The sequence below is a fragment of the Plecotus auritus genome (genome assembly GCF_963455305.1).
Source record: "Plecotus auritus genome assembly, chromosome: 1".
NCBI classification, from domain to species: domain Eukaryota; kingdom Metazoa; phylum Chordata; class Mammalia; order Chiroptera; family Vespertilionidae; genus Plecotus; species Plecotus auritus.
The window spans coordinates 3,455,565-3,512,952 of record NC_137770.1 but is presented as its reverse complement, the minus strand read 5'-3'; the positions used below and the strand labels follow the sequence as shown (position 1 = coordinate 3,512,952).

Genomic DNA, 57,388 nt, shown 5'->3' with positions numbered 1-57,388 from the left:
GCTTTACGCTCGTCTGTACTATGGCCGATCGCAGAGCATGCGGTACAATACGGAGACGTTGTCAAAAATCCCCTCCGAGAAGGAGAACTTTCCCACCCAATGCAACATTCAAATCCATGATTTCTCTTAGTAATCTGTCTCCGGTGTTTATAGCGTGACCGGGTGCCACGGTGCCTTCATCAACAATGAGAAGTTGGGCCTTTTGAATGGTTTTAGCAACTTCACTGTTTATATCGAGTCTAGAAATTGAAGTTTCATTTAATGCAATGGGTCATTTATATTGGGAATGAAAGCTTCTTCCACCGAGAAGTAACTTTGCAGCAATTCCTGGAGACGCCGTGGGTAAAACAGTACCATACCACCACGACCTCTAATATAACGTATGGAAACTTTATGCAGATGTGGGGAACGGCTACAGCGTTTGGACAGGTTCAAGCCTCGGACCGAGGGGAGGGCACAGTCCACGTGCAAGTCCCCGCGTGGAGGGCAGGGGGCCCTCCCAGCGCCGTGATGGCCAACAGCTGTGGTTGTGAGCGTGCACCTGTGGTCCGCACACCTGGCCCCACGTGCCTGAGCGAGGCGGGCTGGATAGAGTTCAGGTGCAGGTACTTGAGGAGGATCGAAACCCACGAGGATGCTGTAAACACCTTGACCTCGCCCTTCCTTTGCCTCGTGGCAGCTGCTGTAAAATAAAGACTCGGCTGGTGGACGCGGGCGCTGTCTCTCCATCAGAGAAGCAGCGTCCCACCCAGACCCAGCTTTCCTCTCTCGTCTGTCTTTTCTCAATCCTTCACCGCCTCCACGCAGGGTCACCCTTGGCCGAGCCGGCGGACTGACTTCCTTCCGATTGGTCGGACTTCTGTCGTGACCGTGTTACACCCAGGGTTTTTATATAAAGATACTAGAGGCCGGGTGCGTGAAGGTTCATCACTGGAGGGGGGTCCCTCAGCCCGGCCTGCCCGCTCTCGCCGTCCGGGAGCCCTCAGGGGCGGGAGGGGACCCAGCGATCAGGGGAAGGCGACGCCCCATCACGCCTCTGCTGCTGCCACTGCCGGCAGTGCAAGCCTCGGCCGGCCCTGGTTACCTGCGCCTCGGGCCGGCCCTGGGGGGCTGAGGGGACTTGGGGACTCCGGAGGCAGGCGCACGGAGCGGCCCTTATCCTCCTGGGGCGGCTCCGGCCACTCCGCGTGCCTGCTGCCCTGGCGGGGCTGAGGGGACTGGGTGCCGCCATCTTTGAGAGCACGGCAGTCAATTAGCCTATCCCCTCTTTATTAGATAGGACAGCGGTCGGCGCACTGCGGCTCGCGAGCCACATGCGGCTCTTTGGCCCCTGGAGTGTGGCTCTTCCACAAAATACCACGTGCGGGCACGCACGTACAGTGCGATTGAAACTTCGTGGCCCACGCGCAGACGTTGGTTTTCGGGTCTCCAAAGAAATTTCAATCGTTGTCCTGTTGATATTTGGCTCTGTTGACGAATGAGTTTGCCGACCACTGAGATAGGAGGATATTTATTGATTTCAGAGAGGAAGGGAGAGAATCATCAATGAGGAGAGAGAATCATCCATGAGGAGAGAGAATCATGGATCGGCTGCCTCCTGCACGCCCCCTCCTGGGGATGGAGCCCGCAACCCGGGCCTGTGCCCTGACCGGGAATGGAACCGTGACCTCCTGGCTCATAGGTTGGCGCTCAGCCCCTGAGCCCCGGTGGCTGGGCCCCAGGCAGCATCTCCACGGAGCGTCACTCCCGTCGTGCGCGGGGGAAGTAGCGTTTTTGTAATAATGCAGGCCACGGGGCTGGCAGCGGGGGCTGCAGGATTGACGTGCCTGCGACATGCCAGCGAGGTGCCCTCCCCCCCGCCGTGGGAAACAGGCCCTCAGATGCAACGCCCCACGGAACCCCACTGATTGGGAGACGGACTCAGAACCGAGGCCGCCCCCCCAGCCCTTTCACAGCAGCCGAAACCGCACGTCCCTCGGCAGGGGATGGCCAACGGGCCGGTCACGCAACGGAATGTGCGTCGCCTGCGAGGAATCACACCCACACCTGCCGCCACGTGGATGGACCCGTTAGCGGCCGGAAAGCGGCAGACACGTGTGTGAATGCCCAGGACAGGCAGACCGCGCAGGTCAGAGGTCGCCAGGGGCTGGGGTGGGAGGATGGGCAGGGGCTGCTTAGTGAGGACAGGGCTTCCTTCGGGGTGAGAGAATGTTCTGGAACTATGTCACGGTGGTGGTCACACGCCGTGATGCATGCACTGAATGCCGCCGTACACGGTAAAAGGCTCGTGTTATGTGAATTTCAGCTCAATTTTTTTTAAAAAATATATTTTATTGGTTTTTTACAGAGAGGAAGGGAGAGGAATAGAGAGTTAGAAACATCGATGAGAGAGAAACATCGGTCAGCTGCCTCCTGCACACCTCCCACTGGGGATGTGCCCGCAACCCAGGTCCATGCCCTTGACCGGAATCGAACCCGGGACCCTTCAGTCCGCAGGCCGACGCTCTATCCACTGAGCCACACCGGTTGGGGCTCAATTTTAAAAAAAAAATGGAAATGGCCCTGTGAGGCTGTTCAGGAGCCCTCCATGCGGCCCAGGGCCGGCTGCAGACCCCGCGGTGCGGGTGGCGGTGCGTCTCTCCAGCGAGACATGAGTCTGACCGTTCTGGAGGGTCCAGTGCATCCAGGCAGCTTGGAACTGGGGCCGGGGTCCGAGGGGCCCCGGGGCCTCAGAAAAGCCACCACTGGACCTGGCACGGGTGGCTGCGGAGGCCTGCGAGCGGAGGTCTGACGCGGAAGGCCACCGGCCGCCTCCCAGCATCCCTGCCGCCGGGCCCTGTCCTTGGTCACGTCTGTGCCGAAGGTTCGGGGCTCAGGGTATAAACCCAGGAGCTGCTAGACGGATCCCAGTCAGACGGCTCCAGGAGAGTGGGGGCCTCGGGTGGGTTAGGGACACAGGGGCGCTCGGAGGACACCCCACAGGAGGGGGCAGGTGGCCAGGTGGCCATTGGCCTCCTCCAGCATGGCCTTCCCCCCTGACGGGGCGACAGGCGGGGAAATGGGGGACGAACCAGCCCCCGCATGTTCAGCTTCGGGCCCTTCTGTGCCTCTGGCCTGAGCCGCTCGGACGGACGGCGTGTCCACTGACCCTGCCTCCTGCTCCCAGCTCAGGTCTGGTGAGGACCCCAGACCAGCAGGGGGCCAGGGGTCAGCTCCCAGGCTTCCTCTTCGGCCCCAGCGCCCTGTGCCAGTTCCTGCTCTGACTCACGTGGCCGTGGAGGCTGAGTGGCCCCAAGTCTGCCCTCGGGGAGCTGGGACGTCAAGCATGGAACAGCCTCCTTCATTCGCCTCTTGTTCCCTCCAGACCCACGGGCCGAGGAGGCACCCCCAGAATTGTGTCCCTCCAAATATCAGGGCACCTGGGCCTATCCCAGCCGTGGGCAAACTACGGCCCGCGGGCCGGATCCGGCTGTTCTATCCGGTTCTCTTGCTCTCCCCTCCGCTCCTTTACTTTGAATTTATATTAGTTCACACAAACACTCCATCCATGCTTTTGTTCCGGCCCTCCGGTCCAGTTTAAGAACCCATGGTGGCCCTCGAGTCAAAAAGTTTGCCCACCCCTGGTAGCCCATCCCGGCGGACATAAAATGATCCACCTCAGAAGGAAAGAAGGAGAAAGTGATGGTTAAAGAAAACCACGCAGAAGGGAGTGTGAGTGGAAGGCACTTCGAGAGAATCAAGGATCGGCTGCCTCCTGCCCGCCCACACAGGATGGAGCCCGGATCCCGGGCCTGTGCCCTGACGGGGAATCGAACCGTGACCTCCTGGTTCCTAGGTCGGCGCTCGCCCACTGAGCCACACCAGCCGGGCCGGAACACACTTAACATGCTGCGAAGCGTGCGTGCTCACAGGAACGCGCCTGCCCGGTGCGGCTGAGGTCCTGAGTGCACGCGCTGGGAGAGGGGGAGGACGTAGGCATGTGTGTGCCCGGGGGGGGGGGGGGGGGGTGCACGTGTGTGCATGTGTGTGCCAGGGGTGTGTGCATGTGTGTGCCCGGGTGTGTGCACGTGTGTGCCCAGGGGGTGTGCACGTGTGTGCATATGTGTGCCCAGGGGTATGTACACGTGTGTGTCCAGGGGTGTGCACGTGTGTGCATATGTGTGCCTGGGGGTGTGTACACGTGTGTGCCCAGGGGGTGTGCACGTGTGTGCATATGTGTGCCCAGGGGTATGTACACGTGTGTGTCCAGGGGTGTGCACGTGTGTGCATATGTGTGCCCAGGGGTGTGTGCACATGTGTGCCCAGGGGTGTGTACACGTGTGTGCCCAGGGGTGTGCACGTGTGTGCATATGTGTGCCTGGGGGTGTGTGCATATGTGTGCCCAGGGGTGTGTGCACATGTGTGCCCAGGGGTGTGTACACGTGTGTGCCCAGGGGTGTGCACATGTGTGCATATGTGTGCCCAGGGGTGTGTACACGTGTGTGCCCAGGGGTGTGCACGTGTGTGCATATGTGTGCCTGGGGATGTGTGCATATGTGTGCCCAGGGGTGTGTGCACGTGTGTGCCCAGGGGGTGTGCACGTGTGTGCATATGTGTGTCTGGGGGTGTGTGCACGTGTGTGCATATGTGTGCCCAGGGGTTTGTACACATGTGTGCCCAGGGTGTGCACGTGTGTGCATATGTGTGCCTGGGGTGTGTGCATGTGTGTGCCCAGGGGTGTGTGCACGCGTGTGCCCAGGGGGTGTGCATGTGTGTGTGCATATGTGTGCCCAGGGGTGTGTACATGTGTGTGCCCAGGGGTGTGCACGTGTGCGCATATGTGTGCCCAGGGGGTGTGCACGTGTGCATATGTGTGCCTGGGGGTGTGTGCATGTGTGTGCATGTGTGTGCCAGGGGTGTGTGCATGTGTATGCCCGGGTGTGTGCACGTGTGCACCCAGGGGGTGTGCACGTGTGTGCATATGTGTGCCATGGGGTGTGTACACGTGTGTGCCCAGGGGTGTGCACGTGTGTGCACATGTGTGCCTGGGGGTGTGTGCATATGTGTGCCCAGGGGTGTGTGCACGTGTGTGCCCAGGGGGTGTACACATGTGTGCCCAGGGGGTGTACACGTGTGTGCATGTGCGTTGTGCTGCTGTGGCGATGCCGCCGACGTCCATCAGGTCCCGCCGAGCCGCTGCCGGGGTGGAGGAGCCCGTGGGTCTCCGACGCCTCAGTGTGAGATGTGTTCTCTGTGCGGAGAGGTCTGTGGGGCGTCTCTATAACGCACGGGTTGAAGAATAACGGCCTGGCCGCGTGGCTCGGGCTGAGTGTCGACCTGTGAGCCAGGAGGTCACGGTTCAATTCCTGGTCAGGGCACGTGCCCGGGTTGCGGGCTAGATCCCCGGGGGATGAGGGGGGGGTGTGCAGGAGGCAGCCGATCCATGATTCTCTCTCATCATTGATGTTTCTCCCCCTCTCCCTCCCTCTCTGAAGTCACTTTTATATATATATACTAGAGGCCCGGTGCACGAAATTCATGCATGGGGGGGGCAGGGGGGAGAGTCCCTCAGCCTGGCCTGCACCCTCTCCAATCTGGGACCCCTCGAGGGATGTCCGACTGCCCGTTTAGGCCCGATCCCAGTGGGCCTAAACAATCCAGGACTGCTGGCTTTCAACCGCTCGCCTACCTGCCTTCCTGATTGCCCCTAACCGCTTCTGCCTGCCAGCCTGATCACCCCCTAACCACTCCCCTGTCAGCCTGATTGACGCCTAACTGCTTCCCAGCTGGCCCGATTGCCCCTAACTGCCCTCCCCTGCTGGCCTGGTCACCCCCAACTGCCCTCCCCTGCCAACCTGGTCACCCCTAACTTCCCTCCCCTGCCAGCCTGGTTGCCCCTAACTGTCCTCCCCTGCAGGCCTGGTTGCCCCCAACTGCCCTCCCCTGTTAGCCTGGTCACCCCTAACTTCCCTCCCTTGCCAGCCTGGTCGCTCCTAACTGCTCTCCCCTGCTGACCCAATTGCCCCTAACTGTCCTCCCCTGCAGGCCTGGTCCCCCCCAACTGTCCTCCCCTGCAGGCCTGGATGTCCCCAACTGCCCTCCCCTGCTGGCCATCTTGTGTCCACATGGGGTGGCCATCTTTGACCACATGGAGGTGGCCATCTTGTGTTGGAGTGATGGTCAATTTGCATATCACCTCTTTATTGTATAGGATTCTTTTTTTTTTAATATATTTTATTGATTTTTACAGAGAGGAAGGGAGAGGGATAGAGAACTAGAAACACCGATGAGAGAGAAACATCGATCAGCTGCCTCCTGCACACCTCCTACTGGGGATGTGCCTGCAACCAAGGTACATGCCCTAGACCGGAATGAAACCCGGGACCCTTCAGTCCGCAGGCCGACGCTCTAGCCACTGAGCCACACTGGTTTCAGCTTGTATAGGATTCTTTAAGGTTAGTAAAGCAGATGCTCAGGCGCCGGGTCATGAAACAGCACGTTTCTGGGGCCCTGGAGGCTGCAGGGAGCAGGGGGACGGGGCTGCTGCCACCGAGGGCCCTTCCTCCAGGTGCTGAGACCCATCCCCTGCACCCTCTGACCCTTTTCACACTCGGGGTCCCCCCAGCTACATTCATTCCCCTTAGTTTTGACAAAATGCTCAGCTGAGCTCCCCAGGAGAAGAGAGGCCGAGAGGTGCCAGGGCCAAGGGCCGGCCTCAGCCTCCCTCCGGGTTTGCAGGAGCCATTCCGTGGCCGTCGGTGGGGAGGGACGCAGACACTCTGGGGACATCCGAGCCCCCCCCCCCCCCCCCCCCGGTCCGGGCATCTGGCAGGGTCCTGCATTTCTGCTTCTCGCTCCACCCGCCAAAGTCAGGAGCAGGTCAAAGCAGACACGCCTGGGGGCAGCCACATCCCGCGGCCCCGGAGGTGCCGTCACGGCCACGCGGTCTAGCCAGGGGTGGGCAAACTTTTTGACTCGAGGGCCACAATGGGTTCTTAAACTGGACCGGAGGGCCGGAACAAAAGCATGGATGGAGTGTTTGTGTGAACGAATATACATTCAAAGTAAAGGAGCGGAGGGGAGAGCAAGAGAACCGGAGAGAAGAGCCGGATCCGGCCCGCGGGCCGTCGTGTGCCCACGGCTGCTCTAAGTGGATGCTGACCCCCAAAGGCAGAGCTGTCCTGCACAGGCCTCCCGTCCCCTGGCCCCTGCGTCAGGCGCTGGCAGGCTGCATGCTAGGCCTCTTCCTGGCTGGCACCCTCACTGTGGGGGCGCACATCCCCCAGCGGCTTCTGGACACAGCGGCTGGAAGATATACTAACACCTTGCCTGGTGAGCCCGCCTTTGCTCCACCCTCACGCAGGAAGGCCGGCTGGGCTGGGTATAGCATTCTTTCTTTCTTCCTTTCTTCCTTCCTTTCTTTCTTTCTTTCTTTCTTTCTTTCTTTCTTTCTTTCTTTCTTTCTTTTTTAAGAGAAACATGTTTTTTGTTTTGTTTTAAAATATATTTTTATTGATTTCAGAGAGGAAGGGAGAGGGAGAGAGAGAGAGAAACATCAATGATGAGAGAGAACCATCGATGGGCTGCCTCTGGCACGCCCTCCATTGGGGACTGAGCCCGGGGCCCTTGACTGGAACCGAACCCGAGGCCGACGCTCTCGCTGCTGAGCCGAGCCAGGCAGGGCTAGGGTTCCTGGTTGGAAATCACGTTCCTCCAGCAGGTGGTAGGCATGGCTTCGTGGTCTGCGTGCCTCCCGTGTGGCTGCCTCGTGTCGCCAGCCCTCCGGCGGCCTCTTTGGGGGACCCCAGTGTTGGCTTGGGGAACGTCCCGTCGGGACGAGGAAAGGAGGCCGTCTTTCTGTCGCATCATCCGAACGGACTGTCCGCGTCTTTGCTCTCGGATGCTTGAGCGCTTGGTCCTGCGGGCGGGCCGGGTTCCGGCTCCCGGCTCCCACCCCGGTGGCTGGGCGGCTGGCCCCTTGAGGGGTCTCCTGGGGCTGTATGTTTAGTTGCGTGTATGTGACATCTTGTTATCTGCTGTTCATGTCGGAGTATCGGTGTCCTCTTGGTTCTTCATGACGCTATTATTTTTTTTAAACGTTTTTATCGATGTCAGAGAGGAAGGGAGAGGGAGAGAGAGAGAGAGAAACATCAATGATGAGAAGCATCGATCGGCTGCCCCCTGCACGCCCCCCAACTGAGGATCGAGCCGCAACCTGGGCACGTGCCCTTGACTGGAATCAAACCCAGGACCCTTCCGTCCGCAGGCCGACACTCTATCCACTGAGCCACACTAGCCAGGGCGTGACGCTGTTATTTTAAAACCTACTTTCTTGTTCAGTAAAATGACTGCTCGGGCCGAAACCAGTTTGGCTCAGTGGATAGAGCGTCGGCCTGCGGACTGAAGGGTCCCGGGTTCGATTCCGGTCAAGGGCATATATCCTGGTTGCGGGCACATCCCCAGTGGGAGGTGTGCAGGAGGCAGCTGATCGATGTTTCTCTCTCATCGATGTTTCTAGCTCTCTTTCCCTCTCCCTTCCTCTCTGTAAAATATCAATAAAATATATTAAAAAAAAAAATGACTGCTCGGCTTTCCTTTGGTTACAAGTTCTCCGTCTTTTATTTCCAGCGTTGCGTGTCCCGCTGTTTTAAGTTCGTGTTGTGACAGCACGGTACTGGTATGAGTCCGTGGTTGCCAGGGCCCCACACAGGCTGGACTTCCTGTCCCCTCCCACGGCAGGGTGCCCCCAGGACAGATGGGCCCATGCCGGCCAGAGCCAGGCTGAGCTGGGCAGCAGGGCAGCAGCAGGCCCATGAGTCCCCTGGCCAGGTCGAAGGGGGTGCAGAGTGGGTTAGGGTGACCCTCCTGGGGAGGGAGGGGGAGAGGGGTGCAGGACAGGCCCCTCCAGGTCCGGGGCAGGCAGAGAGCTGCGAGTGGCGTGCGGGGGCCCCGACACAGAGCAGACGCCGGCTCCTGAGACGCACACGCCCGTGGGCGTGACTGCCTGGTCACCCTGGGGCTGGTGGCTCGACCAAGGTCCCAGTTCCCAACCTCTAGGCGCCCCTGGGTCTCGAAGGGAAGCAGCTCAGCCGGGAGCCCCAGGAGCGCACAGCCCATCACAGGCGCAGCCGCCGGAAAGCGGGGCCGGGAACAATGCCTTCGTGTGACAGGCCTTCCCCTCGGAGGAGAAAATAGCGTTTAGTAGAATGGCGACTTCCTGCATTTGTGCCGGGGCCCGAGCGGTGAATCACGCGGACACCTCCCACAGAGGAGCTGCTGGCCAAGTCTGCCCGGGCCGGGCCGGGCCCACGGCCCCACAGCCCGCACGCCAGGCCCCACGGCCCCACAGCCCCGCACGCCAGGCCCATGCCCCCACAGCCCGCACGCCAGGCCCCACGGCCCCACAGCCCGCACGCCAGGCCCCACGGCCCCACAACCTGCACACCAGGCCCCACGCCCCCACAGCCCCGCACGCCAGGTCCCACACCCCCACAGCCCCGCACGCCAGGCCCCACACCCCCACAGCCCCGCACGCCAGGCCCCACGGCCCCACAGCCCCGCACGCCAGGCCCCACGCCCCCACAGCCCCGCACGCCGGGCCCACGGCCCCACAGCCCCGCACGCCGGGCCCACGCCCCCACAGCCCCGCACGCCGGGCCCACGGCCTCGCACGCCAGGCCCACGGCCCCGCACGCCAAGCCCACGGCCCCACGGCCCCGCACGCCAGGCCCACGGCCTCACAGCCCCGCACGCCAGGCCCACGGCCCCGCACGCCAGGCCCACGGCCTCACACGCCAGGCCCCATGGCCCCGCACGTCAGGCCCACGGCCTCACACGCCGGGCCCACGGCCTCACACGCCAGGCCCACGGCCCCACGGCCCCGCATGCCAGGCCCACGGCCCGCATGCCAGGTCCCACGGCCCGCACACCAGGCCCACGGCCCGCATGCCAGGTCCCACGGCCCGCACACCAGGCCCACGGCCCGCATGCCAGGTCCCACGGCCCCGCACGCCGGGCCACAGGCCAGGCAGGTCCGCCCCAGGTCATCCACTGACCTCCCCCCGCACTTGGGCTCCACCTTAGCAGCTGGAACACCCGCAGAGGGGCCTGGGCTGGGAGGGGCCTGGGCTGGGGAGGGGAGCAAGAGGAGGAGAACTTCTCCAGGGCAGGGGGTCTAGGGTCAGAGTGGCCAGCGACCTCTGGTCCCGGAGGTCAGGGCAGCACGCCGGCTCGGACACCCCAGGGCTGTGCTGCGGGCAGCCAGGGTTGGGGGGGGGGGGGGGTAGACGCACTGCCTGGGTCTCCTTCCACACTCGAGCGGGGGAGGGGGTGGGGGTTCCCTGGGGGCTTTTCTGGGTCTGGGGAGGCTGACCAGTGCCACCTAGAGGGCCACCACGCCGAGTCCAGTCAGAAGGTGCCAGGTGTCCCCTAAGCGGGTCCTGGGAGGCCCAGGTGGTCAGGCCCAGCGCCCAGGGGACATGTGCCCTGCCCAGGGGGGTGAACTTGCCCGGTGGTAGCAGGGGGACCCTGAGAGCACCCCTTGGGTGAGGGCGGGGCCTCAGTGGAGGAGGCCTGACCCCTGATCCCCACTGTGGGGCCTGGGTGGGCGGGGCAGCTGCAGGGCCAGGCTCACCCTGAGCTCCCCTTCGGGGAAACTGGACCAGGATGCTGACCTCCTCCATCACCTTCCACCTGCTGGCACCCCATCCTCCCAGCACACGCCCCAGCACCCCTCCCGAGAGCCCCTCCCGAGACCTCCAGGGCACAGCCTGTCAGCCAGACTCCGACATCACGTCTGTCGTTCAACCTGGGGGACGGGGCTCCTGTGACCCATGAGGAGCCGGCCGCCACCCCAGCCCGCTGCCCCTCCCTTCAGCCACGTATCCGTGGTCTCTCCCGGGTGAGGCCCCCGGCTGACCACCCTCCTGCCTACTCCCTGCCTACTCCCGCGACTTCTGTCACCCCCACACCAAAACCTCCGTGGCCAGACCACCCCTGCCCTGCAGCTCAGGTCTCAGCCCTGCATTACCCTCCCCACCCCTGCCCTTCCCACGGCCGCACAGTGGCCCTGCTTTGGCGACACGGGCCCCTCTCCTGGGTGTCCCCGGCACAGCGTGAGGCTTGTCCCGTGGCCACCTGACGAGGCTGTGCTGGGCGCCTGCTGCCACAGCCGTGAGGTGGAGGCCAGCTGCCCCCGGGCCCCATGGCGCGGGCACCAGGGCATCAGTGCCAGCTGCGCCCGGTGCAGGAGGAAGCCACGGAGTGCAGAGGGGGGCACCTCGCTCGGCCCCTTCCCGCCAGCCTCCTGCCTCCCCTGCTCTCCCAGGGCAGGTACCCTGAAAGGGGACGGGGGCTCCCCTCTTGATTCTTCACCGGTGTTTTCCCCAGATCTCTTTTTATATATATATATTTTTAAATATATTTTATTGATTTTTTACAGAGAGGAAGGGAGAGGGATAGAGAGTTAGAAACATCGATGAGAGAGAAACATCGATCAGCTGCCTCCTGCACACCTCCCACTGGGGATGTGCCCGCAACCAAGGTACATGCCCTTGACCGGAATCGAACCCGGGACCATCAGTCCGCAGGCCGACGCTCTATCCACTGAGCCAAACCGGTTTCGGCTCCCCAGATCTCTTCTACATCAAGTCCCCACTTGGCCTCTCAGATTAGTTCAAGTTCAGGCCCCCACCGCTCCTGGGCCTTCTGGCCTTCAGACCCTCAGGCCAAGGGGCAAGGATGGCACGGCTCTCCCCGCCCCAGGGGTACCCAGGCCCTTCGTAAACACTCACTGTCCTTTGCAAAGCGCCTACTACGCGCTGGTGCTGTGCTGGGTGCTCTCCCTCCGACACCTAGTTTTGCCTGCACAAACCCTCTTGTTACAGCCTTCTCCAATCAAAGGGGGTGACGGCCAGGCCAGCAGCCCACACCTGCCGGCACCCAGCCCTGGGGGGCCGGGCCCAGTCTCCCCTTGCTCCGGGGCCTCAGGGCGGCCTCTGGCGCATTTAACTCCTTGGGTGCCCAGCCCTCCCGTGGTGCTCCCCCAGTCCTCCCAAGCCCTTTGTTGCCAACTCCAGTGAAGCCCACCACTTGCTGTCCCCGCGGGGGTGTCTCTGATCGAGTTGGGTTGGGTCAGGGGAGGGTCTGGGGTGGGAACTGCTGCAGATTCTGGGGCACCAGGGAGAGGGCTGGGGCGGCCAACGTCCGCACGCGCAGTGGGCAGGGAGCCTGGCCAGGCTTGGTGAGCCCCGGTGCAGGCGGATCCCTGTCCCCACGCTCTCCCTCCTGTGGGTGAGCACGGCTGAGGCCTGTCAACAGCGCTGTGCTGAGGTGACCCACGGGCAGAGGGGACAAGGGACAGGGACGCCATGGAGGGCAGGACTGCCAGGCAGTGCCCAGCCCAGGGAGGGAGGGACAGGAGGCCTGGCCCAGGTGGGGGAGCACCTGGAGCCTGTTCCCTCACTCCCCTCCCGCCACCGTCCAGGACCCCAGCCGGGGTCCCGTCCCGAGAGGGCTCTTCCTCCTGTAGGGAGGCGGCGGGAGGTGTGTGTCCATCCCTGGAACCGAGTCCTGCCTGATGCTGCTGTCACCCTGCCAGGGGCCAGGGGCAGAGGGCAGGCTGGGAGGGGCCCCTCCGCCCGAGGCCCGCCTCCTCCTGCGCAGCCCTCCGGCTCCACAGGGATCCCCACCTGGGGCTCCCCAAGAGGGCACTGCCCGTCCGCCCACTCTGCAGATGGCAGACTGAGACCAGAGGAGAGGGCCGCGCTGGCCCAGCCTCGCGCTCTGCCCGGCCCCGGCCCCGGGCGCCCCAGGAGGTGGCCATTGCCTCTGACCCTAGGCTGGGGCGGCCTCGGCTCGGAGCGTTTCCGCCTGCCCGGCCCCGCAGGAAGTGGCCGCCTCCTGAACAAAGGGGCCGGCGGACAATGGCCATTGAATTGGGCCGGGGCGCTCGCGCACTGACGGGCCGCCAGCTGCCCGCGCAGATAAGACCCCGCTCCGCTGCGCCCGCCTCCCGGCCGCCCCGCCCCGGCCCGGCCCGGCCCCGCCCCCGGGCCGGCCGAGGGGACCAATCCGGCAGCTCACCGGGCGGCGGCCCCGCCCCGTCCGCCTGGCCCCGCCCCCAGGCCGGCCCGGCGCGCACGGGCCTGGGAGTCGGGCTCCTGGACGCCCGCCAGGCCGTGCAGAGCGAATGGAGCCGCGCGTCGGGGCGGCGTGATGTGGGACATTTCCCCCTTTCCCCCAAAACATCGGAAGTCCCGCTGCTGGGAACACGGCGGCGCCTCCTTCGCCTCGTTTGGGTGGAACGACAGCCCTGGAGAGCCGCCCTGCTGGTCGCCGCCCCCCCTTCCCCCCACCGGCTTTGAGCGGGGGGGGGGGGGGGGGGTGCGGTCTACATGACAACCTGATCTCACGCGCCCGGGAAGCCATTCGGGGCCCTACTTCCTCAGACTCTCCACCTTGGGGACCCCTCCTCCTGGGGCCCCTGGCACAGCCCTGAATGTGGGCCCCGAGAGCCAGCTCCAGGGGGGCAGTGGGGTCCTCGCCCAGGCCCGGGCCCTGTTGCGCACACCCTCGTCCCCAGCCCTGGCCTGAAGCTTTGTGCAGCAGGCGCAGATCCGGGACCAGGGCAAGTGCAGGGGTCCCAGAACCTTCTGGAAGGAGCCAGCACCAGTCCCCCCTGGGTTAGAAAGCTACGGGGGCAGGGGGGTGCTGAGAGGTGCAAGACCTGTAGGTTTGGGGAAACGGAGGCAGGCTTTCTTCCTGGGCAGGTGAGGTGGCTCAGGCCCACTTCGGGTCCTGGCCAGCCCGGGCAGGGCAGGGGGCTGGGGAGGACTCAGGAGCCCAGGCCCAGCACCCCGTCCAGCCAGTCCAGCCCCGGCTGCTGGGACCCGTGGCACCAGCCAGCAGGCCGTGCCCTCAACAAGCCCCTGGCCTGGTGAGCGCCCCCCCCCTGCCCCCTGCCCAGGACAGATGATACAGGGGGTGCAGCAGGACAGAGGGACACCCACAGGCTGCAGGGCCAGGAGAGGGCTCTGACCAGCTACGGAGCATTAGTGGGCAAGGAAGGCTGCTTGGAGGAGGTGACACTGGGTTGGGTTTCTCGGGGGAGGAGGGAGCACCCCAGGCATAAGCGGGAGTTGGGGAGAAGCCAGGTGTTTGCAGAAGGGCAGGGGGGGCAGGTGGCTGGAGGGTGTGCCCAGGCTGTGGGCAAGGCCCCCACCAGCACGATTGGCATCACCCTGACACCCACTGCCCTCAGGCCTGCCCTGGTGCAGTGGTTGTGAAGTGGCCATCAGAGGCCAGCCTGGCAGAGGGCACGCTGTGTCCTGCCCGGGGCAGCCAGGTGTGGACACCGGGGCCTGCACGGGCAGATGCAGGCCCACCAGCCCTGCCCAGCACTGAGCCCTATCCTCCAGCCGCAGGCAGTGGGAGGCCAGCGGCTTCTGACTCTGGGGCTCCACGTTCACAGTGACGCCCCGAGAGCCCACGCTGGGGACATCCTGACCGACACCTGCCCTCCTGCACCCCCCATGCCGACGGCAGGGCTGAGGCACCCCCTGCAGCGTGGAGCCAGGGCCCGGGCCCACCGGAGCGCCTCTGCCACACGCCTGCTCCCACCCACAGGCGTGGCTGCCCCCCTGAAACCACCAGGACCCCCAGCCTCTGGGGACCCTGCCCTTCCCCCCTGAGGCCCTCGCCCCCTCTCCCCCTGCCTCGCTCGCTCCACCCGTCACCTGCCCCAGGTGGGTGGCCCACTTGCCTCTTTGTGCCCCATGTGGCCTGACCAGCTGCTCCCTGGGACCCAGTGTGGGCTCCCCGCTCCCGCCAGAGGGATGCCCCCATCCCCTGAACTAGTCTCTGACTTTCAGGGACCCTCAGTGGGGACCCCCCGCCCCTCCCCCCACAGCACCCTCACCCAGTGCACGGGGGGCACCTGGGCAAGAACAGAATGGAAACGGGACCGGGCTGAGGCCCCGAAGGCTCATCTTGGTCTGATCATGCCGGGCCGACCCTGTCAGGGACCACCCTGGGGCAAATGTAAAGGAACCAGCTGTCTGGGGGGCTCCTCCCCACAGCACCCCCCCTCCACCCCCCCAGCCTGCAGGAGGCCCCTGTCCTCTCAGGCCCACCCGGCCGTCCTGCAGCACCACCTGCTGGCCGGGACCGAGTGCCTCCCCGACCTGCAGAGCCTGGCGGCGAGCGGGCAGGGATGCTTGGCAGGGCTGTGCACCATGTGCCGGGCCTCCTTAGGCCGTGCCCCCAGCACCCAGAGACCCAGGCTGGGGCCAGGCCAGGGCCTCCAGCCCGCGTGCACGAGGGGCCTCGGATGCACCCACAGGCTGCCGAGCCCTGGGCTTGCACACTGTGCCCGCTCATTCACTCTTCCTCCTGCTGCTGCAGAGCACCATGCCAGCCCCACAGCCTGCTGGGCCCCTGCCTGGCCACCCCGCCTGCGCTCCCCCTCCCCCACCCGCAGGGCCCCACGCAGGCACTGTGCAGTGAGTCACCTGGGAGCCCTGGGTGGGTTGGAGGGAATGTTCCGGGAAAGGGCTTTGATGGGGAGGGGACCCGAGTGCAGGGGCGTGGGACACGTGACCGCTCCTGTCTGAGTGTGTAGGCACGCACATGCCCACTGGCTGAGGCTGCGTGTGTAGGTGCCCATCCTGCCCCAACCTCTGGCCCCTTCAGCTGGGCCTGCCCTGACCCTGGGTCCCTGTCCACACCTGGCCCTTGCTGACCCACAGCCTCCGGCCCCAGGGCGACCCCCGCCGCAGACTCAGCTCCACCCGATGCTGATCCAGGCCCGGGTAGGGGGCCACGGCGGCCGCCCCCCTTTGACCTGCCGGCAGCCTTTTCCCAGGCCCCAAGGCGGGCACCTCAGACAATGCCCATTCACTGACCTGGAACGGGAAGCAGTGACTTAGTCCTGCCCGAGCCAAGCCTCTCAGGGCTGGGACACAGGCTGGGGGCCAGTGCTCCTCCAGCCACAGGCTTGGCCTCCTGCTCCCCTTCCGGCTGAGCGGCCGTGGACACGGACCCTCCCTGCCCACAGGCCTGCCTGGGCTTCAGGGCACCCCTCCCCACACCCCTTCCTCGGACCACAGCAGTGTCCACTGCTCAGCCGGTCAGCGGGGGTGGCCAGGAGAGGGCGCTGTGCGCAGTGACAGTGCTGGGTTAGGGTCAAGGTTGTGACAGGGCCAGACCCACCGTCTGGGGCCCTGCCCTCCCAGGTCCCCGAGGACCCATTGTGTGGACGGCGGCTTCCTGAGCAGCGCCGCTCCCAGCAGGAAAGCCACGAGCCTGCTCTGCCCTCTGAAGGGCTGGGCACCTGAGCCTGAGGCCTGAGACCGCGAGCCCTCCCTCAGCCCCCACCCCTTGCCAGCCTGGCAGGGGCCCAAGCCTCCCCAGGGACCGGCCAACCCTCCAGGCACGTAGGCAGGGCGGCCAGGCTCAGGGGCCCTGCCTGCCCACCTTCCCTCCCCGGAAGCTGGCGGCCACAGGCAGGCAGGCACGCCCCACACAGCACCAGCGCTGGGCACCGCCCCCGTGGGAACCAAGTGGACCCTCAGTGTCCCCCAGGGGCCGGGGCACACGTGTAGATGGCTGTGTCCTGCTGAAGGGCCGGGCCCTGGCGATGGCCCCTGGCAGGCCAGGGACAGGCCGCACGGTGTGGTCCGCGGGCAGGACGGCCTGCAGGAGCCGAGCAGGCCCACGAAGGCACCGCGTGTCGGAGGCCCGGGCCTGAGCCGATTGGGGATCGCTGAGGACGCGCACAGGACCGTGGTCTGGCAGGTTGTGGCTTTTATTACTCAGGGAATGGGGTGTCCTTGGGTGCAGGGCTCCGGGGTTGGGGCTCGGGGACAGGAAGACTGGTGGGGACCAGCCTGGGCAGAGGGTCAGTGCCTGCTCCTGCCTTCAGGCTGTGCTGAGGTGCCACCAGGGGGCGGGCAGGTGGCCGCGGGGGGAGCGGCGTGAGGACATCCTGAGTCAGCCACCAAGCAGGACCTGCGGGCGGACCCCTGGAAGCTGGTCCCTCTGTGGGTGTGAGCAGCCGGTAAGTTCCTGAGTGGACCCGCCGGGACCCTGGAGCCCTGTCCGCTGCAGCAGCCGCTGGGAGGCCCCTCCACCCCAGCCTTGGGGGGTGGGTGTCGGGGAGCACTCCACACACCTCCTTGGGCCCAAGTCCCTCAACGGCAGAGTGGGCTGCAGGCCCAGCTGATCGGACCCTGGCGGCACATGACCCAGCCAGTGACCAGCCGCCATGCCTAGACCTGTGGCCCGTCCACGGAGCAGCCCGGGTCAGACCTGCCACCAGCCACCCGCCTCAGCCTCTGCCCACCCTCGAGCACCAGGGAGCCTGGGGGCCCGGAGGAGGTGCCGCCTGCTGGCTGGGCCTCGGCGTAAGGGGCAGTTGGTCTCGGGGAGGCTGGACAGCGGGTGGGGGGTGGGGCTGATGGGCCGGGCAGGACTCGAGGCGGAGCCATCGATGGACTTGTGCCTCTCAGAGGCCTCCGTGGTCTTGGCAACGTCGGGCGGCCATCAGCCCAGTGGCCTGCTCGGACTGGGGACAGTCAGGAGTGTGGGCCCAGCTGCTGACCTTGGGCCGTCACTCAAGCCCCAGTCCTCGGCCTCACTGGAGACCTGCCAGGAGCCAGGCGGAGCCCGAGTTACCTCCAGTGCTTGCTCTGACCTTGACCCTGAGACGTTAGAGCAGGCCTCTGCTCAGCAAGGGTCAGGCAGGCCCCAGACCCCGTCCCTCTCCAAGCCCTGGCGATACCCACCCTGTAGCACACCCAGCAGGGCCGAGATGGGGTGTCCTAGGCCAACCCCAGGAGAATGCTCAGAGCAGCCGCTAGAGGGCCGCCCCCAGGCCACTCGGGCAGCAGCAGGAGGGACCTGGCCGTAGGACAGATGTGCAGACAGCATGTGAGTGCTGGGGCCTCCTCCCTCCCTGGGCCTGGTGGAGGAGGTCACCTGGGGTCAGAGGTGGCATGCAGATGTGGACGGAGGAGCACGCAGGCCTGCAGGTGTCCCTGAGGCCCACACGTGTGGTAGGGGTGGCCTGCACGGGGGCTGTCCACAGCCTACTGGCACCCTGCCAGCCGCCGGCTGCTCGCTCGGAGCCTTGCCCCGTTGCCATGGGCTCACCCACCACCGAAGCAGGCGGCTCCAGCAGCACCGGTCAGCACCTGTCCTGGGGTGCGGTCCCTACTCTAGGACCTGCCCCGAGTGCTCCTCACCTCGCCCTCGGGCCGCTGTCCCTCACCAGGCCCCCCCCTCTCACCTCAACTTCTGCTTCAGCTCGCACGCCCGCCCTGCCACCCCCCAGAACTCCCCTCCAGCCCCACCTGCCCTCACAGACACGTGGCCTCGAGTCCCAACTTGCAGCCTTTGCTGCACCCCAGCCAGGAGACCGAGTGCTGGGCAGGGAGGGCAGTGTGCACTCTGTCACTGCGGTCACCTCTCCGGGGACCAGGGCCGGGGCCGGGGCCTGGCCTTTGGGCCATGGCAGTAGGCTCCGGCCCTCCCATGCTGCAGCCTGGCCCCTGGGCCGGTCAGGGCCTGGGAACGCTCTAGAGCAGGGCGGCCAGGCTCAGAGGCCCTGCCTGCCCGCCTTCCCGCCCTCTGGATGCTGAGCCAGATGCCAGCTCCGACGTGAGCGCCCACCTCTCCTGGCTCAGGCCGCCTGGACGCGGGGTGCAGCTCCGGGTGGGCCAGGGCCCGGCGCGGGAGGGAGCGAGGACTGCAGCTGGAGTCCACAGGGCTGAGCTCAGCCAGCGAGCACGGCGAGCGAGCCGTGTCCTGGAGCCCACCCAGCCTCCACCGCTCGGACGAGCCGCTGGGCCTCCTCGGCCTCCAGCCTGCGCTGCAAGGCCCACACCGTGCATTGCTCAAAACATGGCGCCAGCACAAGTGCCCGGACGTCCCTCGTGGCCATGACGAGGCTGCGGGGCCGGCGAGGCCACGCTCACACCTGGGCTTGGGGCCCGAGTCCCGGCCTGGCCCCCCAGAAGCCGGGGTCCGCCATGGGCGCGGCCGTGTGCCATCGCACCTCAGTAGCCGTCGTCGTCGTCACCGTCACAGCCGTAATCTGCAGAGACAGACGGCGCCGCTGAGCAGTGGCGCAACCAGGCCCCGGCCCTGCCCCCGAGGCTCCAGCACCAGCGGGGGCCCTGGCCGCACAGGCCCCACCGCGGATGAAAGGCGCTGCTATGGTCCCTTCGGGTCCCGGGGGCTGATGGCCTGGCATATGGGCGGTGGGGGCCTGGCTTCAGGTCAAGGGCCCGTGTGAGGTGCACTGTGAGGTGGGTGGGACCCCTACGTCTGTGGGCATCACTCCCGGGCACCCCAGGCCCCGGTCTCCCAGGGGGCAGGCTTGGCCAGTCCATCTCGCACACCTAGGGCCCCAAAACCCAGAGTCCGCTCCGTCCGGAGTCCCTCCCCGGGGCAGACAGACCCCACGGCCTCAGCAGGGTCGCCAGGGCAGGCGGCCGGTGCCCGCTTCTCTGGGGGCCCAGCCCTGCGGGGCCCTCACCGCTGCCGCCCATCATCTGCAGGGCACTGACGCAGGGCTCCCCGTCCTCCTCATCGGGGTCGGGGTCCTCCTCCTCGGCGTCCTCCTCGGGGTGGTACGACACAGGCCCGCTCTCCACCAGCACCGCCGCGGGCCGCCCCGGGTCACAGCCGCGGGCGGGGGGTTTGGGGGGCAGGGTCTGCGAGTGAGGGGACAGCTCTGAACGAGGCTCTAGGCCACCCCCTGACCGGGCCCTCCTGAGCTGCACCTGCAGCTGCTCTGGGACCCCTGGGGACCCCCGTTTCCCATTCTGTTTCCTGACAATAGGAGTGAAGACCGAGCCCCTCCGGGAGGGCCGACCCCACACCAGGCCTTCACCCGCGGAGGGCGCCACACGACGGCCGCACCGGGACTTGGGCCTCGCTGCCCAGAGGCTCTCCAACGGCCCGGGAGACATGGCCGCAGGCTGGCCAGGGCCGCAGGGCGCCGGGAGGACTCAGCTCTCTGGACCAGGCCCTCCCAGGACACTCCTCCCGCGCCCGGGGCCTCAGGATCCCCTCTGCCCACCAAGTCCCAGCTCCTCCCTCCCACGTCCGCTGGCTGCTGCTCCCCGAGGCCCCGCCCTGGCTGGCCACACACACCTCGCCCGGGGCTGCCTTCTTAGCCGCCTGCGTGGACACCATTGGCCTCAACCTGAAAGCAAGCACAGGAGGGGGGTGAGGGGGGCATGGAAGGGAGGTGAGGGGGGGAGGTGAGGGGGGGCATGGGAGGGGGGGCATGGGAGGGGGTGGGGGGGCACGGGAGGGGGTGAGGGGGGCATGGGAAGGAGATGATAAGAGGCACAAAAGGGGGTGAGGGGGGCACCGGAGGGAATGAGGGGGGCACGGGAGGGGGTGGGGGGGCACGAGAGGGGGTGAGGGGGCACGGGAGGGGGTGAGAGGGGCATGGGAAGGGGATGATGAGAGGCACAAAAGGGGGTGAGGGGGGCACCGGAAGGAATGAGGGGGGGCACCAGAGGGAATGAGGGGGGGCACAGGAGGGGGTGAGGGGGCACGGGAGGGGGTGAGGGGGGCACGGAGGGAGTGAGGGGGGCACGGAGGGGGTGAGGGGGGCACGGAGGGAGTGAGGGGGGCACCGAGGGGGTGAGGGGGGCACGGAGGGGGTGAGGGGGCATGGGAGGGGGTGAGGGGGGCACGGAGGGGGTGAGGGGGGCACCGAGGGGGTGAGGGGGGCACCGAGGGGGTGAGGGGGGGCACGGAGGGGGTGGGGGGCACGGAGGGGGTGAGGGGGGCACGGAGGGGGTGAGGGGGCACGGAGGGGGTGGGGGGCACGGAGGGGGTGAGGGGGGCACCGAGGGGGTGAGGGGGGGCACGGAGGGGGTGAGGGGGGCACGGAGGGGGTGAGGGGGGCACGGAGGGCGTGAGGGGGGCACCGAGGGGGTGAGGGGGGGCATGGAGGGGGTGAGGGGGCACGGAGGGGGTGAGGGGCACGGAGGGGGTGAGGGGGGCACGGAGGGGGTGGGGGGCACGGAGGGGGTGAGGGGGGCACGGAGGGGGTGAGGGGGCACGGAGGGGGTGAGGGGGGCACGGAGGGGGTGGGGGGCACGGAGGGGGTGGGGGGCACGGAGGGGGTGGGGGGCACGGAGGGGGTGGGGGGGGCACGGAGGGGGTGAGGGGGGCACGGAGGGGGTGAGGGGGGCACGGAGGGGGTGAGGGGGCACGGAGGGGGTGAGGGGGGCACGGAGGGGGTGAGGGGGGCACGGAGGGGGTGAGGGGGGCACGGAGGGGGTGAGGGGGCACGGAGGGGGTGAGGGGGGCACGGAGGGGGTGGGGGGCACGGAGGGGGTGGGGGGCACGGAGGGGAGCAGGAAGAGCACTCTTGGGCCCAAGTCTGCCCCTCTCCTCCCAGCAAACAGCTCTGGCTTCTCCCTCCCGCCCAGGTCAGAGTCAGCATCCTCCAGGCCCACAGCAGGGGGCACCCAACTGTTGCTCACAGCACCCCGTCCCACAGGCCTGCTCACCCTCCCCACACCCTCCCCACACAGAGCCAGGGCACCTTTCCCACGGTCACCTGCGAGGGGCCGAGCGGGGAACACACAAGCTCCTGGGCGCTCCCACCTCAGGCAGGCCCCCTTCGGGCCCGGGAACCCCACCGCCCAGGGCTGGCGGCAGGAGGTGGGGCGGGGTGGGCGGAGCCCATGCGCAGCCCTTAGCCCGTCCCCCCGGGCACAGCTGAGGGGAGCTGGAGGGACCCAGAGGACCCTGCACCCACATGGGCCCAGCCCCGCACTGGATGTGAGCCGGCCAGGGCAGGGGGCACCACGCTGGCACCGACACGGTCCCTGGCACCGAGCCCCCGCCCTCGCCCAGCCCCGGCCCAGCACCTTTTCCCCACGCTGGCCACGGGGTCAGCCCCGCTCCTGCCGGCCGGCTTCTTCCTCCGAGGCAGCTTCCTGGCCCCAGCCCTGTCCTCGGGCCCCGCGTCCGGCCGCTGCGCCCCGCCCTTGCTGTCCAGGTCGCGGAGCACGCTGTAGTTGATCTTGCTGGAGATGCGCTTCTGCTCCAGCATCTTCTCGATGGCCTCGCCGGCCGTGCTGGCCTGGATCGGCTCCTTGCGCTTGCACGGCTTCTTGGGCTGAGGGCGGCGCAGAGTCACGCCCGCCCACGAGGGGCTGCCCCGGGCTCCCGGGAAGGAGGGGCTCGGCCACCCGAAGGCTGCGCCCACCTTCTCCTCCCGGGATGGGAAGGGGCCTGAGCCCCGCCCCACTGCACCCCCAGGGAGCGGGCACTGCCTCCAGCCCACCACGCGGCGCCCCTGCCGGGCCCGTGGCCAAGCAGAGGACAGGGCAGGCGCTCTGAGCCCGGCTGTCGCCAGCGGGGACGATGGTCCCTGGATGCGTCCTGGCGCCGAGCTGAGCCCCCGCAGGAGCCGCCTCTGCCTCTCCAGCCCCCCCGCCTCCTGAGCAGCCGACGGAGCCATGACACGGACCAGCTGCCAGGTCCCCACCCGACCCTGCTCCCAGCCGCCCCCTCTGGGTCCAGGTTTGCGAGCGCAGCTTTCCGGCTGCCACGACCCCCGCCTGCCGCACGCAAGCTGGTCTCTTCTGTCAGTTACAGGCCTGAGCACTCACTCCCCAGGCAGCTCCCGCCAGACAGCACCGTCCACCACCGAGGAGCCACTCAGCCACGGTGCTGCGACCACAGGACGGGCGGACGCTGCGGCGGGGCAGGCCTGAAGCCCCACGGCCTGCCTGGGGCTTCCCTACCGAGTGCGCAGCTACCGACCCCGCCACCCGCCAGCCCCACCCGTCAGGGGCAGTGGTCCCGGCAGCGCCCACCTTCTGCTCCTTGTAGATGCCCAGCTCCTTCTCCTTGGCGATGCGGGCTTCCTTCTCTGAAAGGCCAACGGCAGCGGGTCAGCGAGGGCCTCCCCCCTGGGGCGCCTGGGCGGGGCGGGGCGGCACTCACCCCGCTGCTCCCGCAGGTACTCGGCGTTCTCCCGCATCCACAGCTCGGCCTTCACGCGGGCTTCTGCCTCGTTCAGGATGTACTGGGGAGCACAGCGTGACCTGGGGGCTGGCTCACCTTGGCGGTGGGCCTCCCCCGAGGAGGGTGCAGGGACCCCTTTCCACCTGGGCAGCTCCCCGGCCCCAGCGGCACAGAAGCGGGGCCACCGGAGGGCAGGGCACCGTGCTGTGTCCTCAGGACCGAGTGGCCCCCCTCCTGCAGGGCCTGCACACAGCCGGGGTCAGGGGTCCCCATGCCCGGAGAGCGCCCCCTGCCCCTCCCCACCCCACCCCGGCAGGGCGCGCCTGGGAGGGCGCAGAGCACTCACCCTGTCGATCTCCAGGTCGTCGATGCCGCTGAGGTCCAGCTCGCCGTCCCCAGAAGCGTCTTCTAGAGGGAAGCACAGTGGTCAGCGGGCTCACGGCCCCACCCCCACCCCGTCCTCCCCGGCTCTTGGACTGCTTCCTCACCACCAGGGGCTGGCGCTGCTCCTGCGTGTGCGTGTGTGTGCGTGTGCGTGCACAGGGAGGGGAGCGACCCCGGACACAGAGGAAGCAGGATCTGCCCCCCATGGGCTGCTCCGCCTCCACCCCCCCTGCCCCGCCCCCGCATCCTGGCGTCCTGTGCAAGCAGCCTCCAGATCAGGAGAGGGCGCGACCACTTCTCCGGGAGTGGGGCCTCCGGGAGCCCCTGACGGTTCTCAGGACATCCCCCAACCTGCCAGCCCCTTCCTGCCCAGCTGGGCCACCAGCACCATCTGTGTGGCTCTCCTGCCTGCTGCCCCTGTCACCGGGTGTCCTCTGCTGAGTCCCCGGCTGTCAGCCCACAGCAGGCATCGGGGGCACTTCCCACTGAGGCCCTGCGGCCCCCTGGGCACTCCAAGGCGCCCCTTGTTCTCAGCTCCGGCCAGAATGGCCTCTGTCTGCTCCAGGGTCCCAGGGTCCCCGCTGCCTGAGGGCCTCTGCCTGTGCCCTCTGCCCCGTGCCTGTGGGACCAGCCCAGGTTCCATGCACACAGAACCCCTCTGTGGGATGACCTGACAGATTTAACTATGTCATGCCACTGCCCCTGCCCGAGGCCACCACTGCCATCGGGCGGGCCGCCCTGCCACGCCTGCCATGCGCGTGGTGACCCTCAGGCCGCCAAACAGCTTTGCTGAGCAGTGCCCAGGGTCAGGCCCTCCGCTGGCCTGGTCCCAGCACAGGACCAGGACCTGCTGTCGGAAGTGACTTGGCAGAACCAGAGCCCCTTCCCGGGTCGGGAGCCCCTGTGCCTGCTCAGTGGGGTCACGGCTGGGGCTGGGGCTGGGGCTCAGCAGGAGAAGCGTGTCTGGCTGTGGAGACCGTGCCCGCAGCCGGCGCTGCCCCACCAGCTTGGACAAGGGCAGCGGATGGGCCTTGTGACACGTGGCCATGACTCAGCTGAGAGCTACCTGCGGGCGCCTGGCACGGTGCCTCTGGGTCACAGGGGCAGGGGGAGCCTGTGGCCACTCCTCACCAGAGGGCTCTGGCCAGGACCGAGCCACAGGCCAGCCAACAAGGGTCCCAGAGACAGCGATGCCAGGGCCGCTGACTGCTCACAGCCTGCACGGGCCGCAGTGCCCCCGGGCAAGCCCCGCTCCTGAGGGGGCGACCCACACCCGCCCACACCCAGAACCCCTCTGCCCGCCCGCACTCACTGGACTCCTGGCTCTGCGAGGAGATGCACTCTCGGATGGAGTCCGAGATGCCCAGGCTGGCCGCCGTGGGCAGGGGCCCGAGCAGGGACTCCAGGGCGGGAGGCTTGCCGCTCCCGCTGGGGCTGCCCGCGGCCTCCGCACTGCCGGGCACGCCGCCGCCGAGCAGCTCCCGGTAGAAGTCCTTGTTCAGGTGGCTGGCAGCGGCCTCCAGCTCCTCGTCCTCGGCGTCCTCCTCGCCGAACAAGCTGGCCGTGGTGTCCTCGACGGGGCCTGGGCACAGTCGACCCCGTCAGCCCGCAGGGGCGGCCCCGCTGAGGGAACTGCTCCCGCCGGCCCCGCGGGCACTCCCACCACTCCCTCCGACGGCTTTGTCACCACGGGCGCCCGCCGGCCACACGCCACCGACCGTGGCCCACACCTCACGCCTGGTGCGAAATCAACACGACGCCACGGAGGAACACGCCGCTCGAAGGCCACACGACCCCGCAGGCAGCAGGGGAGATGTCTGCGGCTGCCCCCCACCCCCCAGGACCCCTTCCCACCGCTTCTCAGAGAGGCAGGAGCGGGAGACAGACACGTCGCTTGGCTGCCTCCCACACGCCCCTGACCAGGCCCGGGATCGAGCCTGCCACCCAGGTACGTGCCCTTGATGGGAATGGAACCGGGACCCTTCAGTCCGAGGGCTGACGCTCTGAGCCAAACCGGCCAGGGCACGTTTGAGTTTGGATGAAGCAAAAACTTCTTAGAAATGGCGCTGAAAGCAGAGTCCACAGAGCACCGATAAATGCACCTCCGTCAGAACCCAGACCACGCGCAGGCTGGCTGCAGAGCACGCGGCTGACCCAGGAACTCAAACCTCCCTGCCGAGGACGCCCCGTCCAAAGTGGGAGACAGCCGAGGGGACCAGAGACCACTGCGCGGCGAGTGAGCACGGCCCCCAGGAGGACGGGCGGCCACGTGGGAAGCAGAATCGGGGGGGGGGGGGGGGGCGGGTCTTGGACACCCGCGTTCGCCGCCCTCGGCCCTGGCCCAGGAGGGAGATGGTGGGGACGTCCACAGCGCTCAGTGCCGTCCAACTGGAGTCACCCACTGTCCGCAGCCGGCCAGCCGGGTCAGCACTGCCGCCCTGGAGAAGGACAGGTGCTGCCGGATACGCGGCCAAGCCCGAGCGACAGGGAGGGGGCGGCACACTGCGAGGGGCGCTGCCGTGACGGCCTCCGGGGCGGGCGGGCCCTGCGGTGAGCACGTCACACGGGCCCCCCCCACAGAGCAGGCCCCTCGGGGAGCGGCACCTGAGCTCGGAGAGTGCGAGTGCCACGCGAGGGGCTTCCATCTTGACACGTGTCTCCCCGGGAACAACCATTCGCTTCCCAGAGAGCAGGGCAGTCACGTGGGACCGTGGGTTGGACACCAGCGGCTCCACCCGGGCTCGCAGCCGCACCCTCCACCCGCCTCCATCCTCCCAGCCACCCCCCGCCCCCCCGCCCCGGGAATCGCTTCCCGCCCCCTTCACCAGGGCACAGCGACGCAGGGCGGCACACGGAGCCGTGGCCGCCGCGGGCTCACAGGCGTGGCCCAGGAGCAGCCCCGCAACCAAGGCGGCCGTCCGGTCCTGCCCCCTGGCGCCGGGCCTGGGTGGTAGGTGGGAGGTGCCGTCCGATACCCTGACACACAGCCGCGGTGGGGGAGGGGCAGCTAGGAAGCTGGAGAGAGGAGGAGCATGGGAAACACCCAGGAGACCAGCGGGCAAGACCACACCCGGCCAGGTCAGAGGACACCCCAGAAACGAGCTCGCTCCGACCGCGGGGCGCTGCGCCCAGAACGGCCAGCGCAGGGTCACAGACGGGCCAGCCGTGTCCACAGGCTCAGAGAGCCGAGACGTGGCAGCAGACGGCCCCGTGGAGGTGGAGCCCAGGCCCAGGGCATCCATCACCCATGAGGCCCGGGCAGACACGCAGTGCGCGGCTCCAGGAGGGACAGCGCCAGCGGCACTGCCGGACCACGCGGGGAGTGCGTGAAACAGAGGGCACCCCCTCGGCTCCGGAGCTCCCACTCTCCCGCGGCTGAGCACCGAGGAGAAACAGGACCTGTGCTGGGAGCGCCGACGGCGCCCGACATCACACCGCAGCCCCGGCCCTGCGTGCCCCCGGCCCTGCGCGCCCCCGGCCCTGCGTGCCCCTGGCCCTGCGCGCCCCCGGCCCTGCGCGCTGAGCCCAGAGGCGGGAGAGGCCACCGGCTCATAAACCAGGCGCAGCCGAGCAATAGCCCACGTAAAGCCCCGTGGTGGGAGTGCACCAACCTGCCGGGAAGCCCCGAAACCAGAGCCGCCCCCCGTACCAAGGATGAAATAGAGAACGGCCCGGAACAGAAAGACCAAAAGTACCCCAAGAGCCGGCCGGCGTGGCTCCTGGCTGACGTCGACCTGTGAACCGGGAGGTCCCGGTTCGATTCCTGGTCAGGGCACAGGCCCGGTTGCAGGCTCCATCCCAGTGTGGGGCGTGCGGGAGGCAGCTGATGGATGATTCTCCCTCCTCGCCGATCCCTCTCCCTCCCCCTTCCTCTCCGGGAGCAACAGAAGCGCATTCTGTAACAGAAGCGCCCGGAGCCCTGCCCTGCGCTCAGCAGTCGGAGCGCTGGTCCGTGTACCAAGGGTTGTAGGTTCGGTTCCCGGTCAAGGGCACGCACCCGCATGTGGATTTCCTCCCGTACGGTGCGAGAGGCAACCAGGCGATGTGTCTCCCCCGTCCCCCTTCTCTCTGAAGAAGCCACAGAGAAACGCCCTCCGGCGAGAACCACGGCCACACCAAGAGCCTGGGCACAGGGTCCAGCCTGAGCAGAAGGGGAGCCGCTGGAGGCAGGACAGCCCTGGAGAGGAGCCGGGCGCTGCCGCCCAGACCGAGTGTCAGGGCACACGCCACCACCTGCTCGCGGGCCTGCGGCCGGGGACAGGGACCACTGAGAGCTGCCCAACCCGGACAGGGCGAGCCCTGGGCAGGGGGACGAGGGGGCGACCAGAGAGACATCAAAACACACGGGCACACGGCTGTGCAGCACGCCACAGCAGCTCTGCAGGCGCAGGGGGCACTGAGGGTGCTGGGATGGGGCTGGGCACTGAGGGTGCCTGGGCAGGACGGGCACTGAGGGGCACCGTGGAAAGGAGCCCAAGGGGGCCTGTGGCTGCAGAGCCAGGGCTGAGCTCCACCCACGGGCAGTGAGCAGGGCAGGCCTGCATCTGAGAACAAGCACCCGAGGGACGTCAGCCCAGGGCAACGGGGACAGAAGGCGAGAGCACTGGAGCTGGGAGCTGCTCAGCGCAGGCTGGGACCTGGGGCGCGGGCAGGGGACCCGCCGCCGAAGTGAAGCAGGACACGGGCGCGGAAGGGCAGCAGGAGGGCGCGGGGTGACGAGTGCAGCGGGGCGGGCGAGGCGGGCGCACTCACCGTCTCTCGCCAGGCTGGCCAGCGCCCCCTTGGCCTTGGGCCGGCTGTTTTCGAGTTCCGTCTCAATCTCGTCCTGGTAGCTGGAGATTTCCCCTGCGGGACCGTGAGGAGCAGGAAGTGAGCACAAACCCCCCCCCACGAGATGTCTGCGGGCAGGCAGCTGCTCACCTTCGACTTCCTCCAGCTTTTTCGACAGGACTTGTTCCAGCTGAAAACCAAGAGACGAGACACTGAGCTGAGGGCCAGGAGAGACCAGGATGTCAGCCAGACGCGCGCCTGCGGGCCGTTACCGGCACAGGGCCCGGCGCCCACCTTGCCGGGAACACGCTTCACGGGGCTGAGCGAGGGCCAGAGCAGCAGTGTCAGGGCCAAGGTCCCGGCCCGGGGACGTGTGCACCGCTGTCCACACCCACCGCCCCGGGCCACGCCGGTCACCCCGAGGGACGGTCTGGGAAGGGGACCCACGTGCCCCCCCGCACCTCCGTGTGTGCACCTCCCCACACATGGGCACGCATGCAGACCACCGTGTTGCCACCCAGACGTGCAGCGTCAGGTGGCAGAACCGAGCGCTGACCGGGAGGCGCAGGCCGCTGCGCCGGCGGGCCCACCTGCTTCGCCCGCAGCTTCCGCTGGCCGGCCGTGTACGACGGGGGGTCGCACTCCTCCTCCAAGTCGATCTTCATGAACTCGTCCACGGTCAGCTGACTGGTGGGGGTGTCTTCGAATTCCGTGAGCCTACGACAGAGATGCGACAGGCGCCCTGCTGCCCCCAACAGCCACTGGCGCCGGCAGGTCAGGGAGCGGCCCAGGCAGTCCTGGACCCCGGCCGCGCCCGGCCCTCCAGCAGCCCGTCCACGCCGGCTCAGTCCTGCCCACAGCCACGCCCAGCTGGAGAAGGGCCACTCGCTCCGGCTCCACAGGCGGCCGCGGAGAGCCGGAGGAAGCGCACCCTGCCGTCGCGTGCCCCCTGAAGGTTCGCTCTCGGCAGCCTGGTCCGTTTCTCAGTCCACGCAGCCGCCCCGAGGTCGGGTAAGGGAACCAGAAAGGACTGCCAGCGGGAGGGGCACGCCCGGTCCATCCGCCTCTGACAGGCCCCGTGCAGCTGAGCTGGGGCGGCCGTGACCTCGCTGGGTCCCTCGGTACGCGGACAGGGGCCCGTGTTGGAGCTCCGCTTCCTCCAGGTGACGGTCACTCGGCCACACCAAACAGGACACGGTGAGGCCGCCCTCGGTGCCCGTTCCTGACCCTCTCGAGTCTGGGCGACTCTATAAACTGCCGCCCACCTGAACTGCTCGGAAGGGGCCGCCCACTGCCGACGGCCTGGGCGTGGCCCCAGGAGGAGGGTCCCGGGCAGGGAGAGGGCCCCCCGCCCCGCGCTGGGCCCCAACCAGCAGGCCTGGCGGAGCCGGAGGAGGACACGGCCTGCCCCGAGGTCTGAGCAAGGACACCCACCTCTTCCTCAGCGTGGACTCGCACACCTTGACCACGCTGATGACCTCTTTGACGGTTCTCCGGAAGTCGTGCATCCTGGCTGCGACCAGCAGTGCTGGGAAGGAAGTGAGGGTGAGGCGGCAGAACGGGCCTGCGACCCAGCCGTCGGGCTGCCCTGGCACCGGGCGCTGTCCGTCCGCGGTGGCTCAGGCCAGAGCGGGTGTCAGGGCCCTGAGATCCACACGCCGCTGCCGGGACTCACACGGTGCCCACGTGCTGCCCGCCCTCCGCAGTGAGGCACACAACCAGCGCGTGTCCTGCGGACTCGGAGCCCTGCCAAGGGCCCGGCAGCAGCACTGGCCTGTGTGGAAGAGCCGGTTGGCGGTGGAACTGGGGACTCGGAGGGCCTGGGACGGGGAGGGCCTGGGACGGGGAGGGCCTGGGACGGGGGGCGGGGGGGGGGCTGGGACGGGGAGGGCCTGGGACGGGGAGCGGGGGGGCCTGGGACGGGGGGCGGGGGGGGGGCTGGGACAGGGAGGGCCTGGGATGGGGAGGGCCTGGGACGGGGAGCGGGGGGGCCTGGGACGGGGCGGGGGGGGGGGCTGGGATGGGGAGGGCCTGGGACGGGGAGCGGGGGGGCCTGGGACGGGGGGCAGGGGGGGGCTGGGACGGGGAGGGCCTGGGATGGGGAGGGCCTGGGACGGGGAGCGGGGGGGCCTGGGACGGGGGGCGGGGGGGGCTGGGACGGGGAGGGCCTGGGACGGGGGGGGGGCTGGAACAGGGAGGGCCTGGGACGGGGAGGGCCTGGGACGGGGGGGGTGGGGGCTGGGACGGGGAGCGCCTGGGACAGGGAGGGCCTGTGCTGGCGCGTGGCCGGCGGGTGGACTGGTCCTGGTCTGCAAGCTCAGAAACCAGGTCCTGGATGGAATGTGCCCCGGGCAGCGCTGGGCCTGCTGGAGCTGACGGTGGGCGCACGGGCCCTGGGCGTCCCAGGAAGGAGTGGGCCCATGGGCACTGGGGAAGAGGGAGGACTCCAGAAGAGGCTCCACAGACCCAAAGGCGTTTGCGGGCATCTGCCACCGGATACACTGGACGGCTGACCCCTGGGGCCAGGGAGCCAGCCCGAAAGCGGGCACCCCGGCCGCCAAGCCCCAGGTCCCGCCCCTGCCCCTGGCCGGTGGAGGGCACCTGGGAGCAGGTGGGAGTCCGAGAGGGTACAGGAGGCTGGGAGGCAGCTCTGGGGGCGGCCCAGCACCCCCTGCTGCAGGTCAGGACAGAAGCCACCACCCGGCGGCCAGCGGGGCCCGGCAGCCTGACGCCAGGACCCCGTACCTGCCCCGCAGAGGCCCGAGGGGCGCCGGCCCGTGTGCATCCAGTCCCGCTTCATCCTCTGCAGGAGCCTCAGGGCCGTCATGGACACCTCGTGGTTCTTCTCGCCGAACTCCAGCAGGTGGGCGAAGCGCGGGATGTACAGGCAGGGGTCTGCGGCAGACACGCGCCTCAGCGCACGCCCCGCCCAGCGGCCTCCCCCACGCCCCCCCCCCCCGGGGCCACCCTCTCCTGTCCTTCCACCACAGGCTCCCCAGGACCCTCACCTGGAACCTGCAGCCCCTGACCTCAGGGAGGGGCCCTTACCGCCACCCGCCCCACGGGTGCTGCTTCGTGGACACGGCGTGGCTAGGGTGAGGTCGAGCTGTGCATTGCCCAGCGCTCATCCTCGCGCCCTTTTGTCTGCGTGTGCGCCTCCACCCGAGTGCCTGCTCCCTGAGGGGGACCAGCCTGCTCAGGGGGACGGCGCACAGAGGCTCTGCGCTGGGACGAGGCTGCCTGGGGCCTCCAGCCCCTGGGACAGCAGCACCACGTCACCGAGTGGACTCGCTGACCACTACAGCGGCCCAGCAGGCGGAGGGCTGTGCGGGCCTGCGGCGCAGCACGGTGCAGACTGGGGACAGGACTGTCCCAGAAGCCCTTGCTCCGGGGGCTGCTGGGGGAGAGGGCCGAGGAAGGGGCGGGGGCAGGCCGGGAGGCCCGAGAGGGGACTGAGAGCGCATTACGGCCCCCCAACAGCAGGCAGAGGGGAGACAGACCCGGCTGTGCCTCCCTCCGCCCACGGGCTTTCATGCCTGAGCTGGGCCTGCAAGTCCCGAGACCCTACAGGCGTCGCCACCCGAAGGTTCGAGGCCACAGAGAGTGGCACCAGCCCCGAGGCAGCGCGAGGGACTGCGCGGACCCCGGCGACACGCCCCACACGGAGCAGCGCGAGGGACTGCGCGGACCCTGGCGATGCGCCCCACACGGAGCAGCGCGAGGGACTGCGCGGACCCTGGCGACACGCCCCACACGAAGCAGCGCGCACCGCCTGGCTGCCGCACTCCAGACCACACAGCCGCCCAGGCACCTGCAGCCCCCTCCCTTTTCCAGGCGAGCAGGTGGCAGGGGTCAGGCGCCCAGGCCACACGGCCCTGTGGCCACCACGGGCGACTGAGGCGTGAGCCTAGGCCGCCGGGAGCCACAGCCCACACCCACCCTGTTTCCTTCTGGATTCGCTCGGGGTTTAATTTTTAACTTTACGGTTTATTTATCTACTTTGAAAAACCTTATTGTTGAAAGCATTACTGATGTCCCTTTTTTCCCCACTGACCCCTTCTAGCGACACCCCCCCAGGTCTTCGCCGCACTGTGGAGTGTCCGTGGGCTCTGCGGATTCGCACACAAGGTCTTCGGTTAGCCTCAGCCCTCCCACCCCCACTCCCCGCCTTCCCTCTGAGAATTTTTTTTTTTTTTTTTTTTTTGGTGATTTGGTTTCCAAAGAATATTTTTGGGAGAAAACCAAGGTATATTTTAAAAATAACATAACTGTTGCAATTTCTAACTGCTTTAAAAAACATACACCATCAGAGCTGGGGTTAAAAGCGCATTCAAAGAGCCCATCCTGGGGGGGCGGGGCCTTGGCCCAACTTTAAGAATACTGGGAACAAAGTCAAGACAAACCCACCAGGAGAGGGGGTGCTGGGGGACAGGGACACGGCACCGGGAAGGAAAAGGCGAAAGTGGCAGACCACACACAGCGCAGACCGTGAGACTAGCCGCTCGGGAAGAAAGACAAACTCAGGGATGGCGTCTACACGAGACACCAGAAACGCAGCCAAAACGCCAAGAGCGGAAGGCAGTGCCGAAGGTGGCGGGAGGAGGGGCGGCGCGGCGCCTAGGGCGGTGAGAGGGACCGGGACTTCCGGGGCGCAGAGAAAGAGCACCACCAAGGAGAGACAGACACGGAGAGACAGCGAGAGCGGAGCGGAGCACGGAAAGTGCCGGAAACAAGCTGCAGACCAATACCGGGAGCCTTGACCACAGCTCTCCAGCGGACAGGCTGACCAGGGGAACGCCGCCTACGTAACCCTGGAGGGCGCCCCTGGTGGGAGCATCGCCCGATGGCCCATTGCGCGTTTGATCCAGGGGCGGGGCTCAGGCAAGAGTCAACCAGTGAGTGCACCCGTGGGAGGAACCTCAAACCCATGTCTCCCCCCGCACCCTCCGCCCCTCTCTCTCAACTCAGTTTTAAAAACAGGCGCTGACCAGGCTGTGGCCCTGCACACCACGAGGTGGAGGGTTCACCCGGGGCCGGCACACGCCCAGGCTCCCGTTCCATCCTGGGGAGGGTGGTCACGGGAGGCAGCTGGTGAACGTTCCTCTCACACCCACGCTCCTCGCTCTAAAGCCAGGAAGAACGTGTGTCCTCGGGTAGGTGAGGACGTTCTAAAAAGGCGCTAAGGGAAGGGCAGTCTCTTCAAGCCCCGTGTCTGAGAAGGGATGAACATCCGGGAGCGCTCACCAAAGAACCCCTCGGATCCTTAACCACCACAACCGGGTGAGAAAGCAGGGAGGAGCCCTGGCCAGGGCAGGTGAGACCCAGCTGGGCGCGCACAGGAGCTCACCCCGGGGCGGCTTGGTCCCGGGCGGGAGGCGTACAGTGAAGCGGCCGGGTCACGCGTGCGGAGGTGGCACAGGCCGCCGCTTCTCTCAGGTCAACCCATAAACCAACATTTAAAAAAGGAGGCGAGGGCGCAGGGTGCGGGGCATCCTCTCTCCAAGGCAGTCCCATGGAGACACGGAGACGGCCACAGGCGACGGCCACAGGCAACGGCCAGGTGCTGGGCTCACTGGCCACCAGGCCGGCCCTGCCCTCCGCCCACAGCAGTCCCGCGGGGCACGGGGCCACCTGGACACGGTGCGGGGAACGCCGGTTTGCCCCGCCTGACCGCTCTAGGGGCGGGGCCGCGGGCGCGCCCGTCGTGCGTGGGGGCAGAGCCAGCCCCGGAGGCGGGGCCGCGGGCGCGCACGTCACCGCGGGGCGGGGGCTGGGGCGAGGCGGGCCCGGGCGCCGTGACGCGCAGCTGGACCGGCGCCCCCAGCGGCGGGGCAGGCGGCGGGCGAGGGAGCGGCGCCCGGGCCCATGCTGCTGCCCCTGGCCTGTCTGCACGGCCGGGTGGCGCAGTGTCTGACCGCGCTCCTCGTGCTGGCGGAGCCCACCCCGAGGCTCCGGCGCGGCCCGCGGTCGCCCGGCGCCCCGCCCCCGCGCGCCAAGGCCCTGCCCGTGAAGATGGCCGCGGAGCTGTACGCGCCCGCCGCCTCCGCCGCCGCCACCACCGCCACGGACATTGCCAACAGCAACGCCGCCGCCGCCGCCGCGGGCAGGAAGGGCCCGCCCAGCGCCCCGCCGCCGGCCCCGCCGCCGCCGCCCGCGCCCTCGCTGCCCGCGCCCGACAACAACAACTTGGAGAGCCCCAACTGGCAGTCCTGCCACCCGACCCTGCGCGAGAGGTGAGCCGCCGCGCCGCGCCCTCTCCCGCCCGCCCGCCGCCCCGCCACCCCGCCGCCCGAGCCCAGCCTGTGCCCTCCCCTTTGCAGGAACGCGCTCCTGTTCAACAACGAGCTCATGGCCGACGTCCACTTCTTGGTGGGGCCCGCGGGCGGGGCCCAGAGAGTGCCTGCCCACAAGGTTGGTGAGCCCGGCCTGGAGCTCCCCGAGGCCACAGGCCGTTTCCTGATTGTGAGCTGACGGCCCTACCCGCGGGGGTAGAAGGCCCAGGCTCAGGGCGGCTTCTCTCCTGCACAGTACGTCCTGGCTGTCGGTAGCTCCGTCTTCTATGCCATGTTTTACGGGGACCTGGCAGAAGTCAAGCCGGAGATCCACATCCCTGACGTGGAGCCCGCCGCCTTCCTCATCATGCTCAAGTAAGGGGGCTCCCCTGGCGGAGGCGGGTGGTTCCATTGCCTGGCGCCCCGGCCAGCGCCGGAGGGGAAGACCCCGGGGCAGGTGCCCCGCTGCCCCAGGCGGCCTGTGACCGTCCCTGCCCTGCCAGGTACATGTACAGCGATGAGATCGACCTGGAGGCGGACACCGTGCTGGCCACGCTCTACGCCGCTAAGAAGTACATCGTGCCCGCGCTGGCCAAAGCCTGCGTGCACTTCCTGGAGACGAGCCTGGAAGCCAAGAACGCCTGTGTGCTGCTGTCGCAGAGCCGGCTGTTTGAGGAGCCCGAGCTGACGCAGCGCTGCTGGGAGGTCATCGACGCGCAGGCCGAGATGGCCCTGAGGTCCGAGGGGTTCTGCGAGATCGACTGGCAGACCCTGGAGGTCATTGTCACCCGCGAGGCCCTCAACACCAAGGAGGCGGTGGTCTTCGAGGCCGTGCTGAACTGGGCCGAGGCCGAGTGCAAGCGGCAGGGCCTGCCCGCCACCCCACGCAACAAGAGGCACGTGCTGGGGCCGGCCCTCTACCTGGTCCGGATCCCGACCATGACCCTGGAGGAGTTTGCCAACGGCGCTGCCCAGTCGGACATCCTGACCCTGGAGGAGACCCACAACATCTTCCTGTGGTACACGGCGGCCAACAAGCCCCCGCTCGACTTCCCGCTGACCAAGAGGCGGGGCCTGGCCCCGCAGAGGTGCCACCGCTTCCAGTCCTCGGCCTACCGCAGCAACCAGTGGCGCTACCGGGGGCGCTGCGACAGCATCCAGTTTGCGGCGGACAGGAGGGTGTTCGTGGCGGGGCTGGGCCTGTACGGGTCCAGCTCGGGGAAGGCCGAGTACAGCGTGAAGATCGAGCTCAAGCGCCTGGGGGTGGTGCTGGCCCAGAGCCTGACCCGGTTCGTGTCCGACGGCTCCAGCAGCACCTTCCCGGTCTGGTTTGAGCACCCGGTGCAGGTGGAGCAGGACACCTTCTACACGGCCAGCGCCGTGCTGGACGGCAGCGAGCTCAGCTACTTCGGGCAGGAGGGCCTGACGGAGGTGCAGTGCGGGAAGGTGACCTTCCAGTTCCAGTGCTCCTCCGACAGCACCAACGGCACCGGGGTGCAGGGCGGGCAGATCCCCGAGCTCATCTTCTACGCCTGAGGCCGTGGGCGTGCGAGGCGCTGGGGGACGGGAGGGCCGCCCCTTTCTCCACGGCACGGCGGGCTCCGGGAACTCCTCACCGTTCGTGCGCAGCTGGCTGTAGCCAGAGGTATACATGAGACGCTGACACGGCCAGAGCCCGGGTTCTGAATGCAGGTGGCAGGGCCTCATCGCATCTCCTGCACGTTGGGGTGCACACTGGGTGGAGGGCGGACTTGAGGGTGGAGGGCAGCCCGGACCCCGCCAGTGGTGCCCATGCCACCTGCTTTGTGGGCTGGGCCGGCCCTCCCACCCTCCCAGACTTTGTTCTGAGTTGTTCTAAGCTTAAGCCCTTCCTCCAACTCTAAAACCCGGGGAAAGTCATTTATTACCGTTTCTCTTGCGTTTTAATAAAGTGAGCCACACCAGGTAAGGACCTGCGGGCGCTCGTTCTCAGCCGCCGGCAGAGGAGAAGCCTGCCTGCTTCCAGAGCTCGCTGGTCCGAAGCGAACTGCGCCCAGGGAGGCGTGCGCGCAGACCTGCCCTCGGCCGGCAGGCGGGGCCTCCCCATCTGGGCAGCTGGCTTCCAGGGCTGCAGCCAGAATGCTCTGGGAAAGGCCAGAAGTCTTGCACGTGGTTCAGCGTCACCAGTTGCTCAGACGAAGCCCTACTGTAGGACGGACTCGGGTTCGAGGGAGGGGGTGGGCGCTCGCAGGGCCCAGGGTCCAGCCCCTGAACACTGGCAGGCTGGAACGCCCCGTGGGTGCGCCGGGGGGAAGCGGCCTCTGTCCTCCGACAGCACTCTCCCTGGGCCAGTGGTCGGCAAACTCATCAGTCCACAGAGCCAGGTGTCAACAGGACAACGATTGAAATTTCTTTGGAGAGCCAAATTTTTTAAACTTAAACTTCTTCTAACGCCACTTCTTCAAAATAGACTTGCCCAGGACGTGGTATTTTGTGGAAGAGAAACAAGGGGCCAAAGAGCCGCAGTTTGCCGACCACGGCCCTGGGCCATTGCTTTGCTTCTGGGGAACGTAGCGTGATCCCGGGGGGAGGTACGGCGACACTCAGCAGGGACGTGGCCTCCCCGTCCTGCAGCCCTCCAGCCTCCTGGCCATCTTCCCGGACCCTGCCTTCCCAGCCCTGGGGCCGTCCTCTGGGTGACCCAGCCTGCTCCCCCTGGACGCCAACGGGCACAGGAAGAGGCCTGCCGGCAGACTAAACCGTGCTCCTGGCAAAGCTCCGCCATACAGGCGGCTGCTCGTCCGTGCCGAGGCCCCGCCTGCCCTGGGCACCTGGCTCCAGGCGCTTTCCTCGAAAGGTGGACGCAAGGTCCCCACGTGCTGTAGCTCCCACCCCCGTGCCCTGTCTACACGCCGTCCACACTCACTGAGGACTGGCTTCAGCACTTTGGTTTTAAACCAGAAAAACTGTCACTGCTGAGCTCCTGGCGCGTCGGGGCCACGTTTCCGACCTCGCCCTGTGCTCGCCCTCGCACACGGCCCCCTCGGCGCTGCGCCAGGCGTGTGCTGGCCTTGCCTACCTATGGCGGGCGCGTTGATGCAGAGCTCTCTGGCCAGCAGCAGGAACGTCTTCCCCAGCACGTACACGTTCACCTGTGGAGAGCCACACGGAGGGGTTTGTGTTGGGCACACGTCTGCTTTCTTCCTTCACAATGTCCATCTCACCGTCCAGCCTCTGGAGAACCCTCTGCGGCCCCCAGTCCGGCTCCAGCCCACACAGGCCCTGGCGCCAGGGAGTCCCGTGGCTCCTGCTGGAGGGTCTCACCTGAGCTCCGCCAGGGCGTGTGGGCCTTGGGGCGTGTGAATAACAACAAGAGGAGACCCGAGCCCTGGGTGGCCTCCTCCAGTTTGAGGTCTCACTCGTTGCCCATTTGTTGCCTCTAAATGGGCGGCCCCCGGCAGTGCAGTGCGAGCTCCCGGGGTGAGGCCCTCAGGGCAGGCTCCACCCCAGGCGAGTGCAGAACGTCGCCTGGGAATGCTGAGCCCGGCCCTCCACCCGAAGCTTCAGGTCTGAGCACAGTGTGTGTCCAGCCTGAACCTGCGGGTCAGCACGGACTCCATGGGCCCTGGTTCGGCCCTGGTGAGCGGGACCCTCCACTCCATTTGCCCTCTTCGTCTGGACACCTGACTGGCTCCCATTTCCGAAGCTGGGAGTGAGAAGCCACCAGAACAGCCCGCCCTGCAAGCAGGGCCCGAGCCCTTCCTGCCCGGCCTTGGCCTTGCGGGGCGGCTGCCGGATGCAGAGGAGGCGGGGCCTGCCCTGGGCGCCTGGCACGCAGTGCTCACTCTCACTACCAGTGGGCTGCCTGCAGCGGGACCTCTGAGGCTCCGTGCGTGAGGGCGGCTGGGAGGGAGGAGCGGGCACTGAACCCCGGGGGACACTGGTCTGGGCTAAGCTTTCCCCACGGGGTGGAATTTGTGGGGACCCCGCTCCCTCATCCTGTTTTCAATGGCACGACTTCCCTTTGGGTCCCTCAGTGGATGATGGCCATGGGCTGACCCAGGGCACGGGACACGCAGAACCTCAGCCCGCACTGCCCGGCCCCCGAGCGCCCGCCTGCTCCCGCTCCTCTCCCTGGGTCTCCCCATCACGTTCTCCTCTGGAGATGAGAGACCCCACAGGAAGACGCTTCCTGGCACGCAGGAGGCAAATCTCTCTGAGCTGACGGTAAACACAGGTTTGTAGGTTGTTCACATGTACACGTGAGTCCGGGTTTTTTCTTTAACAGAATCACCCTTGCCTAAGACGAAGTCCCACCGGGGTCTCTCCACCGGTTCTGAGGCTGGGCCACCGGCCCAGGACAACGGGACCCCCAGTCCAGTGCCCCACCAGAGAGCACACCCTCGTGTGCCCCTCACCTATGGACCCTCCCACTGGGCAGGGCAGCGCATGCCCCCAGCACAGCCCGAGGAAGGGCCTTTACCTGGAGCAGGTCGCTGAGGTCCAGGAGCATGTCTGCGGGAGAGGTCAAGGAGCACTGCACCTGGAAAATCTACGCTCGGTGCCCGACTCGAGCGGGGAGAGAGGCGGCAGGTGACGGAGCCTTCCAGAGGCGCCGGTGAGCCACCAGCAGGACGGGGAGAGCCCGCCCATCAGGTGTCCCTGTACCAGGGCTTCCCTGCACCGGGGGGCCCTGCATCAGGGGGGGCCCTGCACCAGGGGGGCCCTGCATCGGGGGTGCCCTGCATCGGGGGGCCCTGCCCTGGCACAAGTGCGCAGCAGCATCACTGAGTGCCTGTGGCGCTGGGACCGTCCTCTGCCCAGGACTCAGGCTGGGGACGGGCACAGGCGCTGCCCAAGGGCTGTGCTCGAGGGGCAGCCGGGGGGTCGGCACGGCCTGTTCTGGCTCTTGGCGGATGATTCAAACGCAGCAGACTCGGCCAGTCCTGAGAGGCCACGCAGACCCGGGCGGTTCTCGGAAAGTGCCGTCCGCGCCCACCGGCGCCTGGTGCCCGGGCTCAGTCCCACCAAGAGGCCCTGCCGCCTCGAGACCATCCCGGACGGGACATCACTGAGACTCAGCTCACTGCACTGAGCGGACAGTTCACAGACGTCAACAGTCAGCACTGGAAGTCAGAACAGATTCCTCCACCGCGCACATCGTGCGTCATCCATCAGGCGCCCAGAGACCAGCGTCACCCAGTAGGTCTGACGGCGTGAGCGGTGGGCTGGCAGGGCAGCGAGATGGCAGCGAGAAAGCAGCCGGCACCTCCTCCCGGCCCTAATGGCACCGAGAGAGGGAGGGCCCGGAGCACAGCGCCATCAGCGCCCACCGACCGAGGAGCCTCGCGGGGAGGCCTGCCCCCACCGCCGCCCTCCGCAGGGCCTGTGGCTCTGGCTCTGGCTCTGGGCCAGCTTTCCTGCAGGGGCACACGCAGCACAGGCCCCACGGCCCTGGCCCAGGACCAGGCCCCATGAACAAGCCCTCCCCACGCTCCCCGCCCCGCACGCCTGGGCCCGTGTCTGCACACACTGCCCCCAGCCCCGCGGGGCTCGGCTCCCGCAGAGCACCCACTGGGTACGAGGAGCGGCCCCCGGCCGGCCTGCGGGCACCGGTGGCAGAGGGAGCGGACCGGGACACAGCCTGGGTGGCGCTCACCCCAGCACCTGACATGCCACACACGAGGCCACACAGGAGGACCCGCAGCCCTGCCCGACCGCCCCGGGCGGCTCTCGTCAGTCCCCCCAGCAGCCACAGGAGCGCAGGGGATGCCAGAGGCACGGCAGACCCCGCCGTGGGACCCCTCAGCGCCACGGCGGTGACAGCACGGGAGTCACGGCAGCGAGGCCCACGCGGGAGGGAGGCGCCCGCGTGAGAACGGTAGTGAAACTCGATTTCTCTCGGAGGCGGGGGGGCGAGGACCGAGAGCAAATGGGCACACCTACGACCGGATTGAAAACCCGCCATCACACTGCTCCCGAGGCGTGTGCGATCGTCAGGGAGACCGGATCTGAAAAGACGGACCCTCAGGCCGGGAGGCGCCGAGCACAAAGCGTGGTCTCGCTACGCCCAGCAGGCTGGATGCAGGGAGAGCGGGGTGACAGGGTTTCGGGGCGTTGCGAGAGGCATTTCCACCCGGATGGCCCGCGGTCCCCAGTTGTATCCTGATGACAACGGGCAGCGGGAGACCAGGAGGAGCAGGCCGGCCGCGGGCCCCAGCCTTCACCCACCAGACACACCCGTGAGGGCAGCCTGACCGTCCCTGACAGCCGCCCAGCGGCAGGGGCACTCTGCCAGGCTCGTGCGCAGCGCCTGTCCGTGAGCCTCCCAGGTCACACACGCTAAAGCTGGTCGGACGGGCAAACTGTCTTCAAAGCGACCAGTAACGTTTAAATGAGTCCAGGGCCTAAGAAGTAACCATGGAAACTAGAATACATTCTGATCTGAAGGAGACATCTAAACTGCACGATGCGCCCTGGCCGGTGTGGTCAGTGGATAGAACATCCGCCGGCAGACTGAAGGGTTTTGGGTTCGAGTCCGGTCAGGGCACATGCCCGGGTTGTGGGCTCGATGCCCAGTGGGGAGCGTGCAGGAGGCAGCCGATCCATGATTCTCTCTCATCACCGATGTTTCTCTCCCTCTCTCTCCCTTCCTCTCGGAAGTCAATGAAAATGCATTTAAAAAACAAACAGAACAAAAAGAGCTGCACAATGCTGAACCCAAACCCACCTGCAGGGACTCACGGTCTCAAACGCTTACGCCAGGAAAAACCAACCAAAGTCGTGTCTCAAGGAGCAGGAAAACCAGTAAATAAAACCCACAGAAAACAAAAGGAAAAAGAATAAAGAGAAGTCACTGAAGTAAGTAAATGTACAGGCCAGGGGAACAACAAAACCAAGTCTGGTTTTTTAAGAAGGTGGGAGGAGAGCCTCCTACACAGCCGGGGGAGGGGGACGTGGCTGCTGGCTGAGCGGCCTGGCGGGGCCACCACGGAGCTGGGGGACAGCCACGTGCCGATGGCGCCGGCTCCATGAGGTGCCAGGAGGCCCGCGGAGAGAGAGCAAGCGGCAATGGAAGCCTCACACGGACAGGGCGGCGCACCAGCCCTGAGCCCCACGGCTAATGGGTGCACCGCGTGGCACGTGGGTGGCCTCTCAGCAAAGCTGCTCCTGAGGAAACAGACACCTGGTGACCCCTTGCAAGAACAGACCTGCTCCCGGGCAAGACGGGAGGAGGCCCCCGCAGTCCGCCGACAGCAGCCGCAGGTCCGTGCCACGGGGCAGCGGCAGGACGTCCACCACAGACCGCAGCCAGAGACAGCCACCGCGTCTCCCCATCGAGGAGGAGCAGCCCCGCTCACGCCCGACCCCGGCCACGGGGCGCTCTGGCAGACCTGGCCCTCCCGCCCGGGCTCCTGCAGACAGTGGCCTGTCGCCGGGGACAGAAGCCGCCCTACGCCGCGTCCTGGCTGCACTCACACCCACAGGCTCCGCACAGGCCTGCTGACAGCTCGGCTGGGGCCCCGGGGACGCCAGCGGAGAGCCAGCTGCGGGCAAAGGCACACCGTGCGTGTGTGCGTGCGTGCGGGCGGCCCCGAAGCCGGCCTCGTCCGGACGGTAATTCCTACCGGGTGCTTCACCTGAACACGAGCCCCTGCAGCTACTGCACCCCAACATCCAAGAGGCGGCCGCCCGAGAACCCCGCGGGTCCTCCGAGGCCCGGCAGCGAAGGATACGCGGCGTGCCCTCCGTGCGGCACACGAGGTAGAGGCAGGCGGCGATCACGTGGGTCATCTTCCGGCCGCGGGTCAGGTGCTTGCTCACGGCCATCTTGAAGAAGTTGAAGGCCGTGTCCAGGCAGTGCTGGTTCAGCTGCAGCTGGCTGCCCAGGTGGTGGATCTGGCGCCGTCCTGGGACACAGGCGACGACAGTTACCGCTGCGCCCTGCGCGCCAGCCCAGCGCTCCGCCCCGGCCGCCCTGCCGTGCGCCCACTGGGTGAAACTCCTGGGCACCCACGAGCCACCGCACGCCTCTCCACGCTGAGCTGGCCTGGACCGCGGCCTGGCGGCTGTGGGCGCAGTAGGCGAGCCTCTCAGTCCCTGCGCTCGGTGTCTGGGAAGGGCTCCCGCCTGGCACCCTCACCTCCCCCGCCATCCCGGCCGGGGCACTAGCAGCACCTGGAGCTGCGAGGCAGCAATGATCTGCACACCCCCCTTCTGAGCACGCAACCCCCCCAAGCTGCTTCCCCGCCCCCCACGAGAGGCCCTGCACGGCCCAGAACAGAGGCCAAGGCCCCGGGCACGGTGACGCTGCAGGGTGAAAAGCCGAGTCCTCACCGCCGGGGCCCTCCTCCCCATCCCTCCTGCACCCCAGGCCGAGCCCGGTGAGAAGTGGGGCTCCGCTCGTCCCGCTTTCTCTGGCAAGGCTGTGGCTGTGGGACGCCAAGGCTCTGTGGTGTCCTCGGTACGGGCTCGTGGCCCCCAACCCACCTGCACGTGCTGCCGACACTGACCCGACAGTGACCGCTCCCCAAGGGGGGGACCCGACAGTGACCGCCCCCCAAGGGGGGGACCCGACAATGACCGCTCCCCAAGGGGGGGACCCGACAGTGACCGCTCCCCAAGGGGGGGACCCGACAGTGACCGCTCCCCAAGGGGGGACCTGACAGTGACTGCTCCCCAAGGGGGGGACCCGACAGTGATCACCCCCAAGGTGGGGACCCGACAGTGACCGCCCCCAACGGGGGGACCCCACAGTGACCGCTGCCCAAGGGGGGGACCCGACAGTGACTGCTCCCCAAGGGGGGGACCCCACAGTGACCGCTGCCCAAGGGGGGGACCCGACAGTGACTGCTCCCCAAGGGGGGGACCCCACAGTGACCGCTGCCCAAGGGGGGGACCCGGGGAGCAGCCCTGAGGAACCAGCCTGGCAGCTGGGGATGAGCTGACTCTCCCTGAGGGACCCAAGTCGGCACCCCATACTGTCCCCACCCCACCCTCACCACGCGGCACTGCTCCCTCGAGACTGCCCGCAGCCATGCAGCTCCCAGCCCCCAGTCGGCTGGAGGAACACGGGGTCGGGGTCACCGTCCCTGCCCCAGAGCCAACGGGAAGGAAGGCAGCAGAGCCCATGGCTGCCCCCACCCACCCGCCAACGTGCCGGGCGGACGCCTGCAGCCAGTGCCGCCCGCAAGGCCCAGGCGACAGAGCAGCTGGCGGGGGCCTCCAGGCCGGCTCGCTGGGCAGGTGTCGGGGACTCAGTCCCACAAGGCGGAGAGGTGTGCCCGAGGGGGCTCACTCAGGCCGGGCTCCTCCCTCCGTCCAGCCCCCCCCCCCCCGGCGGGTCAGGCGCCCGTGACCTCTCCCGTGCACTGCGGCTCCAACTGCAGCCTCACCGCAGAGGGTCAGTGAGCGAGCTCGACCCCACACGCAGGTCAGCCCCCAAGGCACCCCACCGCTGCCATCACGCCCCTCCGCGAGCGAGCTGTGACTCACACGAGGGCAGCTTTAAATGCACGCGATGCTGTTAGCAATGCTGTTAACGACACAAGTCACCCGCACCGCCTCCTGCCCCAGCCCAGCCTCCTGCCCCAGCCCAGCCTCCTGCCCCAGCCCAGCCTCCTGCCCCAGCCCAGCCTCCTGCCCCCGCCCAGCCTCCTGACCGAGCCCAGCCTCCTGTCCCAGCCCAGCCTCCTGTCCCAGCCCAGCCTCCTGCCCCAGCCCAGCCTCCTGTCCCAGCCCAGCCTCCTGCCCCAGCCCAGCCTCCTGTCTGAGCCCAGCCTCCTGCCCCAGCCCAGCCTCCTGTCCCAGCCCAGCCTCCTGTCCCAGCCCAGCCTCCTTTGCCAGCCCAGCCTCCTGACCGAGCCCAGCCTCCTGCCCGAGCCCAGCCTCCTGTCTGAGCCCAGCCTCCTGTGCCAGCCCAGCCTCCTGTCCCAGCCCAGCCTCCTGACCGAGCCCGGCCTCCTGACCGAGCCCAGCCTCCTGCCCGAGCCCAGCCTCCTGTCTGAGCCCAGCCTCCTGTGCCAGCCCAGCCTCCTGCCCAAGACCAGCCTCCTGTCCTCGGGCCTCCTCCCAGCAGGGACCACTGACCGCAGGCGCCTTTGAAAGGCGAACACTTGGTCAAAGCAGAGCCCTCCATTCCCACAGGCGCTGACCGAGCCGGACATGGACACAGGGCAGCGCCTGGGGAAGGCGGGCCTCTGATCCACTCCATACCCCGAGCCACGGGGCTCCCTGGAGCGCCCGGCCGGAAGCACCCCATGGGAAGGCCGCTGCAGAGGCCACTATGGGCGCTCCGGCAGGTGCGTGTCCCATCCCCGCACACTGCCCACCAGAAGCCGCTACTATGACAGGAGCCGGGCACCCAAAGCCAGCAGGTGCCCCGCGTGCGCTGCCGAAAGCAAGGGGTCAATTTAAGACGCGTGTTCTTATCGCTTAAGACGCGTGTCCCTGTAACATGAACTAACCACCACGAGTCACCAACCCCTGTGGGAACAGCGAGGTGAAGGAAGAGATGCCGAGGTCGACAAGCAGGCAGCTCACAGCGGAAGCTTCCGGAGCCTCAACGTGCAGAAGACATGACTCACGGACAGAAACGCGTGAACACGGGGATTAAACGCGTGGCTGCGGAGCCTGTTCCCAGCGGAGGCCCGGGGGGGACCTGACGGGTGAGGCGGGCTGAGGGGGTCCAGGGAGGGTGGAGGCGTGATGGACCATCTCCCTATGTGGGCGCAGACTCTCCACAGGAGAAACCAGAACCAAAGAGGGCGGGTCACACAGAGAAGCAAACGCCACAACCTGACAGAAGGGGGGCGGGGGGCGGGGGGGGGGAGCAGCCACACCTGGATGCCCGTGCTGGGACCCACAGCTGGGAGCCAGGCAAGTGCTCGATGAGGAGCGAGGCGGGGCGGGCCGTCTCCCTCCCTGAGCGGCCGATCGGTGAGTGCTGGTGGAGGAGCAGAGGAGCCTGGCGGGGTGCGGCCTGTGCCTCCAGCTCGCCTACCCACCAGGTGAACAGGAGGCTGCCCTTTGGGGGTCCCCCAAATCCACAGCACACTCAGATGAGGAGCCGTCTGAGGCCCCTGCCCAGGGCTCCTCGGGAGGAGAGGCCCGGGCAGAGCGGACAGGCGCCGTGAGAACCGTGTGCCGCACCAGGCTGGAGGTGCTGCGGCAGGGAGCACTGGCTCAGCAGCTGCTGGAGCCCAGGATGTGTTCAAACAAACGCTGAACGCCCACAGGAGTAAAAGCAGAAAGAGCGCCAACCCGGGGGGCAGCCCGAGCCCGCTCTGAGGAAGGGACCGCTCCCAACGCAAACACTAGGGGCCGCGGGAGCAGGACGGACGCCCGGGCGGAGGCGCTCACCCCGCACGCGGCCAGAGCCACCCGGGAACCATCCCCCCTGGCCGAGCAGTTGGCGAGAGCACCGTCCCCACGCGCCAGGGTGCAGGCTCATCTCTGTGAGCACCGAGGAGCGCACAAGGGGGACAACACGTCGGTGTTCCTCCCTCTCTCTCCCTTTCTCTCTCTCTCCCCCTCTCTCTCCCTCTCTCTCTCTCTCTCCCTCTCTCTCCCCCTCTCTCTCCCTCTCTCTCTCTCTCTCTCTCTCTCTCTCTCGCTCTCGCTCTCTCATTTTCGCATCAATTAAAAAAAAAACCAGCCGCCAAGGCCAGGACGGAAAGGAGGCCCTGAGCACAGCCCGGGGGTCAGGGGCGGCGCGGACCCCGACCTGAGCCCAATGAGGGACGGACGACAACTGGGAGCAGGTCTGACACGGTGGACAGCGCCCGGTCACACGGCTCAGAGGCTGAGCGTCAGCCTAGGAACCAGGAGGTCACGGTCAGGGCACAGGCCCAGGTTGGGGGCTCCATCCCCAGTGGGGGGCGTGCAGGAGGCAGCCAATCAATGCTTCTCTCTCATCACTGATGTTTCTATCTCTCTCCCTCTCCTCTCCTCTCTCTGAAATCAATAAAAATTAAAAAAAAAAAAAAAACTGACAGGAAGAAACAGAAAACCTAAGTGGTCCCATTAAAATCTTATTAAAAATTGTCTTATCAGCCCAGTAGTTGACCTATGACCAGGAGGTCACGGTTTAATTCCCAGTCAGGGCACATGGCCGGGTTGCAGGAGGTAGTTGATGGACGATGTTTCTCTCTCATCGATGTTTCTATCTCTCTACTCCTCTCCCTTCCTCTCTAAAATATCATAAAAACATTTAAGCCAAAACCGGTTTGGCTCAGTGGATAGAGCGTCGGCCTGCGGACTGAGGGGTCCCGGGTTCGATTCCAGTCAAGGGCATGTACCTTGGTTGAGGGCACATCCCCAGTGGGGGGTGTGCATGAGACAGCTGATCGATGTTTCTCTCTCATCAATGTTTCTAGCTCTCTATCCCTCTCCCTTCCTCTCTGTAAAATATCAATAAAATACATTTAAAAAGATAAAAAATAAAATAAACAACATTTTAAAAAAAGTATGCGCACCCTGCTGGTGGGGATGCAGACTGGTGCAACCACTGTGGGAAACAAAAAACTAAAAATGGAACTCCCATTTGACCCAGTGATCCCACTTCTAGGAATATATCCCAAGAAACCAGAAACACCAATCAGAAAGGATATATGCACCCCTATGTTCACAGCAGCACATTCACCATAGCTAAGATTTGGAAACAGCCTACGTGCCCCTCAGCAGAGGAGTGGATTAGAAGACTGTGGTTCATACTACGCCGCTATACTATACAAAAGAAGGAACTTTTTCCATTTGCAGCAGCATGGAGAGACCTAGAGAGCATTATGCTGAGCGACATAAGCCCATCGGAGAAAGATAAATATCACACAATCTCACTCATTTGTGGAATATAATGAACAACAGAAACTGATGAACAAAAATAGAGCCAGAGAAAAAAATGTTTTAGAATATAACAGAAGCAATCCTGTTATTTGCAGATTTTAATATTTCCTACAACTTTTGTGATATTATACTACGATAGTACAGATTTGGTAATAATATTATATTTAAAACCGTTTTTCTTAAAATACTGATTGCATGTAACATTATTATATTTAAAGTAGTTTTTCTTGAAATAAAAATTAAAGAAGTATGTGCACCAACAAGGGACTCGAGCCCAGACTGGGGGAAGAACACCCACAAATCAGGAGAAGGACCAGTCAGCCAGAGGTGTGCGGCAGCCTGGCCGAGCGGCGGGTGCACATCAGGGGCGTGCAGGAGGCAGCCGGTCCCTGTCTCCGTCAGATCGATGTTCCTCTCCCTCCCTTCCTCTCCCTAAAAATGTGAGAAGAAACACCCGAACGACGCCTAACAGCTGTGCAGGGCCAAGGACAAGGCCAAGGGGGCGAGGGGCCCAGGCGCCAGCAGCAGCCACAGCCGCTCACCAGGGACCGCAAAGCACAGCGGGTGGCCTGCCGCCACCTCGGCGCCGGTCCGGACGGACAAGCGTGCCCCCGACGCCGCCCTCGACAGCACAGGGAGGCGCGCCGCGGTGCTCCCACGCCACGAGGCCCCACGGCAACCGGCCAGCCAAGCCCCGGCGCAGGCGGACATGCTCGGGGCCCACTCCGGCATCAGAAGCCCCGAGGACAGACGGCGGCTGTCCCGCACAGGAGCCCGGTCTGCCCCCCGCCGGCCGGGCCTGGCTCATGCGCACCACGCGGCCCTCCTGTACACACGCCCCCCCGAGAGACAGAGCGCCAGGAGACAAATCCCCGAGAACCCGCTCCCCAATGAAGGGAGAACCCCAGAGGCCCAAGTAAGGAGGGAGAGGCGAGCGCTCAGATCCCCGAGGGGGAGGGTCACGCTATCTCCAGGACCGAGAGCCGCCGGGAGCTTCCACCGCGGGCCGGGCTGGGCACCGGGAAGGAGCGCGGGCACCGGGCCGGGCGGAGGGCCGGCGCAGGGAGACCAGGGGCACCCTCCCAGGGGCGCAGTGGCGAGCCCACCCCGGTGCCTGTGCCTGTGCCTCCGGTAGGGCGTCAAGAAAGGGGCGCCATCCTAGCCGGTCTGGCTCGGTGGATAGAGCGTCAGCCTGTGGACTGAAAGGTCCCAGGTTCAATTCTGGTCAAGGGCACATGCCTGGGTTGCAGGCTCGATCCCCAGAAGGGGACATGCAGGAGGCAACCAGTCAATGATTCTCTCTCATCATTGATGTTTCCATCTCTCTCTCCCTCTCCTTTCCTCTCTGAAATCAATAAAAATATATTAAAAAATAAAAAATAAATAAAAGTAAAAATAAAATGTGTATATATTTGTCATTAAATAAAAAAAAAAAAAAGAAAGGGGCGCCGGCGGCAGGCGTGTCCCGAACCCCGAGCACCGAAGCGCGGCTGGAACCTCAGGCCCCCAAACGCTCAGACCCGCAGGCGACGGCAGCGCCTGGAGGACCACGGCCGGCGGGACCGCGTTCGGGTCTGTCCCCGACCGCGTCTGCTGGTCTTCACGGAGACCACACGCAGGCCTCACGCCGAGCGGCCCTGCGCAGTCTTCGCCGGAGGCCCGGAGGGAGGGGCCCTGATGACCGCGGGTTTCTCCTGGCCGTGGGACCTGGCCTCCCCCCCCCCCACCGCCTGCGGCTGGGCCCGGGGTACCGTTCTGCAGGGTCTGCGCTCTCGACTCCTTTCCAAGGTTCACGTGGAAGCCTCCGCCCAGGGATGGGGCTTTGCCGGCACCTAAAACGCAAATCAGACCGTTAGCCCAACGGGAAGCGCTGCACCCACAGCCCGGGCCAGCACTCGCCCTGAGGCGGAGGCCCAGCTGCTCCTCGGCCCCTCCCGTGGGGCCCTCCCGTGGGCCCCTCCGTGCACGGTCACAGCAGCCACACACCAGCCCAACGTGCGGGGCCGGAGTCCGCCCTCTCCAGCCGAGTGCAGGGCCTGCGGCAGGTGGCACAGGGCGCTGCGGGGCTAGCGGTCACCACAGACCAGGGTCTCCCCGAAGGAGCAGGGCCAGCGGGTGCCCTCGCCCTCGGCTGAGATCCTTCCCGACCTTCCCGACAAAGGCCACTCGCTCAGTCACCTGAGCGGGGAGTCACAGGCTGGCCTGGGTTTCCAGCAGCCCCCAATTTTAATTTTAGGAAAAGTGACCCCACTCTGCTAACTAAGCGGTGTGTGCTCTGGACAGCGAGAACCACACTGCATCTGAAAGGACGCGGACGGCACAACCTGAGGCCCCTCCCCAGGCTCCGGCCCAGCGGCCTTCCTCCCGGCCTCCTCCGCTGCCACCGCACAGGCACAGGCACAGGCTGAGACGCTGCACGGGTGTGTGTGGGGGGGGGGGGGCGGGGCGGGGGAGCCTCAGTGTTAAGTGCGACCTCCCAGGCTCAGCTCCTCCGTTCCGCAGTTGCCCCAACACGGCTTCCACCCCACACGCTCCAACGCCCGGAGAGGGACGCCCTAGGCTCCCAATCAAGTGCCACCTATGCCCGCCCTACCTCCGCCCCCTCCCTAACCCCCCGCCCCTCCCTAACCCTCCGCCCCCTCCCTGACCCTCCGCCCCCTCCCTGACCCTCCCCCCCCTCCCTGACCCTCCCCCCCCTCCCTGACCCCCCGCCCCCTCCCTGACCCTCCGTCCCTCTCCCTGACCCTCCGCCCCCTCCCTGACCCTCCGCCCCCTCCCTGACCCTCCCCCCTCCCTGACCCCCGCCCCCCTCCCTGACCCCCCGCCCCCTCCCTGACCCCCCGTCCCTCTCCCTGACCCTCCGTCCCTCTCCCTGACCCTCCGCCCCCTCCCTGACCCTCCCCCCCTCCCTGACCCCCCGCCCCCTCCCTGACCCCCCGCCCCCTCCCTGACCCCCCGCCCCCTCCCTGACCCCCCGCCCCCTCCCTGACCCCCGGCCCCCTCCCTGACCCCCGGCCCCCTCCCTGACCCCCCGCCCCCTCCCTGACCCCCCGCCCCCTCCCTGACCCCCCGCCCCCCTCCCTGACCCCCCGCCCCCTCCCTGACCCCCCGCCCCCTCCCTGACCCCCCGCCCCCTCCCTGACCCCCCGCCCCCTCCCTGACCCTCCGCCCCCCTCCCTGACCCTCCGCCCCCCTCCCTGACCCTCCGCCCCCTCCCTAACCCTCCGCCCCCTCCCTAACCCTCCGCCCCCTCCCTAACCCTCCGCCCCCTCCCTAACCTCCGCCCTCTCCCTAACCCTCCGCCCCCTCCCTAACCCTCCGCCCCCTCCCTAACCCTCCGCCCCCTCCCTAACCCTCCGCCCCCTCACTAACCCTCCACCCCAGACCCCTCCTTGCACTGCCGGGCCTGCTTCTGCTTGTGTCCCCTGCTCTCCTGAGGCTACCCGTCCCCTTTCTGGCTGCTCTGGCTCCTAAGTCCTGCTCCTCCTGCACACGCACACATGTGTACACACTCTCACATACATGTGTACACACTATCACACACATGTGTACACACACGTACACGTATGCAATGCTCTGGCACACATGTGCGCGCGTGCACATGTTCTCGCACACATGTGCGCATACAGGCCTGCACACATGCATACAGGTATGCATACTAGTGCTCTCTGCATGGCCTCAGTGCATCACCGGCTCCCAGGAGAACCGGCTCTCCCTGCCTGACCCTCACCGAGTAAGGTCTGTGGCAGCTGCGGGGGGGGGGGGGGGGGGGGGAGGACCTGCCTGCGGAACCAACCTGTATCTTTACTCGACAAGCACCCCGCCCCCCGATTTGGTTACAACCGATAAAGACTGGAAAGCACTCAAGGACAGGACGCTGGGTCCTCTCCGCCAAAGCACGGTCTTCTTGCCCTTCACATGCCCTCACCCTGCCCCTCTCCTTCACCACATGTGCGTTTCTAGAACAGCTCCAACCAGCTGCAGGGCACGGGCAGAGGCCCAGGGCTTGGTGCCGTGAGGCCGCGACCGCCCCCTTGTGGGCAGCAGGGGAGGGACGGCATCACCCCCCCCCCATCCCAGCGCTGGGCCTCTGAGCGCTGGGCCCACAGCTAGCAGCACCCCCCCACCCCCAAGAATAAGCGAGAGGCAGGGCCTCAGCACCCCAAGAGCCGCACACAGCACGCCTGCTTCGCTTGCACCCCTGACTGAACATGAGGGTGGGAGGGGCAGCGGGGTGTCCTGGGAAGGGGAGGCACCCAGGGCCCGCAGTGCCCTGGACGCGGACAAGACCACGGGAGCCAGGCGCCGAGGCCGGCCGGACTCGGACTCGGACCTCCTGCGCTGATGAGTGAGCCCCCAGCGTGGCAGCAGCCTGCCCCTCCGGACGGACGGACGGACGCAGTGACCACGGAGCCTGGCTGCGGGAGCAAGCTCCGAGGTGCAGCCTGCGTGCGGCTGTGGGGGACCCGGCTCCCCCATCTGACACACAGCCCTCAGCCCAGCGCCTCGGCACACGCCAGCCAGGAGCTCGGCAGGCTCTGCGGGGCCACAGGCTGGACAGGCAGAACCTTCCAGCTCGGGGCCCAGGCCCCTGCTCCGACCCCAGCCACCAGGCCAGCTGGGCCAGGAGAGGCCCTGATGGGTGGGGCACATGCCGGGGGCGGTGGCAGGGGCTGGGGCAGCGAGCCTTTCCACCCGCTGGTGGGGGTCTCCATCAGACGTGCGGGCTTCACGCCTCACACCGGGACGCCCTAGGCCTTCGGGACACTGGCTGTGGAAACCGGGGCGGGCTTCCAGGAAGAGGGGCCCCGAGGAAGCAGAGCCAGTTGCTGAGTCAAGCCTCTCGGCCCGGGGCGTCCCAACCCCAGAGGGGACCCCGGGGAAGCACTGCTGTCCGCTTGACGGCACGGCACACCGAGTGCCCGTCACGGAGCCACCCCCGGCCCGCTGGGAAGCCTGCTCTGCCTGCTGGGCGCCCACAGGCCCCACACACACGGCGTGCCCCTGCCCGGGACCCTCCCGCAGGGCCCGCTGCGGCCCAGCCCTCTCTCCGCCCCTCCCTTGCCATCTGCCTCACGGGGCACCGCCGTCTTCAGCATCTAGCCCTCCCGGCCGTCCCCCCGCCGACCCCCCCAGCCGCTGAGGAACTCGGCCTGGTGTCCACCCCCCCTCAGCGAGGTGCTGTGAGCGTCCAGCCCAGGGCCCGGCCTCACACGGGCTGGTCCCAACACCTTCCAGGAACCGGGCCCTTCTGTGCGCACCGTGTTCCCAGGAGCCCTGCCCGGAGCCGGGGCCCCGGTGCTCATCGGCAGGCTCTGGACAACCCCCTGAACTAACTGTCCCCTCGGCTCTCAAAGAGTAAGCAGGAGCGCCTAGGACACAGTGGCCTCGGGCCCAGACGGCCGCTCTGCGGGGAGCGCAGCGTGGGGACCGGCTGGGGTGCGGCCGAGCCGAGAAGCCGCTGGACACACGGTGTCGCAGGGAGACTGGCGGGAACCGGCCAGCCCGGCGCCGTCGCCGCTGTGATGGGGAAGGGAGGAGGCCGGGCTGGGAGAGCCCTCCCTGGGGACAGAGGGGCTGCCGGGCAGGTGACAGCCTTCCTCTCTGCCCAGGACCCGCCGCACTTCCCTGAGCGCCCAGGACAGCGCCAGCCCACGCGGGAGGAACCCCCACCCTCTGGCAGTCACGCCAGCAAACAGCCTCTGGCCTGACGTCACACACATGGGTGGGAGCACCGCCCGCTGCCCAGGACCCCTCCCCCCCGCAGGCCGAGGGGCGCCCAGCCCAGTGCCCGTCTCCTGTGGTGGTCGCTCTCTTCCTGAGGCAGCAAAGCCTGGGAGACTCAGGGAGAGGGTGGCTTGTGCGACGAAGCCATGGGCAGTGCCTCCCGCCAGCCGCCGGGGAGGTGCCCTGACAGTCACCCAGAGAGAACACGGCCGGGTGGGAGGCAGGAACAGAGAGAAAAACCAATGAGACCCAAAGCCAGTTCTCTGAGAAGAGAGTGAAGTTGATAAACTCCTCAGAGAGGAGACAACGGGGAGAGAGAGCACCCCAACACCAGTACCGGAAGGAAAGGGGCTCACTGCAGACCAGCGGGCTTCGGGCCGGAGGGAACAGCACCGGCAACTCCACCTGCGAAGACTCAGCGGCTGAGACCAAGGGGGACAGACCCTAACCCTAACCCCACCCCGCAGGCGGCAGAGACCATCCAGCCCTTAACGGGAACGAGGGAAGGAATGGGCTCTGCAGCTGGAACCTCCAGGCCCGCAGGCTGCACTGCGAATTCCACCAACAGTCCAGGAAAGGCCCCACCTTCCACCATCTCTTCCAGGCAGAACGGAGAGGACCTTCCCCAGCGCACCCCACGAGGCACTGGTCAGGAAAACTACAGATCAATATCCCACATGAATATAAACATAAAAACCCTCAACTGGTCGTTAGCAAACCTAGCCCAGCTGGTGAGGCTCAGGGGCTGAGCGTCCACCCATGAACCAGGAGGTCACGGTTCGATTCCTGGTCACGTGCCAGGTTGCAGGCTCGATCCCCAGTGGGGGGTGTGCAGGAGGCAGCCAATCAATGATGTTTCTCTCTCATCATTGATGTTTCTCTCTCTCTCTCCCCCCTCCCTCTCTCTCTAAAAATCAGTAAAAAACATAATTAAATGTACATATTAGCAAGTCTATCCAGCAACTCATACACAGAATGACACCCCATGACCATGTGCATTTACCCCAGAAAACCATGACTGTATCAGTTGATAACAGAAAAACAGAAAAATTATCTGACAGAATTCAACACCCACTCATGACCAACTCTCAGCAAATCAGGATAAGGTCCTCAACTTTACAAATCAAGAGCACTGTCCCAATACGCCAAGGTTGAGGGTTCGATCCCTGGTCAGGGCACACACAAGAATCAACCAATGAATGATAAATAAGTGGAACAACAAATCCATGCTTCTCTCTCTCTCTCAGCCACTAATTCTAAAAGAGGAGCAGGGACCGAAACCCTAGGTAACCATCATGATGCTGCGTGGGGAGAGACCACGCTCCAGATTACGATGGCAGCCAGTCTGCTCTAAGGCAAGAGAGAGAAACCGAGGGAGAAATAAAACACCACCATTTGGAGACCAAGCGCTGCCTACATAGAAACCCCAGGGAGTCTATTTTAAAACCCTAGGACCAGTAAGTTTAGCGCGGTCAACAACAGAAACCCACCACGTTTCTGTACACGGGCAATAAACAACGCGAAATGAAAATTCAAAAAATGACACTGACAGTAGTTCTGCCTGGACCTTAGGTACTTACCTCAAGAATGCACAGGAACCCTAGCTGGACTGGCTCAGAGGATAGAGCATAGGCCTGCGGACTGAGTGTCCCGGGTTCGATTACGGTCAAGGGCACATGCCAGTGATGTGGGCTCGATCCCCAGTGGGGGGCGTGCAGAAGGCAGCCGATCCATGGTTCTCTCTCATCATTGATGTTTCTATCTACCTCTCCCTTCCTCTCTGAAATCAATAAAATATATTTAAAAGAATAAAGAACGCACAGGAGCTCTATGCTGAAACCACAAATGCTGAGGCAGCAGAGGACCCTAAGTGTGAGCAGAGACGGGCTGTGTCCATGAACTGGAAGACCCAGCGCAGTAAAAACGTCACGTTGCCCCACTTGGCTCAGTGGCGGAACATCAACCTGTGAACCAGGAGGTTGAGGTTCGATTCCCGGTCAGAACACAGGGTACATGCGGCGTTATGGCTCAATCCCTGGTAGGGGGCAGCCGGTCACTGGTTCTCTCTCATCATTGATGTTTCTATTTCTTTCTCTCTTCCTCTCTGAAATCAATAGAAAAATACATTTTTTAAGAGATTTAGCGCAATTTCAATCAAAACCCCTTTTCGTGTTGCCCAGCCAGCATGGCTCAGTGGGTGAGTGTCGGCCTATGAACCAGGAGGTCAGGGTTCGATTCTCAGTCAGGGCACAGGCCCAGGTTGTGGGCTCGATCCCCAGTGTGGGAGTGCAGGAGGCAGCCGATCCATGATTCTTTCTCATCCACCCCCCCCCCCCGCCCCGGTTCCTCTCTGAAATCAGTGCAGGAGGCAGCCGATCCATGATTCTTTCTCATCCCCTCGCCCCCCGTTCCTCTCTGAAATCAATAAAAAATATTTTTTTCAAAACCATTTCATGTATATTTGTAAATACACACAAACTTATTCTAAGGTTTGATGGAAAGGACCCACAACAGCTAAAAGCACCTTAAAAATAAGACAGCAAAGTTGGAGGGCTCAGGACAGCGGATTTCAAGACTTATTACAAATGTGCAGGAGGCCAGGCAGGGCTGTAAGGACAAGGCAGGGCACGGGGACCAAGGGAACAGAACTGGGGGCCCAGCAACAGGCCCCACAAACCGGCCGGGTGACCAACGCCGAAGGAGCCAAGGCAGGTCCAGCATGAGAGGCCTGCAGCACCTGGCGCTGGAACCCGACACCCACCTGCAAGAATGGGCCTCGCCCACCGCACTCCGTGATGAAGGAAGCGGAAACCGCCACGGCTCTAAATGCGGAACACAGAAGACACGCGACGGAAGAAAAACACAGCCACACGTGCAGAAATGTACCATCTAGGACAGAAAAAAAACCAGCCAGACTGCTCAAAAATGTCCAACTTTTAGCCAGGCCGGGGTGGCTCAGCGGTTGAGCTTGGACCTATGAATCAAGAGGTCACCAGTGGACTCCCTGCCCGGGTTGCGGACTCCCTGCCCGGGTGTGGGGCGCTGCAGCAGCCAATCAAGGCAGCTGACCCATGTTTCCCTCTCCAATCAGTACAGACAAAAGTTTAAACTTTCAGGCAGAATGTGAACGTTCTGCTTTGCAAAGGACATAGCCAACAAGGGGTTTTGTAACTAGAATATGGAAAGACCGTTCAAAGCTCAACAGCAACAAAACCAACAAAAATACACAGGAAGTGAGCCAGGACTGGACAGACAGAGTGGGGGGCTGCTGAACACCACATGCATCGGGGAAACGCGCACGCTCCCCGCAAACACGGAGCGCCCAGGGCCGGCGCGGCCACGCTAGCCAGGGGTCAGTCCGTGAACTTAAACGAGCAGCTCGCTGTCCCGAGACCCGGTCCCTGGGAACCGCCGAGGGAAGGGGAAACGCCCGTCCCCATGGGAACCCTTCCACGGGGTTGTCACCAGCCCTATTCGCAGCACCCCAAGTGGCGCCCGGTGGCCCGGACCCGACAGGACGCTGCCCAGCCAGACGCAGCGCTGGCAGCGCCACCTCCTGGGCGAACCTCCGAGGCACCGGCGGGGGACCGATGCCTCCCCGAGGTGGCGAACCATCCGGTCCCCGTCCCGGGCACAACAACGCGGCGGCCTCGGCGGCGGGAGTCCGAGTCCACGCGGGGCCGGGTCCCAGCGGAGCCCGCGGGGGCCACCGTGGCCGCGCGGTGGTCTCGGGGCGGACGCGCCGCTGCCCCCAGCCCGCAGCCCCCGCACGTCGCCCCGCCCCCCCGGGTTAGAAGTTCCGTTACGACCCCCAGATCGGGCCGCAGAGCTCGCGGCTCCCCCCGCCCCGGCCCCGGCTCCGGCCCGGTCCCGGACCTACCGTCCAGCGACACGAACTGGCCCACGGCCGACGAGCCGCCGCCGCTGTTCTCCACGAACTGCACCTCGGACACGATGATGTTGTCCTCGAGCACCGAGCCGCAGCCGGTGCACACGGCGTCGCCGCGCGCCGCATCCAGCTCGATGTCAGTGCCGCCGCAGCCGCGGCACACGCGGCCCGTCATGACGGCGGCTCCGCAGGCCCGGCCCGGCCCGCCGCTCCGGCCGCTCGGCCCGCCGCTCGGCCCGCCGCTCACCCGCCGCTCCGCCCGCCCCGCCGCTGCGCCCGCGCCCAGACTCTCGCGAGGCTTCTTCCGCCGCCGCGCCCGCCGATTCGCAGCGGCAGATTCGTCGCGCCGTCAGCAACGGCCGCACCTGCGGGACGGAGACAGGCACTGGGGCCAAGACGGAGACGCGACGACTCGAACCCGCGACCTGGAAGCCCCAGCGCGGCCACCGTCCAAACACCGCGAACCAGCAGGCCTCGCGGCGGCGCGACGGCCTCAGGAGGAGGGGCGGGGCCCGGGTTGAGCGCGGCCTGTGACTGGACG

The 57,388-nt window shown here is 66.5% G+C and overlaps 2 protein-coding genes across 7 annotated transcripts; one reads left to right on the top strand and one right to left on the bottom strand.

The window, feature by feature from the left end:
• Positions 1 to 16,765: 16,765 nt before the first annotated feature.
• On the bottom strand, positions 16,766 to 57,173 carry BRF1 (BRF1 general transcription factor IIIB subunit). Of its 5 annotated transcripts, XR_013961603.1 has the most exons (19): positions 56,839 to 57,134; positions 48,983 to 49,063; positions 42,125 to 42,298; positions 38,872 to 38,903; positions 37,468 to 37,540; positions 30,883 to 31,032; positions 29,572 to 29,665; positions 28,728 to 28,854; positions 28,288 to 28,327; positions 28,120 to 28,212; positions 24,680 to 24,949; positions 23,330 to 23,391; positions 22,963 to 23,044; positions 22,833 to 22,888; positions 21,879 to 22,129; positions 20,137 to 20,188; positions 19,517 to 19,694; positions 18,649 to 19,072; positions 16,766 to 17,016 (listed from the first exon to the last, which is right to left on the bottom strand). XR_013961603.1 is itself a non-coding variant. In XM_080687448.1 (18 exons), the coding sequence occupies exons 1-18, from the start codon at positions 57,020 to 57,022 to the stop codon at positions 19,035 to 19,037; spliced, it is 2,037 nt and encodes a 678-aa protein (XP_080543574.1). In that variant the 5' UTR covers positions 57,023 to 57,173; the 3' UTR covers positions 16,771 to 19,034. The 5 variants fall into 5 exon arrangements, 4 of the variants coding, with proteins under 4 accessions (XP_080543574.1, XP_080543572.1, XP_080543575.1 ...); XM_080687448.1 differs by having other exon boundaries at positions 16,771 to 19,072; positions 56,839 to 57,173; XM_080687446.1 differs by having other exon boundaries at positions 16,771 to 19,072; positions 23,330 to 23,388; positions 56,839 to 57,135.
• On the top strand, positions 33,889 to 36,353 carry BTBD6 (BTB domain containing 6). 2 transcript variants are annotated; one of them, XM_080687492.1, is made up of 4 exons: positions 33,889 to 34,370; positions 34,458 to 34,548; positions 34,666 to 34,784; positions 34,913 to 36,353. In XM_080687492.1, the coding sequence occupies exons 1-4, from the start codon at positions 34,003 to 34,005 to the stop codon at positions 35,943 to 35,945; spliced, it is 1,611 nt and encodes a 536-aa protein (XP_080543618.1). In that variant the 5' UTR covers positions 33,889 to 34,002; the 3' UTR covers positions 35,946 to 36,353. The 2 variants fall into 2 exon arrangements, with proteins under 2 accessions (XP_080543618.1, XP_080543619.1); XM_080687493.1 differs by lacking the exon at positions 34,458 to 34,548 and having other exon boundaries at positions 34,250 to 34,370.
• Positions 57,174 to 57,388: the final 215 nt, after the last annotated feature.

What these genes read in the sequence shown, in the direction of transcription:
- BTBD6 (XM_080687492.1), top strand. Translation starts at nt 34,003, where the DNA reads ATGCTGCTGCCCCTGGCCTGTCTGCACGGCCGGGTGGCGCAGTGTCTG. An exon ending in CACCCGACCCTGCGCGAGAG is followed by an intron (nt 34,371 to 34,457) that starts GTGAGCCGCCGC and finishes TCCCCTTTGCAG; the next exon opens with GAACGCGCTCCTGTTCAACA. An exon ending in GCCTTCCTCATCATGCTCAA is followed by an intron (nt 34,785 to 34,912) that starts GTAAGGGGGCTC and finishes CTGCCCTGCCAG; the next exon opens with GTACATGTACAGCGATGAGA.
- BRF1 (XM_080687448.1), bottom strand. Translation starts at nt 57,022, where the DNA reads ATGACGGGCCGCGTGTGCCGCGGCTGCGGCGGCACTGACATCGAGCTG. An exon ending in GGCCAGCCTGGCGAGAGACG is followed by an intron (nt 24,950 to 28,119) that starts GTGAGTGCGCCC and finishes GACTGTGCCCAG; the next exon opens with GCCCCGTCGAGGACACCACG. An exon ending in GTACCTGCGGGAGCAGCGGG is followed by an intron (nt 22,889 to 22,962) that starts GTGAGTGCCGCC and finishes TTGGCCTTTCAG; the next exon opens with AGAAGGAAGCCCGCATCGCC.